Source organism: Neovison vison, chromosome 2, assembly GCF_020171115.1.
Source record: "Neovison vison isolate M4711 chromosome 2, ASM_NN_V1, whole genome shotgun sequence".
In the NCBI taxonomy this organism is placed as follows: domain Eukaryota; kingdom Metazoa; phylum Chordata; class Mammalia; order Carnivora; family Mustelidae; genus Neogale; species Neogale vison.
In genome coordinates, this window is record NC_058092.1 from 112,870,835 (window position 1) to 112,942,923 (window position 72,089).

Genomic DNA, 72,089 nt, shown 5'->3' on the forward strand with positions numbered 1-72,089 from the left:
GTGCCATTGACGGCTGTTCAGGTGGATCCTCATGTGGGGTTTCTACGCAGACCCATAGGCACTTCCTTCTTCTTCTGGCAGAAGTCTGCATTGTGGCTCCTGAATTCCCAATATGGAGGGACTTGCAGGCGAGGAGTGTGAGGACAGAAGTCTGAAAACACAAGCAAAGGTTAAGCTCAGTGCCGAGCACATAGCTGTTCCAATGTGCAGAAATTACTTTGAGATCTCCAGAATCTGACTTTGGGTCAGGGTCAGATGTCTGCTCACGCTGGAGTTTGTATCCATGATTGCCAAAGAATGGTGGGATGGCTTTGAGAAGCCTTGGAGGTTTTCTCAAGCAGGAGATTGTAAGCTGCTCCAAAGAGAAAGGTGTCCTACTGCTGGACAGGGGAAGTCCACTTCGAGGGCTCCAGTGTCCTCCATATGGAAAGATTCGATAGCAGAGCTCTCTAAATGGAGGCCTGGGAAGCCTTCTTCTCGTTACCATTGCGGTCGAGGAAAAGGGCAGATTGATCCACTGACTCTGGTTCGAAGTTCTAAGTGAACTGCATTGATGGAAGTTCTCAGTCTAACGGGTCACAATGCTGCTTGGTGTCCAGGAAGACTTTAATGTGGCAGTCGATCTGCGGCCATGCAAGATTCTCCTACCTGAGGGTTAGACCCAGTTCCCAGGATACAGGTTTCCTTCTCAGGACAGGAAGGGTTCTCTTGTATGGCTCATGGACCACTGAGAGACTATATTTTGGATTTCAAGAATAAGCCTCTGGGAACAGAGGCCTGAAAAACTAATCTAGGGTTCTGATGAGGTCCTAGGGGCATGTCATGTTCAACCTTCAGACTCAGGGCCTTTGATCTGCGTGCCTTCCTGGTGGTAGGTGCTGCGTCTGTGTCAGACTGTGCATTTTTTTCCAGAGTGGCCTATGAAATTGGGGTGAGCTCAGGGGCCTTGCAGGTTTCTCCTAATCTCGAGGGTTTGGGAAACTGAGATGGGCAGAGCTTCCTCCAGAGAGCAGGCCCAGTGATGTGCTGTGGTTTCGGAGGCCCCATCTTGAAGGCATGTGGTTCAGGGCTCTCGGACCAAAGTCCTCAGACAGAAAATGGGATAAGAGTTAGGGGCGAGGTTATGGCAGGCCAGATCTGTAGACCCTGAGGGCATCTCCTCGGGATTTAAATTTCGGGTGGCTCGAAGGCAGGTGCAAAGGCCTTTCTGTCTGGATTGTGTCTAGGATGGCCACGGAATGGAGGGGTGTCCTCATGTGTCCATGGGAGATTCTTCCTGTCTGGGGATTCTGCCCGGTACCCAAAAGTTTGGTGTCTTACTGGGGTAAGGAGAGAGCGTTGTTTACCGTGTCAGGGTTCCTGTCAAAATATGGATTCCAGAGATGGGTTATGGGTACTGGTGCCTGGATAACCCCACCAAGGCTTAGGATTTGGGCCTAGGGACATGACAGGCCTGCTCTGTGGGGTCTTGGTCCAGCTTCCACGGGGCCTTGTTGGAAATGGACCTTAGAGTGAGGGTCACAATGCCTTTTTGTGCCCAGATTCCCATCCTGAGTGGGCGTTGTCTCTTGGTCCATGCACCTGGATCCCAATCTAAGGGTTGGACAACCATCTCAACATTTAGTTTTCCTGCCATGGGGAAAGAGGAGTACTCTTTTGTGCTTTCGAGTCCCCCATGAGCAGGAATTTGAGCTATGTTCTGGGACAGGTACCTGAATACCCAAGTTGGTTCAAGATGAAGGACTCAAATTAAGGATGGTCACACCTGCAGGATATGGGGCCCACTCTTTGGGTGGCTGCCAGGAGGTCGAGGCTCGGGTTGTGTCAAACAGAGCTTAGTGCACAGGGTGGCCTAAGATCTTGGGGTGCCATAGAGGGCCATGCAGGTGGATCCTCATATGGGGTTTCTGCGCAGACCCATAAGGCACTTCTTTTTTCTCTTGGGCAGGCAGAGGGCTACATTGTGTCTCCAAATTCCCGATATGGAGGGCTTATAGGTGAGGAGTGTGAGGACAGAAGTCTGAAAACACAAGCTATGGTTAAGCTTAGTGCCAAGCACATGGCCGTTCCAATGTGCAGCAGTTTTTTTTGGGATATCCAGCACCTGAATATGGGTGAGGGTCAGATGTGTGCTCATGCTGGAGTTTGTATCTATGATGGTCAACGAACGAGATATCCAGCACCTGGGGAAGGGCGGATGCCAGATTTTTGCTCACACTGGAGTGTGATATGTTTAGGTAGCAGAGTTCACGTGGATGGATGCCTGGAATGCATTCCTCCATAGACCATTACAGCTGAGGAACATGGCAGAATCCTTCTGGTGGATCTGGGGCGAAGTACCAAGGCCTTGAGTTGACATGGAATTTCTTGCAGATGAGTCACAATGCTGGTTTCTTACAAGGGATATCTTAGAATGTGCTGGTGGCTAAGGGGTCATGCAGCATTCTCATAACCTGAGGATTTGACACAGGTTGAAGAACACGGTTACCTTCTGGGGACAGGAGATATTCTGTTGTGTGGCTCAGGGACAACATGTTTTATCATAAGATGTTATTCCAGAACAGGCCTCTGAGGACAGATGCCTGATAACCTAATCTAGGGTTCCAATCATGTCCTATGGGCATGTCAGGTTCAATCTTCTGACTCAGGACCATTAACTTGGTGTTGGCCTGCATAGGTAATGAGTGTACTTCAGACTGTGCATTTGCATCCAGAACGGCTTCCAATATTGGGGTGGGCTCAGTGACCTTGCAGGTTTCTCCTCATGTGGAGGGTTGGTGCAACTGTGACGGGCAAAATTTCTTGGGGATGGCAGGCACAGTCCTGTGGTGTGGCTCCAGAGACACAATCCTAGAGTGCACGTGAGTCATGGTTATGGAGAGAAGTCTTCAAACACAAAGTCAGATTATGGTTAGTGGCGAGGTGATCCCAGGCCCAAAGCATAGACCTGAATGGCATCTCGTCAGGAAATGTAAATCGGGTGACTTGAAGGCATTAACACAGGCTTTTGTATCTGGATTGTGTATCCAGTATGGCTTTGGAATGCAGGTGTGGTTTCATGGGGCGATGAGAGATTTTTCCTCTTTGAGGATCCTGGCAGCTTCCAATAGTTAGGTGGCATTTTCGGGGAAGGGAAGAGTGCTCTTTTCTATCTTAGCAGTGCCCAAAACAGGGATTCCAGAGATGGGCTCTGGGTCTAGGCTCCTGGAAAATTCCACCAAGTGTTAGGATTTCTGCCTGGGACGTATCTGGCCTGCAATGTGGGATGCTCTTGGTGCAACTGAGAGGGCTTCTTTGAAAGCATGCTCAATCTGAGGGTCACAATACCTGTTTTTGCCCAGGGATGCCCTCAAGAGTGGCATGGTCTCATTGGCCATGCAGCTGGCTCCCACTCTGAGTGTTGAACTCCCATCCCAACAGCCAGGGTTCCTGCCATGGGAAAGGAGCAGTTCTCTATTGTGCTTCAATTTCCCCCATTGGCTGGCATTCCAGCAAAGGTCTGGGGACAGATGCCTTTATACCATGGATGGGTAGAGATGATGGACTTCGGCCATGTTAGTTCTAATATGCTGGTTATAGGCCCTGCTCTTTGGGTAGCTGACACTAGGTCGGGGCTCAGGCTCTCTCAGACACAGCACAAATGGCCAGAGCATTCTACAAATCGGGGTTCCCTCGAGGGCCGAACAGATTGATACTCATGTGGGTTTTCTGGACAGACTCACTAGGCATTTCTTCTTTCAATGGGAAAGCAGAGTGCTACATTGTGTATCCAGAATTCCCTATCAAGTGGGCTAGGGGACCAAGAAGGTGTGGATGGAATTGTAAACACAAGATACGGTTAAATTCAATGCCAAGCAGAAGGCAGTCCCAATGTGTAGCGTGTTATTGGAGATACCCAGCACCTGAAAGGGCCTATGTCAGATGTTTCCTCACACTGGAGTTTGTGTCTATGATGACTGACAAATGGAGGCGGAGGGCGTCAAGAGGCTATGGAGGATTTCCCATGTTGGGGCTTTTGAGATGCTCCAAACAGTAACGTTTCCTTCTACTGGACAGGGGGAGTCTGATTTGTTTGCTCCAGTGTCCCCCATGTCAAAGTTTGTGTAACAGATCTCTCCAGCTCTCAAAGCACACCACCACTGACAATTGCAGCTGATGAACATGTCAGGTTTGTTCTGGTGGCTCTGGGGCTTAGGACCATGGCCTTGAGTTGATATGGAATCTCTTGCATATGGGTCACAATGCAGGTTTTTTTAGCAGGGATATCTGAGGAAGTGCTGGTGGCTAAGGTGCCATGCAGGATTCTCCTACCCTGAGGGTTTGACACAGGTCCAAGAGCTCGGTATCCTTTAGGGGACAGGAGATGTTCTGCTGTGTGGCACAGGGACCACATGTTTTATCATAAGTTGGTATTCCAGAACAAGCCTCTGAGGACAGATGCCTTTAAACCTAATCTAGGGTCCAAGAGGTCCTAGTACCATGTCAGGATCAATCTTCTGACTCAGGACAATTGACTTGGGTGTCTGCCTGTATATAGGTGATTAGTGTGTTTCAGACTGCTCATTTGCATCCAGAGTGGCCTCCAATAGTGGGGTGGGCTCAGGGGTCTTACAAGTTTCTCCTAATATGGAGGTTTTGAGCAACAGTGACAGACACAGTATCCTTCGAGATGGCAGGCACATTCCTGTGGTGTGGCTCCAGAGGCCCTATCCTGGAAGGCATGTAAGCCACAGTTTTGGGAGAGTACTCTGCAAACACAAACTCGGGTTAGTGTTAGTGGAGAGGTGAACTCAGACCCAATGCGTAGACCTGGAAGGCGTTCGTCAGGTACTGTAATTAGTGTGATTCGAAGGCGGAAGCACAGGCAGTTGTATCTGGTTTGTGTGTCCAGGATGGCCTCAAAATTGCAGGTATGGTCTCATGGTTCCATTGGAGATGTTTCCTCTCTAAGGATCCTGGCGGCTCCCAATTGTTTGGTGGCTTTTTCTGGGAAGGGAAGAGTGCAGTTTTCCGTCTTATGGGTGCCCCAAAACGGATTCCTGAGTCGGGGTCTTGGTTGGACGACAAGAAATTCCCACCAAGGTTTAAGATTTGGGACAAGGGGCATACCAGACCTGCAGTACGGGATCCTGGTGGTGAAACTGAGAGGGATTATTTGAAAGCATGCTCAGGATGAGGGTCATAATGCCTTTTTGTGCCCAGGGCGGCCCTCAGGAGGGTACGTGGTCTCATTGCCCATGCAGCTGGCTCCCATTCTGAGTGTTGGACACCGATTCAAACAGCCAGGTTTCCAGCCATGGGGAAGGAGGAGTTCTCTATTGGGCTTCAGTTTCCTCCATTGGTAGGGATTCCAGCAAAGGACTTGGGACAGATGCCTGAATATCAAGGATGGGTAGAGATGACAGATTTGTGCCATGGCTGTTCTCACATGCTGGATATGGGCCTCGCTCTCTGGGTGGCTGACATTAGGTCTGAGCTCAGTCTCTGTCAGAACAGCACTAGTGGCCAGAGTAGCCAATCAATCAGGGTTCCCTCGAGGGCTGCGCAGATGATCCTCATCTCAGGTTTCTTGACAGATTCACCAGGCACTTCTTCTTTCTATGGGGCAGGCAGAATTTGAGCTGTGGCTCCAGAATTCCCTATCAAGGGGGCTTGGGGACCAGTAGGGTGAGGATAGAATTGTAAACACCAACTACGGTTAAATTCAGTGCCAAGCAAAATGCTGTTCCATGTGCAGTAGCTTATTCGAGATATCCAGGACCTGAGTAAGGGCAGATGTCAGATATTTGCTCACACTGCGGTTTGTGTCTATGATGACCGACAAATGGAGAGGTGGCTTCAAGAGGCCATGGAGGACTACCCATGCTTACGATTGTGAGATGCTCCAAACAAGGTTTCCTTCTATTGGACAGGTGGAGTCTGGTTTGTTTGCTCTGGAGTCCCCAATATGGAAAGTTTGGTTAGCAGAGCCCTCCCTCATGGATATTAGTAAAGCATATGTCCAATTAACAATGCAGCTGAGGAAAATGACAGGTTAGTTCTGGAAGCTCTGGCACCAAGGGCCAAGGCCTTGAGTTGACATGGGATCTCTTGCAGATGGGTCCCAATAATGGTTTGTTACCATGGAGGACTTAAAATGTGCTGTTGGCTAAGGGGCCATGATGGATTCTCCTACCCTGAGGGTTTGGCACAGGTTGAAGAGCACAGTTTCCTTCTTGGGACAGGAGATGTTCTGTTGTGTGGGTCAGGGTTCACATGTCGTATACTTAGTTGGTATTCCAGAATAGGCCACTGAGGAAAGATGCCTGAAACCTAATCTAGGGTTCCAATGATGTCGAAGGGGCATGTCAGGTTCAATTTTCTAACTCAGGATCATTGACTTGGGTGTCTGCCTCGTGGGTGATCAGGGTGTTTCAGACTGTGCATTTGTGTCCAGAGCCACTTCCAATATTGGGGTGGGATCAGGAGCCTTGGAGGTTTCCCTTAATCTGGAGGGTTTAGGCAAATGTGATGGGCAAAGTGTCCTTGGGGTTGGCAGGCACAGTCCTGTGGTTTGGCTCCAGAGACCCCATCCTGGAGGACTTGTGAGGCTTGCTTTTGGGAGAGAAGTCTTCAAACGAAAACTAGGTTTAGGCTTAGTGGTGCAGTGACCAAAGCCCAATGCATCGACATGAAGGGCAGCTCATCAGGAACTGTAATTCCATGGCAGTAGCACAGCCTTTTCTATTGGCATTGTGTGTCCAGGATGGCCTCAGAATTGAGGTGTGGTCTCATGTGTCCATGGAAAATAGTTTGGTGGCTCCACAAAGTTTGGTGACTTTTTCGGAGAAAAGTGCTGTTTTCCATCTTAAGAGTGCCCAAAAACAGCGATTCCAGAGATGGGGTCTGGGTCTGGTTGCCAAGACATTCCCACCGAGGTTTAGGATTTGGGCCTAGGGGCATACCGGGCCTGCAATGCAGGATCCTGGTGGTGCAATAGAGAGGGCTTGTTTGAAGGCATGCTCAGACTGAGGGTCACAATGCCTGTTTGTGCCCAGGTGGCCCCTAGGAGAGGAATTTGGCTCATTGGCCATGGAGCTTGCTCCCACGTTGAGTGTTGGACACCCATCCCAATAGCCAGGTTTCCTTCCATGGGATGGAGGAGTTCCCCCATTGGCAGGGATTCCAGAAAAGTTCTGGGGAAAGGTGCCTTAATACCTAGTATGGGTAGAGGTGAAGGACTTGTGCCCTGTCAGGTCTCACCTGCTGGATATGGGGCCCACTCTCTGGGTAGCTGACACTAGGTTGAGACTCAGGCTCTGTCAGAAACAGCACTAATGGCAAGGGCAGCCTATAAATCGGTATTCCCTCGAGGGCCGAGCAGATTTATCCTCATTTGGGGTTTCTTGGCAGACTCACCAGGCACTTCTTTCTATGGGGAAGGCAGTATGCTGCCTTGGGGCTCCTGAATTTCCAATCAAGAGGGCTTGGGGACCAGAAGGGTGAGGATGGAATTGTAAACACAAGCTATGGTTTAAAACAGTGCCAAGCAAAAGGCAGTTCCAATGTGCAGTGGCTGATTCGAGATATCCAGCACCTGAGTAAGGGAGGATGTCAGATGTTTGCTCACACTGGAGTTTGTGTCTATGATGACCGACAAATGCAGGGTTGCCATCAAGAGGCCATGGAGTATTTCCCATGCTGAGGCTTGTAAGATGTTCCAAATAGCGAGGTTTCCTCCTACTGGACAGGTGGATTCTGGTTTGTTTGCTCCAGGGTCCCACATGTGGAAAGTTTGGGTAGCAGAGCTCCCCCACATGCATGCCTGGAAACACACTTCCATTGATCACTGCTTCTGAGAAAATGGCAGGTTCATTCTGGTGGTTGTGGGGCAAAGTACAAAGGCCTTGAAATGACATGGAATCTCTTGCAAATGGGCCACAATGCTGGTTTGTTACCAGAGATATTTTAGAATGTGCTGGTGACTAAGGTTATGTGAATGATTCTCCTACACTGAGGGTTTGGTACAGGCCGACAAGCGTGGTTTCCTTCGGGTTACATTAGTTGTTCTGTTGGGTGGCTCAGGGACCACGTGTTGAAATATAAGTTGGTATTCAGAACAGGCACCTGAGGGCAGATGCCTGAATACCCAATCTTCGGTTCTAATGAGGTCCTAGGGGCATTTCAGGTTCAATCTTCTGACTCAGTACCATTGACTTGGCCTTCTACGTGGATGTAGGAGATGAGGGTGTTTCAGAATGTGCATTTGCGTCCAGAGCGGCCTCCAATATTGTGGTGGGCTCAGGGGCCTTGTAGGTTTCTCAATATCAAAAAGGTTTGGGCAACTGTGACAAGGACAATTTCCTTGGGGATGGCAGGCACAGTGCTGTGGTGTGTATCCAGAGACCCCATCCTGGACGGCATGTGACCATGGTTTTGAGAGAGAAGTGTGCAAACACAAATTCGCTAGAGTAGTGGCGTGGTGACCACAGGTCAATGCATAGACCTGGAGGGCAGCTCATCAGGAACTTTAATTAGGGTGACTGGAAGGCGGTAGTACAGGCTTTTCTATCTGGATTGTGTGTCCGGATAGACTCCAAATGCAGGTGTGGTCTCATGGTTTCATGGGAGACTTTACCTCACTTAGGATCCTGGTGGCTCTCCATAGTTTGGTGTTTTTTTCGGGTAAGGGAACAGTGCTGTTTTCCATCTTAGCAGTTAAAAACCTGATAAAACCAAACATAGAAAATGAATTCTCTGGGCAGGCAAAGAGAAAACCATAACAGATCAATTAACTTAAGAAAACGTTGTCTTTTTAGCAGAGAGGAAACGAGCTTTTCTATACCAGTGTCTTTTTTCTTTTAGTAAGCATATAATTTGTATACTAGGTTTCCCTCCCATCGTGAATTATGTTGCAGACAAAGGGAAGGAGATCTTTCCAATGCTGTCCTGCTCTCGTCCCTCACGGGAACTTAGGACCATCTTATTTAAGGTCTGTCCCTATAAACCCTGGACCAGGATACGCCGTGGAGTAGATGACCGTTATGCCATATAATGCCCCACGAGACTCAGGGTACAGCCCACTCACACTCCGTAGTGGAAGTGGAGCTATACAGACACATTCACACAGTCAGGCACTCTTCATATTCATGCTTTCACGTATCTCCTACTTTTTACATACAGAGTTACTTTTCTCATTTCCATCAGTCTTAATTACACTAAACAGAAGTTTGTGGTCTTAGAAATACCTGAACCTCTACTGAAGACTAAATATAAACCAATTGTGAGTTAGTACAACAGAATTCTTTAGATGGCAAATTTATCAATCAGTTAAGCACAGAACATATTCACCAGCAGATTTCAAAATCAAAAACCCAGTTCCAGCAGCCAGCGCTCTAGCATTTTATTCCATTTGGTTAAGACCTACTTGTCCAACAAATTTAATTCCATTTGTCATTCAAGCAACCCTTCACAGTTTCAGGTTACCAAAGACTTCAGAAGCCACTTTAACAATTACCCATTACCTTGAGACAGACAAATAACCATCTCCATGTCAGATGTCATGGTCTCCCGCCAGCAACGGGGAGGGGATATACAGTCCACCTTGGGCCAGAAAAGGCAAGGAATTCCCCAAACAAAGGAAGTTTCAGCAGCTGCTTGGTAATATTTCTTAAAGTCTCTGTCTCGAGGTCGGTTCATCCCCCAGTGCCTGTTCTGCTTACCAAAAGTGGCCCACGAGGCACTCATATTCCACACCCGGCTCCATTGAGCCAGCATTGGGCACCTTAACCCGGCATTCAACTAACCCCATTTGGCTCCAGTCATAGCCCTTAACACAAAAAATGAGTGAGTGAGAAGCCTCACATCTATTATGAAGAACAGAGAGATGAAAATCAGAGTCCCCTTACTCTCTGCTTGACCCATTCCTTCAATCATAACAAACAACACAACAGACAACAAAAGGACCAGGCAAAGACAACTGCAAGCCCAAGGATTCTTACCCATAACTGCCACTGCTGGGGGCTTTATCCCCCGGGGACTCAAACTCCTCAACCGCCCAGGGGGACTCAAACCCCCAACCACCCAGGGGAACATGAACCCACCAACTGTCTGGCGGACTTGAAACCCCCAACTGCCTACGGGGAATCAAACCCCTTGATCATCTAGGGGACTTGAACCCCCCGACAATCTAGGGGGACTCGAACCCTCTGACTTTCTATTGGGACTCGAACCCTCCAACTGCCTAGGGGGACTCTAACTCCCTGGCAGAACCCTGACTGACCGGGGGACTTGAGAACCCTGGCGACAGCCTGGGTGGACTCAAAACCCCTGACCACCCAGGGGAACTCGTACCCCCCATCAATCTACCAGGAGAGGGATGGGGCGTCCCCGCATACACTCCAGCCCTGGGGGGCACGGCTGCTTCCATCTTCTCCCCGGTGGGCCATACCCTGGAGCTCTAACCAGACAGACAGATAGGATACTGTGACCTTACTTCCGGAGACTTTTCCCAAAAATCCCAATGCTGGCGCAGTTCTCATCGTTTGAATCTGGGTGCCCCCTCCAAAGTTAGGGTCTGTAATCAAAGGAGAGAAACTGATATAAAGCGAAGGTCAAGCAAAGCTTTATTTCATGCCAAGCATTGAGAATCAAACTGACTGGTCAGGGCTGACTCTTGCAAAGAGGCGACCCCTCTCAGCCTCACAGACTAACTTTTATAGAGGTATTTATCTGGGCTATACACACATGGCCAATGAGATTGTAATACACAGAGAACACTGCACAGTCATGCTAAATCACCACACACACACACACACACACACACACACACACACAATGATAGGTAAAACACGGGTGCCCAACTGTATTACAATTTACCCTAGTAGATATATGCATGCCACACTGATTGGATGTTTTCACCTGGCCTGAACCGCCCTTGTATCTAGGCTTTACAAGTAAGTTCCTCTGGCAAGGGTGGGGTCAATCTAATTTTACTGCATAGAATCAATCTAACTACACTACATAAACACAAAATGACTCCCTCTGGCCAACCAGACCCTTACAGGGGAACCTTAAGCAACATAGAGAACTCCTTCTTCCAGATGGAAGGAACCTGGCTGTTGAGATTGGTGTCCAACACTCAGACGGGGAGCCAGCTGCATGGCCAATGAGACAACACCCACACATGAGGGCCACCTAGGGCACAAACAGGCATTGTGACCCTCAGCTTGAGCATGCTTTCAAACAAGCCCTCTCAGTTGCACCACCAGGATCCCACATTGCAGGCCTTGTACACCCCTAGGCCCAAATCCTAACACTTAGTGGGATTTTTCAGGTGACCAGACCCAGAGCCTGGTTCTGGAATCGATGTTTTGGGGCACGGCTAAGATGGAAAACAGCACTCTTCCCTTCCCTGAAAAAGCCACCAAACTAGGGGTAGCGGCCAGGATCCTTAGAAAGAAAAAAATCTCCCATGGAACCATGAGACCACACATGCATTCTGAGGCCATCCTAGACACAGAATCCAGATATAAAAGGCTATGTTACTGCCTTCCAGTCACCATAAATACAGTTACTGACGAGCTGCCCTCAAGGTTTACACATTGTGATTGTGATCACCTCGCCACTAACCATAACCCAATTTGGGCTTGCAGACTTCTCTCCCAAAACCATGGCTCACATGTCCTACAGAAGGGGGTCTCTGGAGCCATAGCACAGAACTTTGCCTGCCATCCCCAAGAAAACTATTCCCGTCACAGTTGCCCAAACCCTCTAGATTAGGATAAACCTGAAGGACCTCTGAGCTCATCCCAATATGGAAGGCAGCTCTGGATGCAAAAGCCCAGTCTGAAGCACCCATATCACCTCCATCCAGGCAGACACCAAATCAATGGTCCTGAGTCAGAAGATTGAAACTGACATGCGCCTAGGACCTCATTGGAACCCTAGATTAGGTTTTCAGGCATCTGTTTTCAGAGGCCTGATTTGGAAAACCAACTTATAATGCAACATGTGTTCCCTGAGCCACACAACAGAACATCTCCTGTCCCCAGAATGAAACTATGCTTTTGGACCTGTGTCAAACACTCAGGGTGGTAGAATCCTGCATGGCATTTTAGCCAACAGCACTTTCTAAGATCTCCCTGGTAACAAATTAGCATTGAGACCCATCTGCAAGAGATTCCATGTCAACTCAAGGTCTTGACACTTCGCTGCATAGCCACCAGAATGAACCTGCCATGTTCCTCCGCTGCAAAGGTCATTGGAGGTGTGCTTTCCACACATCCTTGCGGAAGTGCTCTGCTACCCAAACTTTACACATGGAGGACATTGAAGCAAAGAAACCAGACTCCACCTGTCCAGTTGAATGAAACCTTATAGTTTGGAGCATCTCCTAAGCCCCAGCGAGGGAAATCATCCATGGCCTCTTGACGCCACCCCTCCATTTGTTGGTCATCATAGACACAAACTCCAGTGGGAGAAAAATCCTGATATCACCCTTACTCAGGCGATGAATATCTCGAATAAGCCACTGCACACTAGAACTGCCTTCTGTGTGGCACTGAGTTTAACTGTAGCTTGGGTTTACAATTCCATCCTTACCCCCATGGACCCAAATCCCTCTTGGTAGGGAATTCTCAAGCCACATTACAGCATTATACCTTCCCCATAGAAAGAAGAAGTGCCTGGTGAGTCTGCCCAGGAACACCAAATGAGGATCAAGCTGCTCGGCCATCGAGGGATTTATAGGCTGCCTCGATTTTCAGGTTACCCTGGCCACTAGATCTGGGTCTGGCAGATCCTGAGCCCTGACCTCATGTCAGCCACCTGGAGAGAGGGACCCATATCCAGCATGTGAGTCTAGCCATGGCCCAAGTCCATCCACTCTACCCATCCTTGGTACTCATGCACCTGTCCCCAGATCTTTGCTGGAATTCCTGACAATGGGGGAACCTGAAGCACAATAGAGTACTCCTCCTTCCCCTTGACAAGAAACCTGGCTGTTGGGATGGGTGTCCAGCCCTCACAGTGGGAGACAGCTGCATGGTCAATGAGACCATGCCCACTCCTGAGATCCGCCCTGGGCAGAAACAGGCATTGTGACCCTAAGCCTGAGCATGCTTTCAAACAACCCTTCTCAGTTGCACCAACAGGATACCTCACTGCAGGCATGGTATGCCCCTCGGCCCAAATCCAAACCCTTGGTGAGATTTTCCAGGTGCCCAGACCCAGAGCCCATCTCTGGAATCCCTGTATTGGGGCATCCCTAAGATGTAAAACAGCACTCTTTCCTTCCCCCAAAAAAGGCACCAAACTATGGAGAGCCGCCAGGATCTTTAGAGAGGAAAATTCTCCCATGGACCCATGAGACCACACCTGCATTCCGAGGCCATCCTGGACATACAATCCGGATAAAACCGCCTGTGCTACTGCCTTCCAGTCACCCTATTTACAATTCCTGATGTGCTGCCCTCTAGGTCTAAGCATTGGGAGTACGATCGCCTCCCCACTAACCCTAACCTGAATTTCAATTTTCAGAATTCTCTCCCAAAACCATGGCTCTCATGCCATCAAGGATGGGGCCTTTGGAGTCACAACACAGGACCGTTCCTGCCATCCCCAAGGAAACTGTGCCTGTCACAGTTGTCCAAACCTTCCAGAATAGGAGAAACCTGCAAAGCACCTGACCCCACTGCTATATTGGTGGCTGCTCTGTGCAAATTTGCAGTCTGAAACACCCTGATCACCTACATCCAGTCAGACATCCATGTCAAATGTCCTGAGTCAGAAGATTGAAACTGTCATGCCCATACAAACTCATTGGAATCCTAGATTAGGTTTTCAGTCATCTGTCCTCAGGGGCCTGTTCTGGAATACCAACATAAGATACAACATGTGGTCTCGAAGCCTCACAACAGAACATCTTCTGTCCTGAGAAGGAAACCGTGCTTTTCAACGTGTGCCAAATCATCAGGGTTGGAGAATCCTGCATGGCACCTTAGCCACCAGCACATTCTAAGATCTTCCTGGTAACAAACCAGCATTGTGGCCCATCTTCAAGAGATTCCATGTCAACTCAAGGCCTTGGTCCTTTGCCCCAGAGCCACGAGAACGAACCTGCCATGTTCCTCAGCTGCAATGCTCAGTGGAGGTGTGTTTTCCAGGCATCCATACAGGAAAACTCTACAACCCAAACATTCCACATGGAGGACCCTGGAGCAAACAAACCAGACTCCACCTGTCCAGTAGAAGGAAACCTTGCTATTTGGAGCTTCTCACAAGGCTCAACGTGGGAAATCCCCCATGGTCTCTTGACTCTACCCCTCCTTTTGTCGGTCATCAAGAAACAAACTCTAGTGTGAGCAAACATCTGACATCTGCCCTTACTCAGGTGCTGGATATCTCGAAAAAGAAGCTTCACATTTGAACTGCCATCTGCTTGGCCCTGAATTGAACTGTAGCTTGTGTTTATAATTCCATCCTCACCATACTCGTCCCCAAGGCCTATTGATAGGGAATTCTGGAGTCACACTCTAGCATTCTGCCTTCCCCATAGAAAGAAGAAGTGCCTATTGAGTCTGCCCAGAATCCCCATATGAGGATGAATTGGCTCGGCTCTCGAGGGAACCCCGATTTGCAGGCTGCCTTGGCCACTAGTGCTGTGTCTGACAGAGCCTGAGTCCAGACCGTATGTCAGCGACACAGAGAGTGGGCCCCATGTCTAGCATGTGGGACTGTCCATGGCCCAAGTCCGTCATCTCTACTCATCCTTGGTATTCTGGCTTCTCTCCCCAGACTTTGCTGGAATCCTTCCAATGGGGGAACCTGAAGCACAATAGAATACTACTCCTTCCCTAAGGCAGGAAACCTGGCTGTTGGGATGGATGTCCAACCCTCAAAGTGGGAGCCAGGTGCATGGCCAATGTGACCACGTCCACTCCTAATGGCTGTCCTGGAACAAGCAGGCATTATGACCCTCAGCCTGAGTATGCTTTCAAACAAGTCCTCTCAGTTACACCACAAGGTTCCTGCATTGCAGACCTGGTACACCCCGTAGGCCCAAATCCAAAACCTTGGTTGGATTTTACAGGCGCCCAGAACCAGAGCCTGTCTCCGGAATCCCTGTTGTGGGGCACCTCTAAGATGGAAAAGAGCAATCTTACCTTCCCTGAGAAAGCTACCAAACTATGGGGAGCCGCAAGGGTCCTTAGAGAGGAAAAGTCTCTCATGGACCCACAGGAATACAACTGCATTCCGAGGACATTCTGGACAAACAATCCAGATGAAAAGCCTATGCTACCACCTTCCAGTCACCCTAATTACAATTCCTGATGTGCTGTCCTCCAGGTCTAAGCATTGGGCCTGTCATCGCCTTGCGACTAACCCTAACCAGAATTTGTGTTTGCAGACTTCTCTCCCAAAACCATGGGTCACATGCCCTCCAGGATGGGGTCTCTCGAGGCACACCACAGGTCTGTGCCTGCAATTCCCTGGGAAAATTTACCAATCACAGTTTCCCAACCCCTACAGATTAGGAGAAACCTGAAAGGCACTTAGCCCACCCCAACATTGGCGGCCGCACTGGATACAAATGCACTGTCTGAAACAACCTTAACACCTCCATCCAGGCATACAGCCAAGTCAAGGGTCCCGGGTCTGAAGATTGAACCTGACATGCCCCTAGGACCTCACTGGAACCTTAGATTGGGTTTTCAGGCACCTGCCCTCATGGACCTGTTCTGAATACATACTTATGATGCAACATGTGGTCCCTGAGCCACACAACAGAAAATCTCCTGTCCCAAGAAGGAAACTGTGCTCTTCGACCTGTGCCAAACCCTCAGTGTGGGAGAATCTTGCATGTAATGTTAGGCACCAGCACATTCTAAGATATCCCTGGTAACAAACCCGCATTGTGGCCCATCTGCAAGACATTCCATGTCAAATCAATGACTTTGTACTTCGCCCTACAGCCAACAGAAAGAACCTGCCATGTTCCTCACCTGCAATCGTCAATGGGGGTGTGATTTCCAGGCATCCATGCAGGTAGGTCTGCTTCCTAAAATTTTCACATGGGGAACCCTTGAGCAAACAGTCCAGACTCCACCTGTCCAGTGGTAGGAAACCTTGCTGTTTGGAGCATCTCACAAGCCTCAGCGTGGGAAATCCTCAAATGGCCTCTTGATGCCAACCCTCCATTTGTCGGTCATAAGAGACACAAACTCCAGTGTGAGCAAGTGTCTGACATCTGCCCATCCTCAGGTGCTGGATATTCATATCAGCTGCTGCACACTGGAACTGTTTTTCGCTTGTCACTGATTGAACCCTAGCTAGTGTTCACAATTCCATCCTCACCCTACTTGTCCCCAAGGTCTCTTGATAAGAAATTCTAGAGGCTAAACTCAGCATTCTGCCTTCCCCATAGAAATAAGTAGTGCCTGGTGAGTCTGCCCAGGAACCCCACATGAGGATCAATCTGCTCGGCCCTCAAGGGAACCCCGATTTATAGGCTGTCCTGGCCACTAGTGCTGGGTCTGACAGAGCCTAAGCCCCAACCTAGTGTCAGCCACCTAGAGAGCAGGACCTATATCTAGCATGTGGGGCCGACCATGTCCCTACTCCATCATCACTACGAATCCTTGGTATTCAGGCACCTGTCCCCAGAACTTTGCTGGAATCCCTGCCATTGGGGGAACCTGAAGAACAATAGAGAGCTCCTTCTTCCCGTGGCAGGAAACCTGACTGTTGGGATGGGAGTCCAACCCTCAACGTGGGAGCAAGCTCCAAGGCCAATGAGTCAACGCCCTAACCTAGGGGCCTCCCTGGACACAAACAGGCATTGTGACCCTCAGCCTGAGCATGCTTTCAAACAATCTCTCTCAGTGGCACCACCAGGATCCCGCATTTCAGGCCTGGTATGCCCCTAGGCCCAAAACCTAACACTTGGTGGGATTTCCAGGCACCCAGGCTCAGAGCCCATCCATGGAATCCTGTTTTGGGCACCCCTAAGATAGACAACAGCACTCTTCAGTTCCTTGAATAAGCTACCAAACTATGGGGAGCCGCCAGGATTGTTAGAGAGGAAAAGTCTCCCATGGACCCATGAGATCACACCTAAATTCCGAGCCCATCCTGGACCCACAATCCAGATTGAAAAGCCTGTGCTACCAACATCCAATCACCCTAATTACAGTTCCTAATGAGCTGTCCTCCAGGTTGATGGATTGGGCCTGTGATCACCTCATATCAAACTGTAACCCAAATTATTCTTTTCAGACTTCTCTCTCAAAACCATGGCTCACATGCCCTCCAGGATGGGTTCTCTGGTGCCACAGCACAGGACTGTGCCTGCCATCACCAAGGAAACTTTGCCCATCACATTTGTCCAAACCCTCCAGATTAGGAAAAACCTCCAAGGCCCCTGATCCCACCCCAATATTGGAAGTGGCTCTGGATGCAAATTCACAGTCTGAAACATCCAGGAAGACACCCAAGTCACTAGTCCTGTGTCAGAAAATTGAACCTGACATGAACCTTGGACATCATAGGAACCCTAGATTCTGTTTCCAGCATCTGTCCTCAGAGGCCTCTTCTGAAATTCCAAGTTAGGATACAACATGTGGACCCTGAGCCACACAACAGAACATCTCCAGTCCCAAGAAGGAAACTGTGCACTTCATACTGTGTCAAACACTAAGGGTAGGAGAATCCCTCATAGCCCCTTAGCCACCAGCACATTCTAAGACCTACGGGGTAACAAACCAGTATTCTGACCCATCTGTAAGAGATTCCATGTCAAGTCAAGGCCTTGGCACTGGGCCCAAGAGCCACCAATATAAACCTGTCATGTTTGTCAGCTACAATGTTCATTGCACTTGTGCATTCCAGGCATCCATGCAGAAGGGCTCTGCTACCAAAAATTTCCACATGGGTGACCCTGGAGCAAGTAAACCAGACTCTACCTGTCCAGTAGAAGGAATCCTTGCTATTTGGAGCATCTCACAAGCCTCAGCATGGGAAATCCTCCATGGACTCTTGATGCCACCATACATATGTCAGTCATCATAGACTCAAACTCGAGTGTGAGAAAACATCTTTCATCTGCTCTTACTCCGGTGCTGGATGTCTCAAATGAGTTACTAAACATTTGAACTGCCTTCTGTTTTGAAATGGATTTAACCCTACTTTGTGTTTACAATTCCATCCTCACCCTACTGGTCCTAAAGTCCTCTTAATAGGGAAATCTGGAGCCACAACACAGCATTCTGCCTTCCCCATAGAAAGAAGAGTGAGTTTTCCTGGAGAGTTTGCCCTCAAAACCACATGTGGATCATCTGTTCGGCCCTCGAGTCAACCCTGATTTATAAGCTGCTCTCACCACTAATGCTGTGCCTGACAGAGCCTGAGCCCCGACCTCGTGTCAGCCACCCAGAAAACAGGACCCATATCCAGCATGTGCGACCGGACATGGCCCAGTCCAGCCTCACTACCCATCTTTTTTATTTGGGCATCGGTCTCCAGACCGTTGCTGGAATCCCTTCCAGTGGGGGAACCTGAAGCCCAATAGAGAATGGCTCCTTCCCCATGGCAGGAAACCTAGCTGTTGGAATGGTTGTCCAGCCCTCCGAGAGGGAGCCAGCTGCTTGGGCAATGAGACCATGCCCACTCCTGAGGGGCGCCCTAAGAACAAACAGGCATTGTGACCCTCGGCCTGAGCAAGCTTTCAAACAAGCCCTCTCAGTTGCACCACCAGGAACCCAATTGCAGGCCTGGTATGCCCCTAGGTTCAAATCCTAACCCTTGGTGGGAATTTCTTGGTGCCCAAACCCAGAGCCTGTCTCTGGAATCCCTGTTTTGCGGCACCCCAAGATGGAAAACAGAACTCTTCCCTTCCCCGAAAAAGTCACCAAACGATTGGGAGTCACCAGGATCCTTAGAGAGGAAAAATCACCCATGGACCCATGAGACCACACCTGCATTCCGAAGCCATCCTGGACACAAAATGCAGATAAAAAAGCCTGTGCTACCTCCATCGAGTCACTCTAATTACTGAGGAGTCACTCTAATGACTGAGGAGCTGCCCTCCAGGTCGATGTGTTGGGCCTGCAATCATTGCACAACTAAGCCTAACCCGAGTTTTAATTTGCAGAATTCTCTCCCAAAACCATGGCCCACATGCCCTGCATGATGGGGTCTCTGAAGCCACACCACACGACTGTACCTGCCATCCCCAAGGAAACTTTGCCCATCACAGTTGCCCAAACCCTCCAGATTAGAAGAAACTTGCAAGGCCCTTGAGCCCACCCCAATATTGGAAGCCGCTCTGGACAAAAATGCGCAGTCTGAAACACCCTGATCACCTCCATCCAGGCAGACACCCAAGTCAATGGTCCTGAGACAGAAAATTGAAACTGACATGCACCTAGGATATCATTGGAACCCTAGATTAGGTTTCAGGCATCTGTCCTCAGAGGCCTGTTCTGGAATACCAAGTTAGGTTACAACATGTGGACTTTGATCCACACAACAGAACATCTCCTATCCCAAGAAGGAAACTGAGCACTTCGACCTGTGCCAAACCCTCAGGGTAGGAGAATCCTTCATGACCCCTTAATCCCCAGCACATTCTAAGACCTACCTGGTAACCAGCATTGGGATGCAACTGCAAGAGATTCCTTGTCAACTCTAGGCCTTGGCACTTGGCCTCAGAGCCACCATTATAAACCTGTCATGTTCGGGGCACCTGGGTGGCTCAGTGGGTTAAAGCCTCTGCTTTCAGCTCAGTTCATGACCCCAGGGTACTGGGATCAAGCCCCATATCAGGCTCTCTGCTCAGGGAGGAGCCTGCTTCCTCCTCTCTCTCTGCCTGCCTCTCTGCCTACTTGTGATCTGTCTGTCAAATAAATAAATAAATCCTTAAAAAAGCTGTCATGTTCATCAGCGGCAATGGTCATTGGACTTGTGCTTTCTAGGCATCCATGCTGAAGGGCTCTGCTACCAAAAATTTCCATATGGGGGACACCAAAGCAAACAAACCAGACTCCACATGTCCAGTAGAAGGAAACCTTGAAATTTGGAGCATCTCAAAAGCCTCAGCATGGGGAATCCTTCATGGTCTCTTGATGCCACCTCTCCATTTGTTGGTCATCATAGACACAAACTCCAGTCTGAGCAAATATCTTTCATCTGCCCTTACTCAGGTGCTGGATGTCTCAAATGAGTTGCTGCACATTGGAACTGTCTTCTGCTTTGAACTGAATTTAACTCTAGCTTGTGTTTACAATTCCATCCTTACCGTACTGTTCCTGAAGCCTTCTTGATACTGAATTCCGGATCCACAACGCAGCATTCTGCCTTCCCCATAGAAAGAAGGGGTGCCTGGTAAGACTGCTCAAAAAACCCACATGAGTATCATCTGCTTGGCCCTCGATGATACCCAATTTTTAGGCAGCTCTGGCCACTAGTGCTGTGTCTGACAGAGTCTGAGCCCCAACCCCTTGTCAACCACCCAGAGAGCAGGGCCCATATCCAGAATGTGAGACTGGCCATGGCCCAGTACGTCCTCACTACCCACCCTTGGTATTCGGACATCCGTCTCCAGACCTCTGCTGGAATTCCTGCCAATGGGGGAAACTGAAGCCCAATAGAGATCTGCTCCTTCCACATGGCAGAAAACCTAGCTGTTGGGAAGGGGGTCCAACCCTCAGAAAGGGAGCCATCTGCATGGTCAATGAGACCCTTTCCATTCCTGAAGGTGCCCTGGGAAAAAACAGGGATTGTGACCCTCAGCCTGAGCATGCTTTCAAACAAGCCCTCTCTATTGCACCACCAGGATCCTGCATTGCAGACCCGGTATGTTCCTAGGCCCAAATCCAAACCATTGGTGGGAATTTCTTGGTGACCAGAACCAGAGCCCATCTCTCAAATTCCTGTTTTTGGGCACCCTGTTGATGGAAAACTCCACTCTTCCATTCACCGAAAAAGCCACCAAACTATGGGGAGCCACCAGGATCCTTAGGGCGGAAAAAACTCCCATGGACCCATGAGACCTCACTGGCATTCTGAGGCCATCCTGGGCACACAATGCCGATAAAAAATGCTGTGCTACCACCATCGAGTCACCCTAATTACAGTTCCTGATGAGCTGCCCTCCAAGTCGACACATTGGTCTGTGATCACCGTGCCACTAAGACTAAACATAGTTTTCATTTGCAGACTTCTCTCCCAAAACCATGCCTCACATGTCTTCCAGGATGGGGTCTCTGGAGCCACACCACAGGACTGTGGCTGGCATCACCAAGGAAACTTTGCCCATCACATTTGCCCAAACCCTCCAGATTAGGAAAGACCTCCAAGGCCCCTGATCCACCACAATATTGGAAGCGGCTCTGCATGCAAATGCACAGTCTGAAACACCCTGATCACCTACATCCAGGCAGACACCAAAGTCAATGATCCTGAGTCAGAAAATCGAACCCGGCATGCCCCTAGGACACCATTGGAACCCAAGAATAGGTTTTCAGGCATCTGTCCTCAGATGGCTGTTCTCTAAAACCAACTTATGATACAACATCTGTTCCCTGAGCCACACAACAGAACATATTCTGTCCCCAGAAGGAAATACTCCCCATTCCAATGTCTCCACGGACACAAACCCACATTAGGACCCAACCGCAGGAGAGTACATTTCAATTAACACCCTCTGTTGCTCGCCCAGAGCCAGCATTTCGAACCTGACTTGTCACTAGGAGAAAATTGGAATGGGAAGTGGGTTGCCCTGGCATCCATCCTTAGATCCCTGCTCTGGAGTCATTCCATATGGGACATCCTGGAGCATTCCAACAGGTCTCAATTTTCCTGCAGAAAGAATCCTTCCTGTTTGGAGCATCTCACAACTCCCATCGTGGGAAAACCTACATGGCCTTGTGATGACCCCCGTTTTAATAAAGAGGCGATCATGGCCAGAAACTCCGACCCGAGCCACCGTCTGATCCTCGCCCTTACTTCAGATGCACGAGATCTCGATTCAGCTCTGTAGATTGTGCTTGTTGTGCCGTCGCTCAGAACCCTATGCCTAGCTTCTGTTCTCAGATTATTGTCCTCACACTCTTGGCCCACAGGCCCTCCAGTTTGTGAATTCCGGAGCCACAATGCAGCACTCTGCTTGCCATCAAGAAGAAAAAACTTGCCCTCTGGGGCTACCAAGAAATCCCAAATGAAGATCAAACTGCACGCCACTCGTCTGTACCCCAAATATACAGTCTACCCTGGGCACTAATGCCCTGTCTGACACAGCCTGAGCCCGGACCTCCCGACATACACCCAGACAGCTGCCGCACACTGAACACATTTGGACCCACCATGCCTTAGGTCCTCATCTCTTCCCAATCTCCGTTTTCAGGTTTCAGAATCTAGACCTTATCTCCAATCACTGCCCAGGGGTGAACGTAATGCAGAAATCAGAACTCATCCTTCCCCATGGCAAGAAATATTGTGGATGTCATGTTGTCCAACATTCAGTGTAGGAGAAACCAGCGTGGCCCATGAGGCCCTGCCGATGCTTGAGGTCTTCGTTCGACAAAAACACGCATTGTGACCCTCAGCGTGAGCCCAGTCCTCAAGTAAGGCCTCTCAGTAGGTGGACCAAGAGCCTGCTCATGGGGTTTGCCATGTCCCTAGACTCAATCCTTAACCGGAGTTCAGGCTGTCAAGTCGCCATTCCCAGGGCTGTGCTCTGAATCCCACTTTGATGAGACAACAAAGGTTAAAAAGAAAAAAAAAAAAAAAGAAACACATCCCACAAAATGCATCCATACTGTTGAGATCTTGCCAAATCCCCAGAGACGGACACTCGTCCATGGCCCTTCCGGCCACCCCGACATTCCATCGTTGACAAAAAAGCCAGAGGCAAAAGCCTGAGCAAGCACCTCACACTTTCCATTTGTTCATATCCCGAATATGTCTCCTCATGGTCTATAAAACGGGTCTGCAATACCTACATCTCCAAACCTAAGCTGAGATTGTGTTTTCAGATTTCTGTCCCCACAGCCCTGACCCAACACCCTCCAGGCTAAGGCCTCTGGTGCCACAACCCAGGACTTTGCCTGTCCTCTCCAAAGGAATTCTGCCCATTCCATTGGCAACAACTGTACAAATTAGGAGAAACCTCCAAAGCCCCTGAGGCCATCCCAATAGTGTAGGCCTCCCAGGACAAACAGGGGTGATTTGACACTAGCTGAACAACTGCCTACACTCAGAACTATAGACAGATGTTCACAGAGAAGAAGATTGAACCAGACAGGACCATAGGCTGTAATTTGATCTATTGCTTTGGTTTCCAGGCATCTCTCATCAGAAGCCTGGTTTCCAATACTAGCATATGGGGGTTTCCTGAGGCACCTATTAGAACATATGTCGTCTCCACATGGGAAAATTACTTTTTGGAGCTGTCTCCGGTTAGGAGAATCCTTCAGGGCTCCAGTGCCACCGCCCCATTCCAAGTCTCCATGGACACAAACCCACATTAGGACCCATATGCAGAAGAGTCCATTTCAACTCAGCCCCGTTGGTTTCTCCTCCAGAGCCAGCAGATCTTACCTGTCTTGTCACTTGAAGACAATTGGAATGTGAGCCGGGCTGACCAGGCATCCATCCTTAGGCCCTGCTCTGGAATCGTTATGTACGGGACATCCTGGAGCCGTCCAACGGGTCCTGACTGTCCTGCAGAAGGAATCCTTGTAGTTTGGAGCATCTCAGAACTCCCTTGGGGAAGCCTCCATGGCCTTGTGATGCCCGGCACCTTCATGAAGGGGCCATCATGGACAGGAACCCTATCCTGAGACTACGTCTGAGCCTTACCCTGACGTCAGATGCAAGGGATTTCGATTCAGCTCTACAGAGAGTGCCTTCCATGCCCCCGCCCCGAAATCTAAGCCTAGCTTGTGTTCTCAGACTTCCATCCTCATACTCCTGGCCCACAAGGGCTCAAGTTTGGCAATACTGGAGCCACAATGCAGCAACCTAACTGCCCTACAGAAGAGAAACGTTGCCCTATGGGGCTACCCAGAAACCCCAAATGAGCATCAACCTGCACGCCACTCTACTGTACCCCAATTATACAGTCTACCCTGGGCACTAATGCCCTGTCTGACACAGGCTGATCCCAGAATTCCCTACCAACACCCAGACAGCTGGCCGCACACTGAGCACAACGAACCAGCCATGGCCTTAGTTTGTCATCTCTTCCCAACCTCGTCTTTCAGTCTTCAAAACCTAGACCTTCTCTCCAATCAATGCCCAGGGTTGAACGTGATGCAGAAATCAGAACTCATCCTTCCCCATGGCAAGAAATATTGTGGTTGGCATGTTGTCCAACATTCAGTGTAGGAGAAACCTTGCGGCACATGAGGCCCCACCCATGTTTGATGGCAGCATTGGGCACAAACACACATTGTGACACTCAGCGTGAGCCTTGTCTTCAAATAAGGCCTCTCAGTGGCAGAAGCAAGAGCCCGCAAATTGGGCTTGTGACACCCCTAGGCCCTGAATCTTAGTCAGAGGTCATGATATCCAGTCACCTCTCCTCATTGCTCTGCTCAAGAATCCCTCTTTTGGTGGGAGACCTGGTTAGGATACAGAAAGGTCTCCTACCACCCCAAAAATGACCCCTAACTCTTGGGATTGGGCCAAATCCGCACATTTTGGAGACTCATCCATGGCCCATGAGGCCACACCGTCATTCCACGGCCATCGGTAACACAAAATCCAGACAAAAGCCTGAGCATGTGCCTCACACTCGCCCTTTGTTCATATCCTGAAGATGTTTCCTCATGGTCTGTAGATTGGGCCTGCCATACCTATGTCCCCAATCTTAAGGCGAATTTGTTTTCAAATTTCTGTCCCCACAGTCAGGGCCCATACACCCTCCAGGCTGGGGTCCCTGGTACGACAAATCAGGACTTTGCCTGTTCTCTCCAAGGGAATTCTGCCCATTCCATTTGCCACAGCCATACAAATTAGGAGAAACCTCCAAAGCACCCGAGGCCATCCAAATAGTGTAGGCCGCCCAGGAAAAACAGAGGCGATCTGACACCAGCAGAGGGCTGCCTCCACTCAGACCCGTAGACAGATGTCCACAGAGAAGAAGATTGAACCGGACAGGCCCTTAGGCCGCAATCGGATCCATTGCTTTAGTTTCCAGGCATCTCTCCTCAGAGGCCTGGTTTCTAATATCAGCATATGGGGTTTTCCTGAGGCTCTATCAGAGCAATTCTCATCTCCACATGGGAAACTTGCATGTTGGAGCTGTGTAAAAACCTCACGTTAGGAGAATCCTTCAGGGCCCCAGTGCCACCACCCCATTTCAAGGTCTGCATGGACAAAAACCCACATTGAGACCTATTTGCAGGAGAGTCCATTTCAACTCAACCCCCTCACTTCCTCTACAAGAGCCAACCGATTGAACCTGTCTTGTCACTAGGAGACAATTGGAATGCGAGGCGGGCTGCCAAGGCATACATCCTTAGAACTGTGCTCTGGAGTCCTTCCGTATGGGATGTCCTGGAGCACTCCAACAAGTCTCCAATGTCCTGCAGAAGGAATCCTTGCGGTTTGGAGCATCTCAAAACTCCCATCAGGGGAAAAACTCCATGGTCTCGTGTTGCTCTGTCCCCTTCATGAAAGGGCCATCATGGACAGAAAGTCCAATCTGAACCAACATCTGATACTCACCCTGACTTCAGATGCATGGGATCTTGATTCAGCTCTGCAGAGTGTGTCTGCCATGCCCTCGCCCCAAAACCTAAGCCTCTCTTGTGTTCTCAGACTTCTGTCCTCACACTCATGGCCCACAAGCCCTCCAGTTTGGGAATTCAGGAGACAAAGTGCAGCATTCTGCCTGCGCTCCAGAAGAAAAATGTTGCCCTATGGGGCTACCTAGAAACCCCAAATGATTATCAACCTGTATGCCACTGGACTATACCACAATTATACAGTTTACCTTGACACTAATGCCCTGTCTGACACAATGTGAGCACCGACCTCCCGACCTGCACCCAGACAGCTGGATGTACACTGAGCATATTGGACCTTCCATGGCCTTAGCTCGTCATCTCTACCCAACCTAGCTTTTCAGGTTTCAGAACCTAGACCTTAACTCCAATCAAGGACCAGGGGTGATCGTGATGCAGAAATCAGAACTCATCCTTCCCCATAACCCTGTTGTTGGCATGTTGTCCACCGTTCAGTGGAGGAGAAACCAGCGTGGCCAATGAGGCCCCACCCATGCTTGAGAGCCGAGAGGGCACAAACACGCATTGTGACCCTCAGCGTGAGGCCTGTCCTCAAGTAAGGTCTTTCAGTGGCTGGACCAAGAGATGGCATATTGGGCTTGCCATCCCCCTAGGCCCCAATTTTCACCCAGAGGTCGGGTTGTCCAATCGCCCCTCCCAAGGTCTTTGCTCTAGAATTTCTCTTTTGGTGGGGCACCTGAAATAACGAAACAGAAATGACTTTCCCATCCCACATATTGACCCCAAACTCTTGGGAACGGGCCAAATCAACAGAGAGGGAGACATGTCCATGGACCATGAGGTCTCCCCGACATTTTACGGCCATCGTTGACACAAAATCCAGAGACAAAAGCCTGAGCAAGCACCTCACACTCGCCCTTTGTGCATATCCTGAAGAGTTCTCCTCACGGTCTGTAGATCGGGCCTGCCATAACTACGTCCCCAAACCTAAGCCGAGTTTGTGTTTTCAGACGTCTGTGCCCACAGCCCTGGCCCACACGCCTTCCATGCTTGGGCCCCTGGAGCCACACCTCAAAACTGTGCCTTCCCTCTCCAAAGGAATTCTGCCCATTCCATTGGCCACAACCTTGCAAATTAAGAGAAACCTCCAAAGTCAATGAGGTGATCCCAATAGTGTAGGCCGCCCAGGACAACAGGGACGATCTGACAACAGCTGAGCAACTACCTCCAATCAGAACTGTAGACAGATGTCCACATAGAAGAAGATTGAACCGGATAGGCCCCTAGGGACCTCCCACTACTGTAAGTCACCCTGGTCAAACAGGGACATTCTGACACAAGCAGACATGCAGAATAATGTCCAAAGAGAAAGAAGATTGAACCAGACAGGCATCTAGACATAATCTGAACTCTTGCTTTGGTTTCTAGGTGTCAATCCTCAGAGGCCTGGGTTTGAAGAACAGCATATGTGGCATTTCTGAGGAACCAAACAGAACCTCTTTCATCTCCACATGGGGAGCTTTCTTATTGGAGCTCTATCAAACCCTTCAGGTAGGCGAATTAGGCAGGGCCCCTGAACCACAAGCATATTCCAAGGTCTCCATGGACACAAACCCTCATTACGACCCATCCTTAGGAGAGTCCATTTGAACTCAGCCCCCTGGGTAGATTTCCCCAGAGCTAGGAGATAAACCATATCTTGTTGCAAATAGCCAATGGGAATGCAAGGTATGCTGTACAGGCATCCATCCTTCGGAACCTGCTCTCCAGTCCGTCCATATGGGACATCCTGCAGCCATCCTACAGAACTCCACTGCCCGCAGAAGGAAACCTTGTGGTTTGGAGCAACTCACAAACTCAGCGTGGGAAAACCACCTTGGCCTCATGATGTCCCCGCTTCATGAAGGGGCCATGATGGACACAAACTCCAGCATCATCCATCGTCTGATAATCACCCTGAATTCAGATGCAGGAGATCTCGATTCAGCTTCTGTAGAGTGAGCCTGCTGTGTCCTTGGCCCCAAACCTTACCCTAGCTTGTGTTTTCAGACTTCTGTCATCATACACCTGGCCCACAAGCCCTCCCGTTTGGAAATTCTGGGGCTACAACGAAGCACTCTGCCAGCCCACCAGAAGAAAAACCTTGTCTATGGGGTTGCCTAGAAACCCCAAATGAGGGTCAATCTGCTTGGACCTTGACAACACCCCAATGGCATAGGCTACCCTAAGCACTAATGCTTTGTCTTACATAGCCTGAACCCAGACCTTCTGACAGACACCAAGACAACTGGCTGCACATCCAGCACATCGGACCCGCCACGGTCTTAGGTCATCATCCCTTCCCAAAGTGGGTTTTCAGGCATCAGAAGCTAAAACTTATCTCCAATCACTGCACAGGGTAGAACCTGATGCACAAGTCAGAACTCCTCCTTCCCCATGGCAGGAAACCATGCTGTTGGCAGTGAGTCAAACCTTCAGTGTAGGAGAAACTTTCATGGCCCATGAGACCACGCCCATGCTTGAGGGACGCCTTAGGAACAAACACACATTGTGACCCTCAGTGTGAGTCCCTTATTCAAGTAATTTCTCTCAGTGGCTGGACCAAGAGCCTGCATATGGAGCTTGCCATGCCCATAGGGACCCAGGTCTAACAAGATGGCAGGTATTCCAGTTGTCAGTACCCACTGCTCTGCTCTAATATCTCTCTACTGGGGGGACACCTGTGGCAGAAAACAGTATTCTCCCCTTCCCACAGAATGACCCCAACCAATTGGGAGCTGGCAAATCACCAGAGAGGGAGACTCTTCCATGGCCCATGAGAAAACGCCTACATTAAATGGCCATTGTGGACACAACTCCCAGAGACAAAAGCCTGAGACACTGCCTCCCACTCGCCCTCCTTTCATATCCAGAGGAGCTCCCCTCACGAACTGAAGATCAAGCCTGCAATAACCTTGGCCTCAAACCTGAGCCACCTTTGTGTTTTTGGACATCTGTCCCCACAGCCCTGGCCCACACAGCCTCAAGGCAGGGTCCTCTGGAACCACACCACAGGACTGTGCCTGCTCTTTCCTAGGAAACTGTGCCCATTTAATTGGCCACAACCCTACAGAATAGGAGAAACCTCAAGGCCCCCGAGGACATCCCACTACTGTAAGCCACCCTGGACAAACAGGGGCATTCTGACACAAGCTGAGCAACTACCTCCATGCAGACTCGCAGACAGATATCCAAATAGACAGAATATTTAACCGGACAGGACCCTAGGCCCTAATATGTACTCTTACTTTGGTTTCCAGGTGTCACTCCTCAGAGGCCTGGGTTCAAAGACCAGCATTTATGGCTTTCCTGAGGCACCAAACAGAACACCTCTCACCTCCACATGGGAAGCTTCCTTGTTGGAGATGTGTCAAACCCTTCGGGTTGAGAATCCTGCAGAGTCCCTGAGTCACAGCCACATTCCAAGGTCTCCATGGCCATCAACCTACATTATGAACCATCCTCAGCAAAGTCCATTTAACTCAGCCCTTTGGGTATCTTGCCCAAGAGCCCACAGATTGAACCTGCCCTGTCCCAAGCAGCCAGTGGGAATGTGAGCTGGCGTTTCCAGGCATCCATGCTTATACCCCTGCTCTCGAGTCTTTCCTCATGGGGCATCGTGGAACCACCCAATAGGACTCGACTGTCCTGCAGAAGGAAACCTTGAGGTTTGAAGTAGCTCACAACTCCCAGTGTAGGGAAACCTCCCTGGCTTCATGAAGCCCCCACTCCATTCAGGAAGGGGCCATCATGGACACAAACTCCAGCCTGAGGCAACGTCTCCTACTCGCCATGACCTCAGATGCAGGAGATCTCGATTCAGCCTCTGCAGAGTGGGCCTGCCGTGCCCTCGGCCCCAAACCTAACACCAGCTTGTGTTTTCAGACTTCCTTCCTCACACTCCTGGCAAAAAAAAACCCTCAGACTGGAAATTCTGGAAACACAATGCAGCCCTCTGCCTGCCCACCAGAAGAAAAACGTTGCCTATGGGGCTTTCCAGAAACCCCAAATGAGGATCAACCTGCTTGGGCCTCAACCGCACACTGATTGGATAGGCTGCCCTGAACACTAATGCTCTGTCTGACACAGCCTGAGGCCCAACGTAGCACATTGGACACGCCATGGCCTTAGGCCATCATTTCTTATCAACCTGAGTTATCAGATATCTGAACCTATAAATTATATCAAATCCCCCACAGCGGGGTACCTGAAGCACATATCAGAACTCCTCCTTCCCCATGGCCGTAAAGCTTGCTGGTGGCATGGAGTCACACCTTCAGGGTAGGAGAAACCATCATGGCCCCTGAAGCCACGCCCAAACTTGAGTGCCGCCTTGGGCAGAAACTCGCATTGTGACCCTCAGCGTGAGCCCCATGTCGAAGTAAGGCCTCTCAGGGCCTGGACCAAGAGCCCCCATATGGGGCTTTCCAAGCCCCTATGTTCCCAATCCTCATCAGAGTTCAAGTTTTCCAGTCGCCCGTACCTGGGGCTCTGCTCTGGATTCCCTCTCTTGGAGAGACACCTGAGCCAGACAACAGGACTCCAACCTTCCCACAAAATGACCCCAAACTCTTGGGAGCTGTGACAAATCGTCAGAGAGGGAAATTCGTCCATAGCCCCTGAGGCCACCCCTACAATCCACGGCTATCCTGGACACAACATCCAGAGAAAAAAGCCTGAGGGAACGCCTCCCACTCTCCCTTCTTTCATAAGCCGAGGAGCTCCCCTCTCGGTCTGTAGATCCAGCCTGCCGTACCCTCGGCACCACACCTAAGCCAAGTTTGTGTTTTCAGACCTCTGTGCCCACAGCCTGGACCCACACAACCTCCAGGCAGTGGCCTCTGGAGCCACACAGAAGGACTGTGCCTGTCCTCTCCAAAGATACTGTGCCAAATCCATTGACCACAATGCTACAGGTTAGGAAAAACCTCCAAGGCCCCTGAGGCATTCCCGATAGTGTAGGCTGCTCTGGACAAAGAGGGGCACTCTAACACCAGCTGAGCAACTATCTCCGCTTATACACGTATACAGTGTCCCCAGAGACAGAAGATTAAAACGGACAGGGCCCTAGACCTTAATCTGAACCCTAGCTTTGGATTCCAGGTGTCCCTTCTCAGAGGACTGATTTCAACGACCAGCATATGGGCTTTTCTGAGGCACCAAACCGAATCTCTCTCGTTTCCACATGGGGATATTTCTTATTGGAGCTGTATAAAACCCTTCGGGTAGGCCAAATCTGCAGGGCCCCTGAACCACAAGCATATTCCAAGGTCTCCATGGACACAAACCCACATTATGACCCATCCTCAGGATCGTACATTTGAACTCAGCCCCCTGGGTAGCTTGCCCCAGAGGCAGCAAATCAAACATGCCTTGTCACTAATAGCCCATGGGAATGCTAGGCAAGCTATACAGGCATCCATTCTTCGAACCCTGCTCTCTAGTCCTTTCGTATGGGACATCCTAGAGCCATCCAACAGGACTCAACTATCCCTCAGAAGGAAACCATGTCGTTGGGAGCAACTCACAAACTCAGTGTGGGAAATCTTCCTTGGCCTCATGAGGCCCCCACTTCATGAAGGTGTCATCATGGACACAAACTCCAGCCTCAGCCAACGTCTAATCCTCATCCTGACTTCAGGTGCAGGAGATTTCGATTCAGCCTCTGCAGAGTAAGCCTGCCATATCGTTGGCCCCAAACCTCACCCCAGCTTGTGTTTTCAGACTTCCGTCCTCACACTGCTTTCCCACAAGCCCTCCTGATTGGGAATTCTGGGGTCACAGCGAATCACTCTGCCTGCCCACCAGAAGAAAAAAATTGTCTATGGCATTGCGCAGAAACCCCAAATAAGGATCAACCTGCTCGGCCCTCAGCAACACCCCAATTGCATATGCTACCCTAATCACTAATGCTCTGTCTTACATAGCCTGAGCCCAGAGCTTCCAACAGACACCGAGACAACTGACCGCACACCCAGCACATCAGACCTGCCATGGTCTTAGGCCATTCATCCCTTCCCTTTGACCTGCATGTCTTCCGTGAGTTATTTTCTGAGGCTGCGTCTGACTGTGCATTTTTCTGGAGTGGCCTATGAATTTGGGGTCGGTTCAGGGGCCTTGTAGTTTTCTCCTAATCTGGTGGCTTTTGGAAACTGAGACGGCAGAGTTTCCTCGGGAGAGCAGGCCCAGTGATGTGTTGTGGTCCTGGAGGCCCCGTCCTGGAGTGTAAATGGGTCAGGACTTTGGTTCCAAAGTCTTCAGACACAAACTCAGGTAAGAGTTAGGGGCGAGGTGATGGCAGGCCCGATCTGCAGACCCTGAGGGCAGCTCTTCGGAATGTGAAATTCGGAAGGCTGGGAGGCAGGAGCACAGGATTTTCTGTCTGGATTGTGTCTAAGATGGCCATGGAATGGAGAGGTGGCCTCATGGGTCCATGTGAGATTCTACCTCTCTGGCGATTCTACCCGGCACCCAAGAGTTTGGTGTCTTTTGGGGGGATGGAGGGAGTGTGGTTTTCTGTGTCAGGGATCCCATCCAAATAGGCATTCCATAAATAGGTTCTGGGTCTGGGAGCCTGGAAAACCCCAACAAGGCTTAGGATTTGGGCCTAGGTGCATGACAGGCCCGCTCTGTGGGGTCCTGGTCTAGCTCCCGAGGGGGCTTGTTCGAAAGGGGTCTCAGTCTGAGGGTCACAATGCCTGTTTGTGCCCAGATGCCCATCCTGAGTTGGCGTGTTCTCACGGGCCATGCACCTGGATCCCACTCTGAGGGCTGGACAGCCATATCAGCATTCAGCTTTACTGCCATGGGGAAGGAAGAGTACTCTTTTGGGCTTCAGTGTGACCCATGGGCATGAATTTGAGCTATGTTCTGGGACAGGTACCTGAATACCCAGATGGCTTTGAGATGAGGTCCTTGGGCTGAGGAAGTACCCACATGCAGGATATGGGGCCCACTGTCTGGGTGGCTGACAGGAGGTTGGGCTTGAGCTGTGTCTAACAGAGCATTCGTGCAGAGGGTGGCCTAAGATGTTGGGGTGCCATTGAGAGCTGTGTAACTGGATCCTCATGTGGGATTTCTGCACAGACCCATAGGGCACTACTTTCTGGTTGGCAGGCAGAAGGTTGCATTGCGGATCCAGAATTCCCAATATGGAGGGCTTGCAGGCAAGGAGTGTGAGGACAGAAGTCTGAAAACATAAGCTACTGTTAAGCTCAGTGCCGAGCACAAAGACGTTCCAATGTACAGCGGTTGTTTCGAGGTCTCAAGCACGTGGGCGAGGGTCAGATGTCTGATCACGCTGGAGTTAGTATCCATGATGGCCAACGAATGGTGGGTTGACCTCAAGAAGCCTTGGACGTTTTCCCAAGCTAGAGCTTGTGAGCTGCTCCAAACATCAAGGTGTCCTACTGCGGGAGAGGAGAAATCTACTTACAGGGCTCCAGGGTCCCCCACATGGAAGATCTGATAGCAGAGCTCTGTGAATGGATGCCTGGGAAGCCAACCTCGCTTTACCATTGCAGCCGAGGAACAGGGAAGGCTTGATTCAATGACACTGATTCCAAGTTCCAAGTGATCTGCGTTGACGGAAGTTCTCAGTCTAATGGGTCCCAAAGCTGCTTGGTGTCCAGGGAGACCATAGAATGTGGTGGTGGCTCTCCAGCCATGCTGGGTTTTCTATCCTAAGGATTAGACCCAGTACCCAGGAGCCATGTTTCCTTCCGGGGACAGGAGGCGTTCTCTTGTATGGCTCACGGACCACAGGTTGGACCAAATGTTCAGTTTCCAGAACAGGCCGCTGGGGAGAGAGGCCTCAAAATCTGAGCTAGGATTCTGATGAGGACCTAGGGGTATGGCAGGTTCAATCTTTGGACTCAGTGATACTGGCCTGCGTTTCTTCCTGGAGGTAGGTGCTGAGGCTGTGTCAGACTGTGCATTTTTTTGAGAGCGGCCTATGAAATTGGGGTGGGCTCAGGGGCCTTGCAGTTTTCTCCTAATCTGGAGGGTTTGGGCAACTGAGACGGGCAGAGTGTCCTCGGGAGAGCAGGCCCAGTGATGTGGTGTGGTTCTCATGTCTCCATCCTGGAGGGCATGTGGCTAAGGCCTCTGGGACCAAAGTCTTCAGACAAAAAATGGGGTAAGAGTGAGGGGCGAGCTGATGGCGGCCCGATCTGAAGACCCTGAGGGCAGCTGCTTGGGATTTGAAATTCGTGAGGCTGGGAGGCAGTAGAAAAGGCTTTTCTGTCTGGATTGTGTCTAGGATGGTCTCAGAATGGTGGAGTGTCCTTATGTGTCCATGGGAGATTCTTCCTATCTGGGGATTCTGCACAGCATCCAAGAGTTTGGTGTCTTGCTGGGGGAAGGAGAGAGCACAGTTTACTGTGTCAGGGTTCCTGTCAAAACAGGGATTCCAGAGATGGGTTCTGCGTCCTTGTCCATGGATACCCACACAAAGGCTTAGGATTTGCGCCTGCGGGCATGACAGGCCGGCTCTGTGGGCTCCTGGTCCAGCTCACACAGGGACTTGTTGGAAGTAGGTCTCAGGGTGAAGGTCACAATGCCTGTTTGTGCCAGATTCCCATCCTGAGTGGGCATTATCTCTTGTTACATGGACCTGGGTCCCAATCTGAAGGTTGGACAACCATCTCAACATTTAGTTTTCATGCCATGGGGAAGGAGGAGTACTCTTTTCTGCTTCAGGTTCCACCATGCCCAGGAATTTGTGCTATGTTCTGGGACAGGTACCTGAATACCCAGGTTGGTCGAGGACTCAGGTCAAGGAAGGTCACACCTGCAGGATATAGGGGCTTCTATCTGGGTGGCTGCCAGGAGGTCGGGGCTCAGGCTGTGTCAGACAGAGCATTAGTGCACAGGGTGGCCTATGATATTGGGGTGCCATAGAGAGCCGTGCAGGTGGATCCTCATGTGGGGTTTCTGCACAGACCAATAGGGTACTTCTTTCTGGTGGGCAGGCAGAAGGCTGCATTGTGGCTCCTAAATTCCCAATATGGAGGGCTTGCAGGCGAGGAGTGTGAGGACAGAAGTCTGAAAACACAAGGTACGGTTAAGCTTAGTGCCAAGCAAATGGCTTTTCCAATGTGCAACAGTTGTTTTGAGATCTCCAGCACCTGAGTATGGGCAAGGGTCAGAGGTTGGCTCACGATGGAGTTTGTATCTATGATGGCCAACGAACGAAATATCCAGAACCTGAGTAAGGATGGATGTCAGATGTTTGCTCACACTGGAGTTTGTGTCTATAATGACCCACAAATGGAGGAGTGATGTCAAGAGGCCATGGAGAATTCCCCATGCTGATGCATGTGTGATGCTCCAAACAGCAAGGTTGTTTTTTCTACTGGACAAGTGGAGTCTGGTTTGTTTGCTTCAGGGTCCCTCATGTGAAATGTATGGGTAGCAGAACTCTTCTGCATGGATGATGGAAAGCACACCTCCATTGACCAATGCAGCTGAGGAACATGGCAGGATCATTCTAGTGCTCTGGGGTGAAGTATCAAGGCCTTCAGTTGACATGGAATCTCTTGCAGATGGGTAACTATGCTGGTTTGTTACCAGGTAGATCTTAGAATGTGTTGGTGGATAAGGTGCCATGCAGGATTCTCCTACCATGAGGGTTTAATACAGGTCGAAGAGCATGGTTTCCTCTGGGGACAGGAGCTGTATTGTTGTGTGGCTCATGGACTACATGTTGTATCATAAGTTTGTATTCGAGAATAGGCCTCTGAAGTCAGATGCCTGGCAACCTAATCTAGGGTTCCAATGAGGTCCTAGGGGCATGACAGTTTCAATCTTGAGACTCAGGACAGTTGCCTTGTGTGTCTGCTTGGATGTAGGTGATTAGGGCGTTTCAGATTGTGCATTTGCATCCAGAGAAGCCTCCAATATTGTGGTAAGCTCAGGGGCTTTGCAGATTTCTCCTAATCTGGATGGTTTTGGCAACTGTGATGGGCAAATTTTCCTTGGGGATGCCAGGCACAGTCCTGTAGTGTGGCTCCAGAGACTGCATCCTGGAGGGCATGTGAGCCATGGTTTGGAGAGAAGTCTGCAAACCGAAACATGGGTTAGGTTTAGTGGCGAGGTTTTCACAGGGCAATGCATAGACCTGGAGGGCTGCTTCTCAGGAACAGTAATTTGGGTGACTTGAAGGCAGAAGCACAGGCTTTTTTATCTGGATTGTGTTTCCAGGATGGCCTCGGAATGCAGGTGTGGTCTCATGGGTCCATGGGAGATTTTTCCTCTCTAAAGATACTGGCGGTTCCCAAAAGATTGATGGCTTTTCGGGGTGGGAAGAGTGCTGTTTTCCATCTTAGGGGTGCCCCAACACAGGGATTCCAGAGACGGGCTCTGGGTCTTGGCGAATGGAAAATCCAACCAAGTGTTAGGATTTAGGCCTATGGGCGTACCAGGCCTGCAACACGGGATCCTGGTGGTGAACTGAGAGGGCTTGTTTGAAAGCGTGCTCAGGCTGAGGGTCACAATGCCCTCAGTTTGTGAACAGGGCGGACATTGGGAGTGGGTGTGGTCCCATTGCCCATTTGCTGGTTCCCACCCTGAGGGATGGACACACATTCCAATGCCCAGATTTCCAGCCATGGGGAATGAGGAGTTCTCTATTGGGCTTCAGGTTTCCTTATTGGAAGGGATTCCAGCAAATGTCTGGGGACAGATGTCTGAATACTAAGAATGGGTAGAAATGACAGATTTGGGCCATGGCCTTTCTCACAGGCTGGATACGGGCCCCACTCTATGTGTGGCTGACACGAGGTCTGGGCTCAGGCTGTCAGACACAGCACTAGTGGCCATGGCAGCCTATATATCGGGGTTCCCTCGAGGGCCGTGCAGATTGATCCTCATGTGGGGTTTCTGGGCAGACTCTCCAAGCACTTCTTTCTATGGGTCAGGCAGAATGCTGCGTTTTGGCTCCAGAATTCCATATCAAGAGGGCTTGGGGACAAGTAGGGTGAGAATGCAATTGTAAACACCAGCTATGCTTAAATTGAGTGCCAAGCGTAGGTCAGTTCCAATGTGCAGCAGCTTATACAAGATATCCAGCACCTGAGTAAGGGCAGATGTCAGATGTTTGCTCACACTCGAATTTGTGTCTATGATGACCAACAAATGGAGGGGTGACTTCAAGAGGCCATGGAGGATTACCTACGATTAGGATTGTGAGATGCTCCAAATAACAAGGTTTCCTTCTAATGGGCAGGAGGGATCTGGTCTGTTTCCTCCAGGGTCCCCCATGTGGAAAGTTTGGCTAGTAGAGGCCTCCTGCATGGATGACTGGAAAGCAGATGTCCAATGTCCATTGCAGCTGAGGAACATGACAGGTTCGTTTTGGTGGTTCTTGGGCCAAGTATCAAGTAATTGAGTTGACATGGAATCTCTTGCAGAGGTGTTCCAATACTGGTTTGTTACCAAAGAGGTCTTAGAATGTGCTGGTGGCTAAGGGGCCATGAAGGGTTCTCCTACTCTGAGGGTTTGGCACAGGTCGAAGTGCACAGTTTCCTTCTTGGGAGAGGAGATGTTCTGTTTTGTGGCTCAGGGTACATATGTTGTATCCCAACTTGGTATTCAAGAACAGGCCTCTGAGTACAGATGCTTGACACCTAATCTAGGGTTCCAATGATGTCCTATGAGCACGTCAGGTTCAATTTTCTAAGGACCATTGACTTGGGTGTCTGTCTGGATGTAGGTGATCAGGGTGTTTCAGACTGTGCCTTTGCATCCAGAGCCAATTCTAATATTGGGGTGGGCTCAGGGGCCTTGCAGGTTTCTCCTAATCTGGAGGCTTTGAGCAACTGTGATGGGCACAGTTTCCTTGGGTATGGCAGGCCCAGTCCTGTGGTGTGGCTCCAGAGACCCTGTTCTGGAGGGCATGAGAGCCATGGTTTTGGGAGGGAAGTCTGCAAACACTAATTTGGGTTAGAGTTAGTGGCGAGGTGATCGGAGTTCCAATGCATAGACCTAGAAGGCAGCACGTCAGGGACTATAATTGGGGTGACTAGAAGGCTGTAGCACAGGTTTTTCTATCTGGATTGTGTGTCTTGGATGGGCTCGGAATGTAGGTGTAGTCTCATGGTTCAATGGGAGACTTTTCCTCTCTTTAGGATCCTGGTGGTTCTCCATAGATTGGTAGCTTTTTCGGAGAAGAAAAGAGTGCTCTTTTCCATCTTAGGGGTGCCCCAAAACAGGGATTCCAGAAAAGGCTTCTGTGTCTGGGCGCCTGGAATATCCCACCAAGGGTTAGGATTTGGGCCTAGGGGTGTTCCAGGCCTGCAATGCAGGATGCTAGTGGTGCAACTGAGAGTGCTTGTTTGAAAGCTTGCTCAAGGTGAGGGTCACCATGCCTGTTGGTGCCCAGGGCGGCCCTCAGGAGTGGGTGTGGTCTCATTGGCTATACAGCTGGCTCCCACTTTGAGGGTTGGACACCCATCCTAACAGCCAGGCTTCCTTCCATGGAAAGAGAAGTTCTCTATTGTGCTTCAGGTACCACCATTGACAGGGTTTCCAGAAAAGGTCAGGGGAAAGATGCCTGAATACCAAGATGTGTAGAGATGACGGACTTGTGCCATGGCCAGTCTCACATGTTGGTAATGGGGCCCACTCTCTTGGTGGCTGACACTATGTCGGGCCTCATGCTCTGTCAGACCCAAAACTAGTGGCCAGGACAGTCTATAAATCAGGGTTCCCTTGAGGGCTGAGCATCTTTATCCTCATGTGGGGTTTCTGGGCAGACTCACCAGGCACCTCTTCTTTCTATGGGGAATTCATAATGCTGCACTGTGGCTCCAGAATTCCCTAACATGAGGTCTAGTGGACTAGTAGGCTGAGGATGATTTGTAAAAGTAAGCTAGGGCTCAGTTAAGTCCCAAATGGAAAGCAGTTCCAATGTGCAGCGGCTTATTCCACATATCCAGCAACCAATTAAGAGCAGATGTCAGATATTTGCTCACACTGTACTTTATGTCTATGATGACTGACAAATGGAGGGGTGGCATCAAGAGGCTATGGAGGATTTCCCATGCCAAAGCTTGTGAGATGCTCCAAACAGCAAGGTTTCCTTCTATAGGACAGTTGGAGTCTTGTTTGTTTGTTCCAGGGCCCGCCATGTGGAAAGTAAGGGTATCAGAGCTCTCCCACATGGATGCCTGGAAAGCACAACTCCATTTTCCTTTGCAGTTTAGGAACATGACAGGTTTGTTCTGGTGGTTCTGGGATGAAGTACCCAGGCCTTGAGTTGACCAGAAACTCTTGAAGTTTGGTCACAATGCTGGTTTGTTATGAGGGAGTTCTTAGAATGTTCTGGTGGCTAATGTACCATGCAGGATTCTCATACACTGAGGATTTGGCACAGGTCAAAGAACACGGTTTCCTTCTTTGGAAAGGAGATGTTCTGTTGTGGGGCCCAGAGACAAAGTGATGTATCCTAACTTGGTATTCCAGAAAAGCCCCTGAGGACAGATGCCTAAAATCCTAATCTAGGGTTCTAATACAGTCATAGGGGCATGTCAGGTTCAATCTTCTGACTCAGGACCATTGACTTGGCTGTCTGCCTCGATGTAGGTTATCCGTTGTTTCAGACTGCGCATTTGCATTCAGAATGGATGCCAATATTGGGGTTGGCCAAGGGGCCTTGCAGGTTTCTCCTAATCTGGAAGGTTTGGGCAACTGTGATGGGTACAGTTTCCTTGGTGATGGCAGCACAGTCCTGTGGTGTGGCTCCAGAGACACCATCTAGTTGGCCAATTGATCTATGTTCTTTGGAGTGAAATCTGAAAACAAAAATTCTGGATTGGGTTAGTGGTGTGGTGGTCACAGGCCCAATGTGTGGACCTGTAGGGCAGCTCCTCAGGAACTGTAATTGGGATGATGAGAAGGCAGTAGCACAGACTTTTCTATCAGGATTGTGTGCCTAGGATGGCCTCGGAATGCAGGTGTGGTCTCATGAGTCCATGGGACCTTTTCCTCTCTAAGGATCCTGACGGGTCCCCATAGTTTGATGGCATTTTCAGGGAAAGGAAGATTGCAGTTCTCTATCTTAGGGGTGCCCCAAAAAGGGATTCCAGAGGCGGGCTCTGGGTATGGGCGCCTGGAAAATCCCACTAAGTGTTAGGATTTGGGCCTAGGGGCATAACAGAACTGCAATGCATGATCCTGGTGGTGTAACTGAGAGGGCTTGTTAGAAAGCAAGCTGAGGGTCGCAATGCCTGTTTGTGCCCAGGGCAGCCCTCAGGAGTGGGCGTGGTCTCAGTGGCCAGGTAGCTGGATCCCACTTTGAGGGTTAGACACACATCCCAACAGCCAGGTTTCCTGCCATGGGGAAGGAAGAGTTCTCTATTGTGCTTCGGCTTCCCTCATTGGCAGGGATTCCAGCAAAGGTCCGGAGACAGGTGCCTGAATACAAAGGACGGTTAGAGATGACGGAAGTGTGCCATTGCTGGACCAACATGCTAGATATGCGGCCTGCTCTCTGGGTGGTTGACACTAGGTCAGGGCTCAGGATCTGACAGGCACAGCACTAGTGGCCAGGGCAGCCTATAAATCGGGGTTTCTTCGAGGGATGAGCAGATTGATCCTCATTTGGTGTTTCTGGGCAGACTCACCAGGAACTTCTTCTTTCTATGGGGTAGGCAGAATGCTGCACTGTGGCTTCAGAATTCCCTATCAAGAGGCTTTAGGGACCGGTATGGTGAGGATAGAATAGTAAACACAAGCTACGGTTCAATTCAGTGCCAAGCAGAAGGCAGTTCCAATATGTAGCGGCTGATTTGAGATACCCAGCACCTGGTTAAGTTCGGATATTAGATGTTTGCTCACACTGGAGTTTGTGTTTATGATGACCAACAAAAGGAGGGGTGACGTCATGAAGCCATTGGAGGATTTCCCATGATGAGCTTGTGAGTTGCTCCAAACAGAAAGGTTTCCTTCTACTGGACAGGTGAAGTCTGGTTTGTTTTTTCCAGGGTCCTCCATGTGGAAAGTTTGCTTAGCAGAGCTCTCCCGCATGGATGTCTGGAAAGCACACCTCCATTGACCATTGCAGCTGAGGAATATGGCAGGTTCATTCTGGTGGCTCTGGGGCAAAGGACCAAGGCCTTGTTTGAAATGGAATCTCTTGCAGATGGGTCACAATGATGGCTTGTTACCAGGGAGATCTTAGAATGTGCTAGTGGCCAAGGTGTGGTGCAGGATTCTCCTGCCCTGAAGGTTTGTCACAGGTCGAAGAGCACGATTTCCTTCTCGGGACAGGAGATGTTCTGTTGTGTGGTCCAGGTACAACATGTTGTATCTTAAGTTGGTATTCCAAAACAGGTCTCTGAGGACAGATGCCTAAAATCCTAATCTAGGGTTCCAAGAGGTCCTAGGGGCATGTCAAATTCAACCTTGTGACTCAGGACCATTCACATGGTTGTCTGCCTGGATGTAGGTGATCAGGGTGTTTCAGACGGTGCATTTGCTTCTAGACCACCCGCCATTATTGGGATGGGCTCAGGGGCCTTGCAGGTTTCTCCTTATCTGGAAGGTTTGGGCAACTCTGACGTGCACAGTTTCCTTGAGAATGGCAGTACAGTCCTGTTGTGTGGCTCCAGAGACCCCATCCTGAAGGGCATGTGAGCTATGGTTTTGGAGAGAAATCTGTAAACACAAATTCAGGTCCGGGTTAGTAGAGAGGAGTTGGCAGACCCAATGAAAAGACATGCAGGGAAGCTCATCAGGAACTGTAATTAGGGTGATGGGAAGGCAGTAGCACTGGCTTTTTTTTTTCTGGATTGTGTATCCAAGATGGCCTCTGGATGTGGTCTTATGGGGCCATGGGAGACATTTCTCTCTAAGGATCCTGGTGGCTCTCCATAGTTTGGTGGCTTATTCAGTGAGGGAAGAGTCTAATTTTCCATGTTAGGGGTGCCCCTATACAGGGATTCCAGAGATGGGCTCTGTGTCTTGGCGCCTGGAAAATCCCACCAAGGGCTAAGATATCAGGATAGGTGCATACCAGGCCTGCAATGCAGGATCCTGGTGGTGCAACTGAGTGGGCTTGTATGAAAACATGCTCAGGCTGAGGGTCATAATGCCTGTTTGTGCCCAGGGCGGCCCTCATTTTTCGTGTGGTCTCATTGGCCATGCAGCTGGCTCCCACTTTGAGGGCTGGACACCCATCCCAACAGCCAGATTTACTGCCATGGGGAAGGAGTTCTCTATTGTGCTTCAGGTTCCCCCTATGGCAGGGATGTCAGCAAAGGTCAGGAGACAGGTGCCTGAATACCAAGGATGGGTAGAGATGACAGACTTGGACTATGGCTGTTCCAACATGGTAGATATGTGCACCGCTCTCAGTGTGGCTGACACTAGGTCTGGGCTCAAAGTCTGTCAGACATAGTACTAGTGGCCAGGGTAGCCAATAAATCAGGTTTCCCTTGAGAGCCGAGCAAATTGATCATTTTATGGGGTTTCTGACTCACCAGAAACTTCCTCTTTCTAGGGGGAAGACAGAATGCTGAGTTGTGGCTCCAGAATTCCCTATCAAGAGGGCTTGGGGTCCAGTCAGGTAAGGATTGAATTGTAAACACAAGCTATGGTTCAATTCAGTGCCAAGCGGAAGGCAGTTCCAATGTGAAGTGGCTTATTCAAGATACCCAGCACATAAGTAAGGTGGAATCAGATGTTTGCTCACACTGGAGTTTCTGTCTATGATGACCATCAATTAGAGGGGTGGCTTCAAGAGGCCATGGAGGATTTCCCAAGCTGAGGCTTGTAAAATGCTCCAAACAGCACGGTTTCCTTCTACTGGGCTGGTGTAGTCTGGTTTGTTTGCTCCAGGCTCCTCCATGTGGAAAGATTTGGTAGCAGATCTCTCCCACATGGATGCCTAAAAAGCATACCTCCATTGACCATTGCAGCTGAGGAACATGGCAGGATCATTCTGGTGGCTCTGGGGCAAAGTACTAAGGCCTTGAGTTGACATGGAATCTCTTGCAGATGGGTCGCAATGCTGGCTTGTTACCAGGGAGAACTTAGAATATGCTGGTGTCTAAGGTGTCATGCAAGACTCTCCTACCCTGAGGGTTTGGCAAAGGTCGAAATGCATGGTTTCCTTCTGGGGACGGGAGATACTCTGTTGTGAGGCTCAGGGACCACCTGTTGTATCATAAGTTGGTATTCCAAAACAGGCCTCTGAGGACAGATGTTTGCAAACCGAATCTAGGGTTCCAATGAGGTCCTAGGGGCATGTCAGGTTCAATCTTCTGATTCAGGACCATCGACTTGGCTCTCTGCCAGGATATAGGTGATCAGGGTGTTTCAGACAGCACATTTTTGCCCAGAGCAGCCGACAATATTCGACAATGGGCTCAGGGGCCTTGCAGGTTTCTCCTAATCTGGAAGGTTTGGACAAATGTGATGGGCACTATTTCCTTGGGGATGGTAGCCACAGTCCTGTGGTGTGGATCCAGAGACTGTATTTTGGAGGGCATGTGAGCCTTGGTTTTGGGAGAGAAGTTGTAAACACAAATTCGGATTTGGGTTAGTGACATGGTGATCGCAGGCCCAATGCATATACCTGGTGGCAGCTCGTCAAGAACTGTTATTAGGATGGCTGGAAGGCCATAGCAAGGCTGTTCTATCTGGATTGTGTGTCCAGGATGGCCTCGGAATGTAGATGTGGTCTCATGGGTCCATGGGAGACATTTCCTCTCTAAGGATCCTGGTGGCTCTCCATAGTTTGGTGCCTTTTTCGCGGAGGGGAAGAGTGCACTTTTCCATCTTAGGGGTCCCCCAACACAGGGATTCCAGAGACGGGCTCTGTGTCTGGGTGCCTGGAAAATCCCACCAAGGGTTAAGATTTGGGCGTAGGGCCATACCAGGACTGCAATGCAGGATCCTGGTGGTGCAACTGAGAGGGCTTGTTTGAAAGCATGCTCAGGCCGAGGGTCACAATGTCTGCTTGTGCGCAGGGCAGCCCTCAGGAGTGGGCGTGGTCTCATTGGCCATGCAGCTGGCTCCCACTTCGAGTTTTGGACACCCATCACAATAGCCAGGTTTTCCTTCCTTGGGGAAGAAGGAGTTCTCTATTTTTCTTCAGGTCCCCCCAATAGCAGGGATTCCAGCAAAAGTCTGGGGACAGATGCCTGAATACCAAGGATGGGTAGAGATGATGGGGTAGGGCCATGGTCCGTCCCACATGCTAGATATGGGTCCCGATCTTTAGGTGACTGACCCTAGGTCGGGGTTCAGTCTCTGTCAGACACAGCACTAGTGGCCAGGGAAGCCTATAAATCGGAGTTCCCTCAATGTCTGAGCAGACTGATCCTCATGTGAGGTTTTTGGGAAACATTACATGGCACTTCTTTTTTCTATGGGTAAGGCAGAATGCTGTGTTGTGGCTCTATAATTCCCTTTCAAGAGGCCTTGGGGACCAGTAGCATGAGGAGGGAATTGTAAACACAAGCTGCAGTTAAATTCAGTGGGAAGCAGAAGGCAGTTTCATTGTGCTGTCTTTTATTTGAGATATCCAGCACCTGAGTAAGGGCATATATCAGATGTTTGCTCTCACTGGATTTTCTGTCTATGATGACCGACATATGGAGGGGTGGCATCAAGTGGCCATGGAGGATTTCACATGCTAAGGATCCTTAGAGAGGAAGTGTTTCCCATGGACCCATAAGACTACACCTTCATTCCGAGGCCATCCTGGACACTTAATCCAGATAGAAAAGACTGTGCTACTGACTACTAGTCACCCTAATTACAGTCCCTGATGAGCTGCCCTCCAGGTCTATGCATTGGGCCTGTGATCACCTCGCCACTAACCCTAACCCGAATTTGGTTTTGCAGACTTTTCTCTGAAAACCATGGCTCATATGCCCTCCAGGATGGGGTCTCTGGAGCCACAGCACATGTTGTGCCGGCCATACAACCTGTGGTCCCTGAGCCACACAAAAGAACATCTCCTGTCCCCAGAAGGAAACCAGGTCTTCGACCTGTACAAAACCCTCAGGGTAGGAGAATCTTGCACCGCACATTAGACACCAGCACATTCTAAGATCTCCCTGGTAACAAACCAGCATTGTGGCCCTTCTGCAAGAGATTCCATGTGAACTCAAGGCCTTGGTCCTTCGCCCCAGAGCCAACAAAACTCTCCTGTCATGTTCCTCAGCTACAATGACCTCCAGGCAGCCATGCAGAGTGAGACCCATATCCACAGTTGGGACCTGCTGTGGCCAGAAGACGTCCTCTGTTTTCAACCTGGGTATTCAGGCATCTGTCCCAAACCATAGCTCAAATCCCTGCCTATGGGGGAACCTGAAGCACAATAGTACTCCTCATTCCTGATAGCAGGAAACCTGGCTGTTGAGATGGGCACTTGACTCTGTCTGACACAGCCTGAGCCATGACCTAGAGTTAGCCATGCAGATAGTAGGCCCCATATTCTGCAGGTTGGACTTGTCGTGGCACAAAGCCGTCATCTCTACTCAACCTGGGTATTCAGGAATCTTTCCCAGATTGTAGCTCAAGTCCCTGCCTACGGAGGAGCCTGAAGCACAAGAGTACTCCTCCTTCCCAATGGAAGGAAGCCTGGCTGTTGAGATAAGTGTCAAACCCTGAGAGTGGGAACCAGCTGCATGGCCCATGAGACCATGGCCACTCATGGGAGCCACTCTGGGAACAAAATTGCATTGATACCCTCAGTGTGAAGCTGCATTCATTAGCTGGACCAGGAGCCCGCAGAGCACGCCTGCCACCCTAGGACCAAACACTCACCCTCATAGGTGATTTCCAGGTGCCCACACCCAGAACCTGTCTCTGGAATGCCTCTTTTGGGGGTCCCCTGAGACGGAAAACAGCAGTGTTCCCTTCTACCAGAGACAAAAAAACTCTTGGGAGCTGAGCAGAATCCCCAGAGCCGAAATATCTCCCATGGCCCCATGAAGCCACCCCTATCTTTTGCTAGTTTCCTGGGAAAACAATCTGACAGAAAAGCCTCCACTTCTGCCTCAATGACACCTTAATTTTAGTACTCTATGAGCTACCCTCAGGGCCTGCAGATTGGACACGTGATCACCATGGCCCTCACCCTAACCCTAGATCGCTTTGCAGATTTCTGTCCCAAATACCCTGGACCACATGCCCTCCAGGATGGGGCCTCTAGTCCCACACCAGATGAGTGTGCCTACAATCCAGAAGGAAAGTGACTTTCACTGTTACCCAAACCCGGAAGATTAGGAGCAAAGTACAAAGCCCCTGAGTCTACCTCAATTTCGAAGAACACTCTGGACCCAAATGCCCATTCTGACACACAATGAGCACCTGCCTCAAAGCAGACATCCAACTCAATGGCACTGAGTCAGAAGATTAAAACTGGAATGCCTCTAGGAATTCATTGGTACCCTTGTTGAGATTTTCAGGTGCCTGTCCCCCGAGGCCTGTTATCCAATACCACGTTATATTCCAACATTTGGTCCCTGAGCCACACAACAGAACCCCTCCTGTCCCCTGAAGGATACCTTGCTCTTGGTAGCTGTGTCCAAGACTCACTGTAAGAGAATACTGCATGACCCCTGACCACCCCAACATTCTAACGTCTCCCTGGATACAAGCCAGCATTGTGATCCAATACTATGAAGCACCATGTCAACTCAGGCCGCTTGGAACTTCGCACCAAAGCCACCAGATCCAAACTGTCATATTTCTCAGCTGCAATTTTCAATGGAGGTGTGCCTTCCAGGAATCCACGTGGGAGAGCTCTGCTACCCAAACTTTGCATATGGGGGACACTGGAGCAAACAAACTGGACTACCCCTGCCCAATAGAAGGAAACTTTGCTGTTTGGAGCATCTCACAAGCCCCACCATGGGAAATCCTCCATGGACTCGTGACGCCACCCCTCCATTTGTCCATCTTCGTAGACACAAACTCCACTGTGAACAAACATCTGACCTCCGTCTTAACTGCTGGATATCTCGAATCAGCCACTGCATGCTGGAACTGCTTCCTGCTTGGAACTGAATTGAACCATACCTTGCGTTTATAATTCCATCCTCACCCTCCTGGTCTCAAAACCCTCTTGATAGGGAACTCTGGAGCCATAATGCAGCATTCTGACTACCCCACAGAAAGAAGAAGTGCCTGGTGAGTCTGCCTAGAAACCCCACATGAGGATCCACCTGCATGGCCATCAACGGCACCCTAATATCATATGCTGCAATGGGCACTCAGGCTCAGTCTGACACAGCCTGAGAGGTACACAGACAGTGGGCCCCTTATTCAGCAGGTGGGTCCTACCATGAGCCGAAGCCGTTGTCTCTACTCAACATGGGTATTCAGGCATCTGTCCCCAGACTGTAGCTCAAATCCCTGCCTATGGGGGAATCTGAAGCACAAGAGTACTCCTCATTCCTGATGGCAGGAAACCTGGCTGTTGAGATGTGTGTCCAACCTTCATAGTGGGAACAAGCTGCCTGGCCCATGAGACCACAGATACTCTTGGGAGCCACCCTGGGCACGAACAGGAATTGTGACCCTTAGCGTGAGCCTGCTTTCAAACAAACACCCTCGGTAGCTGGAACAGGAGCCCACAGAGTGGAACAGCCAGGTCCCTAGGTCCAGATACTCACCATCGTGTGTGTTTTCCTGGCACCCAGACACATAACCTGTCTCTGTAATCCCTGTTTTGGGGGTCCCCTGAGACGGAAAAGAGCAGTCTTCCCTTCTCTCAGAGAAACCATACACTTGGGAGCTGGGCAGAATCTCCAGAGATGAAGATACTCCCATGGCCTCATGAAGATATCCCTACCTTTTGCAACTGTCCTGGACACACAATCCCGACAGAAAATTCTGCGCTACCACTACCATGACACCTTATTTTAGTACACTATGAGCTGCCCTCAGGGCCTGTAGAATGGGCCTGTAATCACCTTGGCCATCTCCTAACCCTAGTTCGCCTTTGCAGATTTCTGTCCCCAAAACCCTGGCCCACATGCCTTCCAGGATGGGGCCTCTGGTCCCACACTGGAAAAGTGTACCTACTCTCCTGAAGGAAACTGCTCTTCACTGTTGCCCAAACCCTTAAGATAAGGAGCAAAATACAAAGCCCCTGAGCCCACCTGAATTTTGAATAGCACTCAGGACCAAATGTGCATTCTGACACAGCATGAGCACCTGCCTCCAATCAGACATTCAAATCAAAAGCATTGAGTCAGAAGACTGAACCTGGAATGCCTCTTGGAATTCATTAATACCCTAGTTGAGATTTTCAGGCATCTGTCCCCAGAAGCTTGTACTTTAATACCAACTTATAGTCCAACATTTGGTTCCTGTGCCACACAACAGAACCCCTCCTGTTCTAGAAGGATACCTTGTTCTTGGTAGCTGTGTCCAAGACTCAGTGTAGGAGAATCCTGCATGGATCCCTGACCACCCCAACATTCTAACATCTCCATGGATACAAACCAGCATTGTGATCCAACACCATGAAACTCCAGGTCAGCTCAGGCCACCTGGAACTTCACCCCAGAGACACCAATTGAAACTGTCATTTACCTCAGCTGCATTTGTCAATGGAGGTGTGCTTTCCAGGCATCCATGAGGGAGAGCTCTGCTGCACAAACTTTCCATATGAGGGACCCTGGAGCAAACAAACCAGACTCCCCGTCGAGTAGAAGGAAACCTTGCTGTTTGGAGCATCTCACAAGCCCCAGTGTAGGAAATACTCCATGTCCTCCTGATGTCACCACTACATTTGGTGGTCATCCTAGACACAAACAACAGTGAGAACAAACATCTGACATCCGCCCTAACACAGGTGCTGGAATCTCGAATCAGCCACTGAACACTGGAACTGCCTTCACTTGGCACTGAATTCAACCATAGCTTGTGTTTACCATTCCAGCCTCACCTTCCTGGTCCCCAATTCCTCTTGATAGGGAACTCTGGGGACACAACACAGTTTTCTGCCTACCCCACGAAAAGAAGATGTGTCTGCTGAGTCTGCACAGAAACCCCACATGAGGATCCACCTGCATGGCCATTGATGGCACCCTAATATCATAGGCTGCCATGAACATTCAGGCCCTGTCTGACATGGCCTGATTCACGACCTCCAGTCAGACACGCGGACAGTGGGCCCCATAACCTGCTGATTGGGCCTGCCTTGCTCTGAATTTATCACATCTACTCAACCTAGATATTCAGGCATCTCTCCCCAGACCATAGCTCAAATCCCTGAATATGGGGGATCCAGATGCACAAGAGCACTCCTCCTTCCCGATGGCAGGAAACCTGGCTGTTGAGATGTGTGTCCAATCCTCAGAGTGGCAACCAGCTGCATGGCCCATGAGACCATGGCCACTCATGGTTGCCACCCTGGTCACAAACAGGCATTGTGACTTGAAGCATGATCCTGCATTCAAACAAATTCCCTCATTAGTTGGACCAGGAGCCCACAGAGCGGGCCTTCCAGGTCCCTAGGACCAAATCCTCACGCTTGTTCATGTTTGCCAGGCGCCCAGACCTAGGACCTGTCTCTGGAATCCCTCTTTTGGGAGTCCTCTGAGACGGAAAACCGCAGTCTCCCCTTCCCCCAGAGACACCAAACACTTGGGAGCCAGGTAGAATCCCCAGTGACCAAGAATCTCCCGTGTCCCCATGAAGCCAACCCTGCATTTTGCGACCATCCTGGACACAGTCCAGAGAGAAAAGCCTGCACTATTGTTTCCATGACACCTTAATTGCAGAACACTATGAGCTGCCCTCAGGGCCTGCTGATTGGTCCTGTGAACACCTCTGCCCTCACCCTAATGCTAGTTTGTATTTGCAAGTTCTGTCCCCAAAGCCCTGGCCTACTCGCCCTCCAGGATGGGGCTCTGGTCCCAAACCGGACGAGTGTGCTTCAGCTCCTGAAGGTAACTGCCCTTCACTGTTACCCAAACCCTGAAGATTAGGAGCAAAGTACAAAGCCCCTGAGCCCACCTCAATTTCAAAGAATGCTCTGGACCCAAATGGCATTCTGACACACAATGGGCCCCTGCCCCCAGGCAGACATCCAAATCAAAGGCTCTCAGTCAGAAGATTGAACCTGATATGAATCTAGGACTTTATCGATACCGTAGCTTAGGTTTTCCTGAGAAGTCCTGTTTTCCAATACCAATTTATATTACAACATGTAGTCCTTGAGCCACACAACAGAACCCCTGCTGTCCCCAGAAAGATACCTTGATCTTGGTAGCTGTGTCCAAGAATCAGTGTTGGAGAATCTGCATGGCCCCTGACCACCCCAACATTCTTACATCTCCCTGGATACAAACCAGCATTGAGATCCAACAGCATGAAATTCCATGTCATCTCAGCCCCTAGAACTTCGTCCCAGAGCCACCAGATCGAAACTGCCTTGTTCCTGAGCTGCAATGGTCAATGGAGGTGTGCTTTCCAGGAATCTATGCGGGAGAGCTCTGTTACCAAAACTTTCCAGATGGGGGACACTGGAGCAAACAAACCAGACTCCCCCTGTCCAGTAGAAGGAAACTTTCCTGTTTAAAGCACCTCACAAGCCGCAGCCTCGGAAAACCATCATGGCCTCTTGACGCCACCCCACCATTTGTCCATCCTCATAGACACAAACTCCAATGTGAGCAAAAATCTGACATCTGCCCTTACTCAGGTGTGGGATGTCTCAAATCAGCCATGCACACTGGAACTGCCTTCTGCTTGGCCTTGAATTTAACCATAGCTTGTGTTTACAATTCAATCCTCACCCTCCTGGTCAATAAGCCCTCTTTATAAGGAATTCTGGAGCCACAACGTAGCATTCTGCCTGCCCCATAGAAAGAAGAAGTGCTTGGTGAGTCTGCCCAGAACCCGCACATGAGGATCCACCTGCATGGGCATCAGCGAAACCCTAATATCATAGGCTGCCATGGGCATTAAGCATCTGTCTGACACAGCCTGAGCCACGACCTCCAGTCAGCCATGCAGACAGTGGGCCCCATATCCTGCAGGTGGGACCTGCCATGGCCCAAAACCATCATCTCTGCTCTACCTGGTTATTCAGGCATCTATGTCCAGACCATAGCTCAAATCCCTGCCTATGGGGGAACCTGAAGCACAAGAGTTCTCCTCCTTCCCTATGACAGGAAATCTGGCCTGTGAGATGGGTGTCCAACCCTCAGAGTGGGAACCAGCTTCATGGGCCTTGAGATCACAGTCACACATGGGAGCAGCCGTGGGCACAGGCATTGTGACCCTCAGCATGAGCCTGCTTTCCTATAAAAGCCATCGGTAGCTGGACCAGGGGTCCACAGAGCAGGCATGCCAGGCAACTGTCCCAAGAGGCCTGTTCTCCCATACCATCTTATGTAACAATATGGGATCCCTGAGCCCCACAAAACACCCCTCCTATCCACAGAAGGATACCTTGCTCTTGGTACCTGTGTCCAAGACTCAGTGTAGGAGAACCCGGCATGGCCCCTCACCTCCATCATCTCCCTGGAAACAAACCAGCAATGTGATCCAATAGCATGAAACTCCATGTCAACTCAGGCCGCTTGGAACTTTGCTCCAGAGCCACCAGATCGAACCTGCCATGTTCCTTGGCTGCAGAGGTCAATGGAGTTTTGCTTTTCAGGCAGCCATGTGGGAGAGCTCTGCTACCCAAACTTTCCATATAAGGGGCACTGATGCAAACAAACCAGACTCCCCCTGTCAATTAGAAGGAAAACTTGCTGTTTGGAGCATCACACAAGACCCAACGTGGGAAATCCAACCATGGCCTCGTGATGCCATCCCTCCAATTGGAGGCCATTGTAGACACAAACTCCAGTGTGAACAAACTTCTGTTATCTGCCCTAACACAGGTGCTGGAATCTCGAATCAGCCACTGAACACTGGAATTGCCTTCACTTGGCACTGAATTGAACCGTAGCTTGTGTTTACCATTCCAACCTTACCCTCCTGGTTCACAATCCCTCTTGATAGGGAACTCTGGGGCCACAACACAGTTTTCTGCCTACCCCACAGAAGAATAAGTGCCTGGTGAGCCTGCACAGAAAGCCACATGAGGATCCACCTGCATGGCTATCGACAGGACCCTAATATCTTAGGCAGCCATGGGCACTGAGGCTCTGTCTGACACAGCAACAGCCACGACCCTCAGTCAACCAGGAAGACAGTGGGCTCCATATCCTTCAGGTGGGATCTGCCATGGCCCGAAGCCATCACATATACTCAACCTGGATGTTCAGGCATCTCTCCCCAGACCATAGCTCAAATCCCTGCCTATGGGGGAAAGTGAAGCACAGGTGTACTCTTCCTTCCAGATGACAAGAAACTTGGCTGTTGAGATGAATATCCAACACTCAGAGTGGGAACCAGCTGCATGGCCCATGAGACCACGGTCACTTATGGGAGCTGCCGTGGGCACAAACAGACTTTATGACCCTCACCGTGAGCCTGCTTTCAAATAAAACCCCTCAGTAGCTGGACCAAGAGCCTGCAGAGCAGGCCTACCAGGTCCCTAGAGCCCAATCCTCACCCTCATTCATGTTTTCCAGGCGCCCAGACCCAGAACCTGTCTCTGGAATCCCTCTTTTGGCAGTCCCCTGGGACAGAAATCAGCAGTCTTCCCTTCCCACAGAAACACCAAACTCTTGGGAACTGGGCAGAATCCCCAGAGACGAGGAATCTCTCATGGGCCCGTGAAGACACCCCTACATTTTGTGACCATCCTGGATATACAATCCAGACAGAAAAGCCTGTGCTACCGCCTCCATGACACCTTAATTTCAGTACAATATGAGCTGCCTCAGGGCCTGCAGATCGGACCTGTGATCACCTCGGCCCTCACCTAACCCTAGTTTGTGTTTGCAGATTTTTGTCCCCAAAGCCCAGGCCCACATGCCCTCCAGAATGGGGTCTCTGGAGCCACACCGGACAAGTGTGCCTACCCTCCCAAAGGAAATTCTGCCCTTCACTGTTGCCAAAACCCTCAAGTTTAGGAGCAAAGTGCAAAGCCCCAGAGCCCATTTCAATCCCAAGGAAAACTCTGGTCCCAAATGTGCATTCTGACACACAATGAGCACCTGCCTCCAGGCAGACATCCAAGTCAAAGTCCCTGTGTCAGAAGATTGAACCTGACATGCATCTAGGACTTCACTGATACCCGAGATTAGGTTTACAGGTGCCTATGCCCAGGGGCCCGTTACCCAATATCAACTTGTATTCCAACATGTGGTCCCTGAGACAAACAACAGAACCCCTCCGGTCCCCAGAAGGATATGTTGCTTTTGGTTGCTGAGTCCAAGACTCATATAGGAGAATTCTGCATGGGCCCCTGACCACCCCAACATTTTAATGTCCCCTACATACAAAGCAGCACTGTGACCCAACAGCATGAAACCCCATGTCAACTCAGGCCTCTTGGAGCTTCGTCCCAGAGGCACCAGGTCGAATCTGCCATGTTCCTCAGTCTCAATGGTCAATGGAGTTTTTCTTTTCAGACATCCATTCGGGAGAGCTCTGCTACCGAAACTTTCCATATGGGGGACCCTTGAGCAAACAAACCACACGTCCCCCAACCAGTAGAACTACACCTTGCTGTTTGGAGCATCTCACAAGCCCCACCATGGGAAATTCTCCATAGCCTCTTGATGCCACCCCTCCATTTCGCGGTCATCAGAGACAAAATCTACAGTGTGAGCAAACATCTGACATCCACCCTTAGTCAGGTGCTGGATATCTCGAATCAGCCACTGCACGCTGGAACTGCCTCCTGCTTGGAACTGAATTGAACCATACCTTGCGTTTATAATTCCATCCTCACCTTCCTGGTCTCCAAACCCTCTTGATAGGGAATTTTGGAGCCACAACTCATCATTCTGCCTACCCCACAGAAAGAAGACGTGCCTGCTGAGTCTGCCCGAAACCCCACATGAGGATCCCCCTGCCCGGGCCTCGATGGCACCCTAATATCATAGGCCACCATGGGTACTCAGGCTCTGTATGACACAGCCTGAGCCACGAAGTCCAGACAGCCATGCAGACAATGGGCCGATATCCTGCAGGTGGGCCCTGCCATATCCTGAAACCATCATCTCTACTCAACATGGGTATTCAGGCATCTTTACCAGACCATAGCTCAAATCCCTGCCTATGGGGGAACCTGAATCACAAGAGTATTCCTTATTCCCAATGGCAGGAAACCTGGATGTTGAGATGGGTGTCCAACCGTAAGAGTGGGAACCAGCTGCATGGCCCATGAGAACATGGTCACTCATGGGAGACTCCCTGGGCACAAACAGGCATTGTGACCCTCAGCATGAGCCTGTTTTCAAACAAACACCCTGGGGAGCTGGACCAGGAGCCTGCAGAGTTGGCCTGCAGGTCCCTAGGGCCAAATGCTCACGATCGTTTGTGTTTTCCTGGTGGCCTGACCAAGAACCTGTTTCTGGAATCCCTTCAATGGGGTCCCCTGAGACGGAAAACAGCAGTTTTCTCTTCTCTCAGAGACAAAAAAAAAACTCTTGGGAGCTGGGTAGAATCCCCAGAGATGAAGAATCTCCCAAGGCCTAATGAGGTCATCCCTATCTTTTCCGAGTGTCCTGGAAAAACAATCCCAAAACAAAAGCCTCCACTTCTGCCTCCATGACACCTTAATTTCACTACTCTATGAGCTACCCTCAGGGTCTGCAGATTGGGCCCGTGATCACCTCGGGCCTCACCCTAACCCTAGTTCGCCTTTGCAGATTTCTGTTCCGAAAGTGCCTGCCCCACATGGCCTCCAAGATGGGGCCTCTGGTGCCATGCCAGACAACTGTGCCTACCCTCCCGAAGGAAATTGCCCTTCACTATTGCCCAAACCCTGAAGATTAGGAGCAATCTACAAAGCCCCTGAGCTGAGGCCATCCCAGACGGAACAACTCCAGAGCAGAGTTCTAAGGATGGATGCCTGGGCAGCCCAACTCTCATTCCAATTGTCTCCTAGTGACAAGACACGTTCGATCTGCTGGGTCTGGGGAGCAACCGTGGGACTGAATTGAAAAGGACTCTCCTGTGGATGGGTCATAACTTTGGGTTTGTCTCAAAGGATACCTTGGAATGAGGCAGAGGCACCAGGGCCCTGAAGGATTCTCTTAACTGGAGGTTTTGACACTGTAAGGGTCTGCCCCTCCCAGAGGAACTTGCTTGTGGACCCTGAATGTAAGGGTGGGGCAGACTGAGTGGAGACATCCAATCAGTAAGCCGTATGTATATCCACTGGGAAAATTGGAATTCAATTGGCCACCTGTGTAGGGGCGGGGCTTAACCACCCCCATAAAGGTTACTCTGCCAGGCTGTCAAAGGGGGGCTGCTGCAGGAGAGCAGTGGCTGCTACAGGAGGGATGGAGTCGGAGGGATGGAGTCAGCGGAGAGCGGTGAAGTCCGCGGAGAGCGGTGAAGTCGGCGGAGAGCAGGGGAGTCAACGGTGAATAGAAGAGCTGTAAGAGCTCTTGTAAGAGCTACAACCGCGTTTGCAGTCTCCAGCCTCCCGCCGGCCCCAAGCCGCCGCCTGCAGCCTCCAGTGGCGGCCCCGAGCACCGCCGCCTGCATCTTCCAGCTTCCGGCGGTCTAGCCTCCGGCGGCGGCCCCGAGCGCCGCCGCCTCCAGCCTCCAGCTTCCGGCGGTCTAGCCTCCGGCGGCGGCCCCAAGCGCCGCCGCCTGCAGCCTCTGGCGGCGGCCCCGAGCGCCGCCGCCTGCAGCCTCCGGCGGCCGCCCAGCAGTCCAGTTGTCAGCGGTCCCTCGATGCCTGCGGTCCTGAGACATCTGCGGTCCAGTTGTCAGCGGTCTCTCGACGCCTGCGGTCCTGATGCCTACAGACCCTAGATGCCAGCAGTCGGTCCTGACACCTGCAGCCCCTAGATGCCAGCGGTCTGGAGGCGTGAGCAGCCCTGAGATGCCAACGGCCCCTAGACACCAGCAGCCTCGCTGCAAAATGCCTCGCCACCCCCGAACCACAAGTGGCCTTGTCCGCAGTGGTGGCTTCCTCCGGGTGGAAGCCTGGTCAGAGTAGCATCGTGGGGAGCAGAGTCTGTGTCATCTGGGTTGTCCTCCTTGTCATTGTTGCTTCTTCGTCATTGGGAGTGGCCTCATCCAGGAAATGGTCTTGTCCAGAACAGCCTCTTCTTGGGAGCGGCCTTGTCCGGGGAGCAACTTCATTGAGCAGTGGCCTTGTCTTGGGAGCGGCCTCTTCTTGGGAATGGCTCCAATCATGGAGCGGCCTCATCTGCGGAGCAGCAGCGTCATCTAGAGCGGCCTCGTCCAGAGTGGCCTTCTTGGAAGTGACCTTGTTGGGTTCATCGTCACCGCCTTTTCGTAAGAGGTAGCTCTGACTGGTTGTTTGATTCCTGATGGTTGGCGTGAAATAAAGTTTTGCTTGACCTTCGCTTTGTATCAGTCTCGTTCCTTTGATCACGGACCCTAACAGACACAGCTCCAATGAGCATGGTTCCCATGTGAAGAATTGTTCTAATGGGTTCCTCAGGAAATCCCCATATGCTGGTATTGGAAACCAGGCCTCTTACGAGAGATGCCTGGATACCAAAGCAATGGATCCGATTGGGGCCTAGGGGTTTGTCCTGTTCAATCTTCTTCTCTGTGGACATTTGTTTATGGGTCTGAGTGGAGGTAGTTCCTCAGCTGGTGTCAGATCGCCCCTGTTTGTCCCAGGTGGCCTACGCTTTGGGATGGCCTTGGGGATGTTGGAGGTTTCTCCTAATTTGTACGGCTGTGGCAAATGGAATGGGCAGAATTCCCTTGGAGAGGACAGGCACAGTCATGAGGTGTGGCTCCAGGGGGTTTACCCTGGAGGATGTGTGGTCCAGGGCTGTGGGTACAGAAGTTTGAAAACACAAACTCGGCTAAGGCTTGGGGACAAAGATATGGCAGGCCCGATCTACAGACCTTGAGGAGGACTCTTCGGCATATGAACAAAGGGCAAGTGTGAGGTGCTTGCTCAGGCGTTTGTCTCTGGATTTTGTGTCAGCAATGGCTGTGGAATGTCGGGGGGTCTTCATGGGTCGTGGACGAGTCTCCCTCTCTGTGGATTTGGCATCATCCCAAGAGTTTTGCGCCTATGTGTGGGATGGGAGGAGTCCTTTCTGTTTTTTTTTTTTTTTTTTTTTTTTTTTTTTTTTTTACCTCAGGTGTTCCACCAAAAGAGGGATGCCAGAGCAGAGCCCTGGTGAGGTGCAACTGCACAACCTGAACTCTGGTTAAAAATTGGGGCCTAAGGACATGGCAATCCCGATACAACGTCTCTTTGTCAAGCCACTGAGAGGCCTTACTTGAGGAGAGGACTCATGCTGAGGGTCACAATGTGTGTTTGTGCCCTCGCAGCACTCAACATGATTCCGGCCTCATGGGCCACGCTGGCTTCTCCTACACTGAACTTTGGACAAGATGCCAACCACAATGTTTCTTGCCATGGGGAGGGAGGAGTTCTGATTTCTGCATCACATTCACCTCTGGGCACTGATTGGAGTGAAGGTGTAGGTTCTGAAGTCTGAAAACCGAGGTTGGGAAGAGATGACAACCTAAGGCCATGGCGGGTCCAGTGTGCTCAGTGTGCGGCCAGCTGTCTGGGTGTCGTTCGGGAGGTCTGTGCTCAGGCTGTGATAGGTAGGGCTTTAGTGCCCAGAGTAGACTGTATAATTGGGATACAGTCGAGTTCCATGAAGGTTCATAATCATTTGGTTTTCTGGGTAGCCCCATAGGGCAACGTTTTTCTTCTGGAGGACAGGCAGAGTACTACACTGTGGCTCCGGAATTCCCAAACTGGAGGTCTTGTGGGCCAGGAGTGTGAGGACAGAAGTCTGAGAACATAAGAGAGGCTTAGGTTTCAGGGCGAGGGCACAGCAGGCACACTCTGCAGAGCTGAATCAAGATTCCCGTGCATCTGAAGTCAGGACGAGGATCAGACGTTGGATCAGGTTGGAGTTTCTGTCCATGATGGCCCCTTCATGAAGGGGTGGGGCATCATGAGGCCATGAAGGTTTTCCCCAGGTGGGAGTTGTGAGGTGCTCCAAACCGCAAGTATTCCTTCTGCGGGACAATTGAGACCTATTGGATGGCTCCAGGCCGTCCCAGACGTAATGATTCCAGAGACGGGTTCTAAGGGTTGATGCTTGGGCAGCCTGATTCTCATTCCAATGTTCACCTAGTGACAAGACAGGTTCGATCAGCTGGCTCTTGTGGAGAAAGCAAGGGGGTTGTGTTGAAATGGACTCCTCTGAAAATGGGTCCTAATGTGGGTTTGTGTTAATGGAGACCTTGGAATGGGGCGATGGCACCGGAGCCCTGAAGGATTCTCCTAATCAGAGGATTTAACACAGCTAAAACGAGCAAGTTTGCCATGTGGACACGAGATTTGTTCTGATGGTTGCCTCTGGAATCCCCCATATGCTGGTATAGGAAACCAGGCCTCTGAAGAGAGATGCCTGGAAACCAAAGCAGTGGATCTGATTAGGGCCTAGGGCCTTGTACGGTTCAATCTTCTTCTCTGTGAACATCTGTCTACGGGTCTGAGTGGAGGCAGTTGCTCAACTGGTGTCAGATCGCCCCTGTTTGTCCCAGGCGGCCTATACTATATACTTTTGGGATGGCCTCAGGGACTCTGGAAGTTTCTCCTAATTTGTACGGCTGTGGCCAATGAAATGGGCAGAATTCCCATGGAGAGGACAGGCACAGTCATGATGTGTGGCTGCAGGGGCCCCAGCCTGGAGGGTGTGTGGGCCAGGGCTGTGTGGACAGAAGACTGAAAACATAAACTCGTCTTAGGTTTGGGGACATAGGAATGGCAGAACTGATCTACAGACCGTGAGGAGAACTCTTCAGGATATGAACAAAGGGCGAGCTTGAGGCACTTGCTCAGGCTTTTGCTTCTGGATTTTGTGTCACCGATGGCCATGGAATGTCGGGTGGACTCATGAGCCATGGAGGAGTATCCCTCTCTGGGGATTTGGCCAGAACCTAAGAATTTGGGCTCATTCTGTGGGATGGGGGGAGTCCGTTCTGTTTTTTTGCCTCAGGTGTCTCACCAAAAGAGGGATTCCAGAGCACAGCCTAGGGGAGGGGCGACTGGACAACCCGAGCTCTTGTTAAGGATGGGGGCCTAGGGGCACAGCAAGACCCATATGCAGGCTCTTGGTCCAGCCACTGAGATGCCTTACATGAGGACAGGTCTCACACTGAGTGTCACAATGTGTGTTTGTGCCCAACAGAGCCTTCAAGCATGGGCGAGGCCTCATGAGCCACACTGCTTTCTCCTACACTGAATGTTGGACAAGACAACCACAAGGTTTCTGGCCATGGGGAAGGAGGAGTTCTGATTTTTTTCATCACGTTCACCCCTGGGCAGTAATTGGAGAGAAGGTCTAGGTTCTGAAGCCTGAAAACCGAAGTTGGGAAGAGATGATGACCTGAGGCCATGGTGGGTCCAATGTACTCAGTGTGCAGCCAGCTGTCTGGGTGTCGGTCAGGAAGTCCAGGCTCAGGCTGTGTCAGGCAGGGCATTAGTGCCCAGGATAGACTGTATACTTGGGGTAGAGTCTAGTGGCGTGTAGGTTGATCCTCATTTGGCATTTCTGGGTAACCCCATAGGGCAAATTTTTTTTTTTTCTGGAGGACAGGCAGAGTGCTGCATTGTGGGCCCAGAATTGCCAAACTGGAGGGCTTGTTGGCCAGGAGTGTGAGGACGGAAGTCTGAGAACACAAGTTAGACTAGGTTTCAGTGTGAGGGCACGGAAGTCACACTCTGCTGAACTGAATTGAGATCTCGTGCATCTGAAGTAAGGGCGATGTTCAGACGTTGGCTTAGGTTGGAGTTTCTGTCCATGAAGGCCCCTTCATGAAGGGGGCAGGGCATTACAAGGCCATGAAAGTTTTCCCATGGTGGGAGTTCTGAGATGCTCCAAAATGCAAGGATTCCTTCTGCAGGACAATTGAGACCTGTTGGATGACTTCAAGCCATCCCATACTGAAGGACTCCAGAGTAGGGATCTAAGGATTGATGCCTGGGCAGCCTGCCTCTCATTCTAATTCTCTCCTATCGACAAGGCAGGTTCAATCAGCTGGCTCTATGGGAGCAACAGAGGGGGATGAGTTGAAATGGACTCTCCTGAGGATGGGTCATAATGTGGGTTTGTCTCCATGGATACCTTGGAATTGGCAGTGGCCCCTGGGTCCTGAATGATTCTCCTAAACGTAGGTTTTGACACAACTCCAACAAGCACGTTTCTCATGTGGAGACGAGAACTGTTCTAATGGGTGCCTCAGGAAACCCCCATATGCTGTTATTAGAAACCAGGCCTCTTAATAGAGATGCCTGGAAACCAAAGCAATGGATTTGATTATGGCCTTGATGCCAGTCCAGTTCAATCTTCTTCTCTGTGGACATCTGTCTACGGGTCTGAGAGGAGGTAGTTCCTCAGCTGGTGTCAGATCACCCCCGTTTGTTCCGGGCGGCCTACACTATTGGGATGGTTTTAGGGCCTTTGGAGGTTTCTCCTAATTTGTACGTTTGTGGCCAATGGAATGGGCAGAATTCCCTTGGAGAGGACAGGCACAGTCCTGAGGTGTGGCTCCAGGGGCCACAGCCTGGAGGGTGTGTGGTCCAGGGCTCTGGGTACAGAAGTCTGAAAACACAAACTCGGCTTAAGCTTGGGGACGTAGGTATGGCAGGCCCGATCTACAGAACGTGAGGAGGACTCTTCAGCATATGAACAAAGAGCGAGTGTGAGTTGCTTGCTCAGGCTTTTGTCTCTGGATTTTGTGTCAATGATAGCCCTGGAATGTTGATGGACGCCTCATTGGACATGGAAGATTCTCCCTCTCTGTGGATTTGGCCCGATCCCAAGAGTTTTGGGTCAATCTGTGGGTTGGGAGGAGTCTTTTCTGTTTTGATACCTCAGGTGTCCCACTAAAAGAGGGATTCCAGAGCAGAGCCTTGGTGAGGGGCGACTGGAATACCCGACATCTAGTTAAAAATTGGGGCCTAGGGTCATGGCAAGCCCAATACGCTGTCTCTTTGTCCAGCCACTGAGAGGCCTTACTTGAGAACAGGACTCACACTGAGGGTCACAATGCGTGTTTGTGCCCTTGCGGCGCTCAAAATGGGCAGGGCCTCATGGGCCATGCTGGTTTCTCCTACGCTGAACGTTGGGCAAGTTGCCAACCACAAGGTTTCTTGCAATGGGGAAGGAGGAGTTCTGATTTCTGCATCACGTTCACCCCTGGGCAGTGATTGGAGTGAAGGTGTAGGTTCTGAAGCCTGAAAACCGAGGTTGGGAAGAGATGACAACCTAAGGCCATGGCGGGTCCAATGTGCTCAGTATGCCGCCAGCTGTCTTGGTGTCGGTCAGGAGGTCTTTGCTAAGGCATGACAGGTAGGGCTTTAGTGCCCAGAGTAGACTGTATAATTGGGATACAGTTGAGTTGCGTGCAGGTTCATAATCAATTGGGTTTTCTGTGTAGCCCCGTAAGGCAACGTTTTTCTTCTACAGGACAGGCAGAATGCTGCACTGTGACTCCGGAATTCCCAAACTGGAGGTCTTGTGGGCCAGGAGTGTGAGGACGGAATTCTGAGAACACAAGAGAGGCTTAGGTTTCGGGGCGAGGGCATGGAAGGCACACTCTGCAGAGCTGAGTCGATATCTCATGCTTCTGAAGTCAGGGCGAGGATCAGACGTTGGCTCAGGTTGGAGTTTCTACTCATGATGGCCCCTTCTTGAAGGGGTGGGGCATCACGAGGCCATGGAATTTTCCCATATTTGGAGTTGTGAGATGCTCCAAACCGCAAGGATTTCTTCTGCGGGACAATTGAGACCTATTGAATCGCTGCAGGACGTCCCATACAGAACGACTCCAGAGCACGGTTATAGGATGGATGCCTGGGCAGCCCACCTTTCATTCCAAATGGTCTCCAGTGACAAGACAGATTTGATCGACTGGCTCTTGTGGAGAAAGTGAGGGGGTTGAGTTGATATGGACTCTCCTGCAAATGGGTGCTAATGTGGGTTTGTGTCCATGGAGACCTCAGAATGGAGCGGTGGCACCGGCGCCCTGAAGGATTCTCCCAACCGGAGGTTTTGAAACAGCACTAACAAGCAAGTTTTCCATGTGGAGAAGAGATTTGTTCTGATTGGTACCTCCAGAAACCCCATATCCTGGTATTGGATACCAGGCCTCTGAGGAGAGATGCCTGGAAACCAAGGCAATGGATCCGATTAGGGCCTACAGGCCTGTCCGGTTCAATCTTCTTCTCTGTGGACATCTGTCTATGGGTCTGAGTGAAGGTATTCCTCAGCTGGTGTCAGATCTCACTGTTTGTCCCAGACGGCCTACACTATTGGGTTGGCCTTGGGGACTTTTGAGGTTTCTCCTAATTTGTACGGTTGTGGCCAATGGAATGGGCAGAATTCCCTTGGAGAGGACTGACACAGTCCTGAGTTTTGGCACCAGGGCCCCCGCCTGGAGGTTGTGCTGGCCCTGTCAGTGGGGACAATAGTCTGAAAACACAAATTCCTCTTAGGTTCGGGGATGTAGGTATGGCAGACCCGATGTACAGATCGAGAGGAAAAATCTTCAGGATATGAACAAAGAGCGAGCTTGAGGCGCTTGCTCAGGCTTTTGCCTCTGGATTTTGTGTCAACCATGGCCTTCGAATGTCAGGGTGGCCTCATGGGCCATGGATGCGTCTTCCTTTCTGGGGATATGGCCATAACCCAAGAGTTTGGGTGCATTCTGTGGGATGGGACGAGTCGTTCTGGTTTTTTTTTTGTTTTTTTTTTTTTGTTTTTTTTTTTTTTTTTACCTCAGGTGTCTCACTAAAAGAGAGATTCCAGAGCAATGTCCTGGGAAGGGGTGACTTGACAACCCGAACTCTGATTCAGATTGGGGGCCTAGGGGTACAGCAATCCCCATATGCAGGCTCTTGGTCTAGCCACTGAGAGGCCTTACCTGTGGATAGGACTCATGCTGAGGGTCACAATACTTGTTTGAGCCCAACCCAGCCCTCAAGCATGGGTGGGGCCTCATGAGCCTAGCTGCTTTCTCCTACACTGAACATTGGACAAAATGACAACCACAAGGTTTCTGGCCATGGGGAAGGAGGAGTTCTTATTACTGCATCACGGTCACCACTGGGCAGTCACTGCAGATAAGGTCTTGGTTCTTAAACCTAAAAACCAAGGTTGGGAAGAAATGACGTCCTAAGCCATGGTGGGTACGATGTGCTCAGTGTGTGGCCAGCTGTCTGGTTGTCGGTCGGGAGGTCCAGGCTCAGGCTGTGTCAGACAGGGCATTAGTGCCCAGGGTAGACAGTATAATTAGGGTAGAGTCTAGTGGTGTGCCGGCTGATTATTTGGTGTTTCTGAGTAGCCCCATAGGGCAAAGTTTTTCTTCTGGAATGTAGGCAGAGTGCTGCATTGTGGATCCCGTATTCCCAAACTAGAGTGTTAGTGGGCCAGGAGTGTGAGGATGGAAGTCTGAGAACACAAGCTAGGCTTAGGTTTTGGGGTGAGGGCAAGGCAGGCACACTCTGCAGAGCTGAATTGAGATCTCGTGCATCTGAAGTCAGGACGAGGATCAGACGTTGGCTCATGTTGGAGTTTCTGTTCATGATGGCCCCTTCATGAAGGAGGGAGGGGACAAGAGGCCATGGAGGTTTTCCAATGATGGGAGTTGTGAGATGCTGAAACCGCAAGGATTCCTTCTGCGGGACAACTGAGACCTGTTGCATGGCTCTAGGATGTCCCATACTGAATGACTCCAGAGCATGCTTCTAAGGATGGATGCCTGGACATCCTACCTCGCATTCCCATGGTCTCCTAGCAACAAGACAGGTTCTATCTTCTGGCTCTGGTGGAGCATCTGAGGGGGATGAGTTGAAATCGACTCTCCTGAGGATAGGACCTAATGTGTGTTTGTTTCCATGAGGACCTTGGAATGGGACATGGCACTGGGTTCCTCAAGGATTCTCCTAACAGGATGTTTTACCACAGCTCCAACATGCAAGTTTCCCATGTGGAGACGAGATTTGTTCTGATGGGTGCCTCAGGAAAACCCCATATGCTGGTATTGTAAACCAGGCCTCTGAGGAGAGATGCCTGGAAACCAAAACAACGGATCCGATTATGGGCTAGGGGCCTGCTCTGTTCAGTATTTTTCTCTGTGGACATCTGTCTATGGGTCTGAGAGGAGGTAGGTGCTCAGCTTGTGTCAGATTGCCCCTGTTTGTCCTGGGCGGCCTACACTATTGGGATGGCCTCGGGGACTTTGGAGGTTTCTCCTAATTTGGAAGGTTGTGGCCAATGGAATGGGCAGAATACCCTTTGAGAAGGCACACACAGTCATGAGGTGTGGCTCCAGGGGCCCCAGTCTGTAGTGTGTGGGGGTCATGGCTTGGGGTCAGAAGTCTGAAAACACAAACTCGGCTAAGGTTTGGGGACTTAGGTATGGCAGACCTGATCTAGACTGTGAGAAAAACTATTCGGGTTATGAAAAAAGGGTAAGTATGAGGCGTATGCTCAGGCTTTTGTCTCTTGATTTATTGTCACCGATGGTCGTGGAATGTCGGCGTGGCCTCAGGGGCCATGGACAAGTCTCCCTCTCTGGGGATTTGGCCTGATTTCAAGAGTTTCGGGTCATTCTGTGGAATGGGGGGAGAACTTTCTGTTTTTTTTTTTTTTTTTAACCTCACGTGTGCCACCAAAAGAGGGATTCCAGAGCAGAGCCCTGGGGACTGGCGACTGGACAACCCAAAATCTTTTTAATATTGCGGGCCTAGGGGCATTGCAAACCCCTTATGCGGGCTCTTGGTCCAGCCACTGAGAGGCCTTACTTGAGGACAGGGCTTATGCTGAGGGGCACAATGCGTTTTTGTGCCCATCGCGGCCCTCAAGATTGGGCGGGGCCTCATGAGCTACACTGGTTTCTCCAACACTGAACGTTGGACAACATGCCAACCACAAGGTTTCTTACCTTGTGGAAGGAGGAGCTCTGATTTCTGCATCACGTTCAACCTGGGCAGAGATTGGAGAGTTATTGGAGGTCTAGGTTCTGAAGCCTGAAAACCGAGATTGGGAAGAGATGAGGACCTAAGGCCATGGTGGGTCCGATGTGCTCAGTGTGCGGCCAGCTGTCTGGGTGTGGGTGGGAGTTCCAGGATCAGGCTGTGTTAGAGAGGGCATTAATGCCCAAGGTGTACTCATAATTGGTGTACAGTTGAGTGGCATGCAGATGATCCTAATTTGGGGTTTCTGGATAGCCCCAGAGGGCAACTTTTTTCTTCTGGAGGGCAGGGATAATGCCTCCTTGAGGCTCTGGAATTCCCAAACTGGAGGGCTTGTGGGTCAAGAGTGTGAGGATGATAGTCTGAAAACAAAAGCTAGGCATAGGTTTCAGGGTAATGGCGGGCAGGCACACTCTGCAGAGCTGAATCGAGATCTCGTGCATCTGATGTCAGGGAGAGGATCAGACGTTGGCTCAGGTTGGAGTTTCTATCCATGATGGCCCCTTCTAAAGGGGATGGGATCACAAGGCCATGGAGGTTTTCCCACGATGGGAGTTGTGAGTTGTTCCAAACCGTAAGGATTCTTTCTGCAGGACAATTGAGACCCGTTGGATGGATCCAGGATGTCCCATATGGAACGACTCCAGAGCAGGGATCTAAGGATGGATGCCTGGGCAGCCTGCCTCACATTCCAAGTGTCTCCTAGCGTCAAGACAGGTTCGATCTGCTGGCTCTGAGGGAGCAACCGAGGGTGCTGAGTGGAAATGGATTCACCTGCGGATGGGTCCTAATGTGGGTTTGTGTCCATGAATACCTGGGAATGGGGCGGTGGCACCAGGGCCCTAAGGATTCTCCTAACCGGAGATTTTGACAGCTCCCATGCACAAGTTTCCCATGTGGAGACAAGATTTGTTCTGATGGGTGCCTCAGGAATCCCCCATATGCTGGTATTGGAAACCAGGCCTCTGAGGACAGAAGCCTGGAAACCAAAGCAATGGATCCGATTCGTGCCTAGGGGCCTGTTCTTTGCAATATTCTTCTCTGGGGACATCTGTCTACGGGTCTGAATGGAGATAGGTGCACAGATGGTGTCAAATTGCCCATTTGTACTGGGCGGCTTACACTATTGGGAAGGCCTCGCGGACTTTGGAGGTTTCTCCTCATTTGTACGGTTGTAGCTAATGGAATGGGCAGAATTCCCTTGGAGAAGGCAGGCACAGTCCTGAGGTTTGGATTCGGGGGCCCCAGCCTGGAGGATGTGTGGGCCAGGGTTGTGAGGACAGAAGTCTGGAAACAAAAACTTGTCTTACACTTGGGGATGTAAGTATGGCAGGCTCGATCTACAGACTGTGAGAACTCTTTGGGACATGAACAAAGGGTGAGTGTGAGGCACTTGCTCAGGCTTTTGTCTTTGGATTTTGTGTCACCGATGGCCATGGAATGTCCTGGTGGACTCATGGGCCATTGAGGAGTCTTCCTTTCTAGGGATTTGAACCGATCCCAAGACTTTGGGGTCATTCTGTGAGATGGGAGGAGTCCGTTCTGCTTTTTTGTTTTGTTTTGTTTTGTTTGTTTTTGTTTTTGTTTTTCCCCTCAGGTGTCTCACTAAAAGTAGGATTCAAGAGCAGAAAACTGGGGAGGGGCGTCTGGACAGCCCAATCTCTGGTTAAGAATGGGGGCCTAGGGGCTTGGGAAGCCCCATATGCCGGTTTTTGGTCCAGCCACTGAGAGGCCTAACCTGAGGACAGGGCTCACGATGAGGGTCACAATGCGTGTTTGTGCCCAACGCTGCCTTCATGCATGGGTGGGGACTCATGAGCCACACTGGTATCTCCTACACTGCACTTTGGACAACATGCCAACCACAAGCTTTCGGGCCATGTGGAAGCAGGAGTTCTGATTTCTGCATCACGTTTAACCCTTAGCAGAGATTGGAGATAAGGTATAGGTTCTGAAGCCTGAAAACCATGGTTGGAAAGAGATGATAACCTAAGTCCATGGCGGGTCCCATGAGCTTAGTGTGCGAACACCTGTCTGTGTGTTGGTCAGGAGGTCCGGGCTGAGGCTGTGTCAGATAGAGCATCAGTGTCCAGAGTAGACTATATAATTGGGATAGAGTCAAGTGGCGTGCAGGCTGATCCTCATTTGGGGTTTCTGGGTAGCCCCAGAGGGCAACGTTTTTCTTCTGGAGGGCAGGCAGAGTGCTGTATTGTGGCTCCGGAATACCAAACTGGAGGGCTTGTGGGCCAGGAGTGTGAGGACGGAAGTCTGAGAACACAAGAGAGGCTTAGGTTCTGGGCGAGGGCTCTGAAGAGCTGAATCGAGATCCCGTGCATCTGACGTCAGGGTAAGGATCAGACGTTCGTTCAGGTTGGAGTTTCTTTCCATGATGGCCCCTTCCTTAAGAGGGGTGGGGCAACATGAGGCCATGGAGTTTTTCCCTCGATGGGAGTTGTGAGATGCTCCAAACCTCAAGGATTCCTTCTGCGGGAGAATTAAGACCTGTTGGATGGCTTGAGGACGTCCCATATGGAATGACTCCAGATCAGGGTTCTAAAAACTGATGCCTGGGAAGCCCGCCTCACATTCCAATTGTCTCCTAGTGGCAAGAGAGGTTTGATCTGCTAGCTCTTGGGGAGCAACCGAGAAGGCTAAGTTGAAATGGACTCTCCTGAAGATGGGTCATAATATGGGTTTGTTTCCATGGAGACCTTGGAATGGGGCAGTGGCACCGAGGCCCTGAAGTATTCTCCTAATAGGATTTGACACACCTCCAAAGAGCAAGTTTCCCATGTGGAGATGAGATTTTTTCTGATTGGTGCCTCAGGAATCCCCCATATGCTGCTATTGGAATCCAGTCCACTGAGGAGAGATGCCTGGAAACTAAAGCAAGGGATCCGATTAGAGCCTAGGAGCCTGTCTTGTTCACTCTTCTCACGGGGAACATCTGTCTATGGGTCTGCATGGAGGTAGTTGCTTATCTGGTATCAGATCGCCCCTGTTTGTCCTGGGTGGCCTACACTATTGGGATGGCCTCAGACACTTTGGAGGTTTCTCCTAATTTGTACCGTTTTGGCCAAAGAAATGGGCAGAATTCCCTTGGAGAGGGTAGGCACAGTCCTGGGGTGTCACTCTGGGGACCCCAGCCTAGAGTGTGTGTGGGCCAGGGCTGTGGGGACAGAAGTCTGAAAACACAAACGTGGCTTAGGTTATGTCATAGGTATGGAAGACCTGATGTATAGACCGTGAGGAGAACTCTTTGGGATATGAACAAAGAGCGAGTGTGAAGCACTTGCTCAGGCTTTTGTCTCTTGTATTTGTGTCACTGATGGCTGTGGAATGTCAGGGTGGCCTCAGGGGCCATGCACGAGTCCCCCTTTCTGGGAATTTGGCCCAATCCCAAGAGATTGGTGTCGTTTCGTGGGACGGGAGGAGTCCTTTCTGGTTTTGTTGTTGTTGTTGTTGTTGTTGTTGTTTTTACCTCAAGTGTCCCAACAAAAGAGGTATTCCCTAGGAAACCCTGGGGAGGGTCGTCTGAAAAACCTGACCTCTGGTTAAGAATGGTGGCCTAGGGGCATGGCAAGCCCCATATGTGGGGCTTGGTCCAGTCACTGAGGAACATTACTTGAGGACAGGGCTGAGGGTCACACTGCATGTTTTTGCCCAATGGGTCCCTCAGGCATGGGCAGATCCTCATGGGTCCCACTGGTGTCTCCAAGACTGAACTTTGGACAAAATGCAAACTACAAGGTTTCTTTCCATGGGAAAGGAGCAGTTCTGATTTCTTCATCACATTCACCCTTGGGCAGTGAATGGAGATAAGGTCTAGGTTCTGAATCCTGAAAACCGAGATTGGGAAGAGATGATGACCTAAGGCCATGGAGGGTCCATGTGCTCAGTGTATGGCCAGCTGTCTGGGTGTCGGTCGGGAGGACTGGGCTCAGGCTGTGTCAGACAGGATATTAGTGCCCAAGGTAAACTGTATAATTGGGGTAGAGTTGAGTGGTGGCCAAGTTGATCCTCATTTGTGGTTTCAGTGTAGCCCCATATGGAAAAGTTTTTCTTCTGGAGAGCAGGCAGATTGCTGCATTGTGACTCTGCAATTGCCAAACTGGAGGGCTTTTGAGCCAGGAATGTGAGGTCAGAAGTCTGAGAACAAAAGATAGGCTCAGCTTATGGGGCGAGGGCACAGCAGGCACACTCTGCAGAGCTGAATCGAGATCTCGTGCATCAGAAGTCAGGACGAGGATCAGACGTTGGCTCAGATTGGAGTTTCTGTCCATGATGGCCCCTTCATGCAGAGGTGGGGTCATCACGAGGCCATGAGGTTTTCCCACGATGGGAGTTGTGAAATGCTCCAAACCGCGAGGATTCATTCTGCAGGACAACTGAGACCTGTTGGATGGCTCCAGGACCTCCCATACGGAATGACTCCAGAGCAGGGTTTTAAGGATTGACTCCTGGGTAGCCTGCCGCACGTTCAAATTGTCTCCTTGTAATAAAACAGGTTCTATCTGCTGGCTCTAGGGGAGCAACCGAGGGGGCTGAGTTGAAATCGACTCTCCTGCAGATGAGTCATAATGTGTGTTTGTGGCTAGTGGGACCTTGGAATGGGGTTTGGCACCAGGGTCCTGAAAGATTCTACTAACCGGAGGTTTTTACACAGCTCCAACGTGCAAGTTTCCCATATGGAGACGAGATTTGTTCTGATGCGTGCCTCAGGAAACCCCCATATGCTGGTATTGGAAAGCAGGCCTCTGAGGAGAGATGCCTGGAAACCAAAGCAATGGATCCAATTAGGGCCTAGGGGCCTGTCTGGTTCAAACTACTTCTCTGGGGATATCGGTCTATGGGTCTGAGTGGAGGTAGTAGCTCTGCTGGTCTCAGATCGTCCCTGTTTGTACGGGTCGGCCTGCACTATTGGAATGGCCTTAGGAACTTTTAATGTTTCTCCTAATTTGAAAGCTTGTGGCCAATGAAATGGGCAGAATTCTCTTGGAGAGGGCAGGCACAGTCCTGAGGTATGGCTCTAGGGGCCCCAGTCTGGAGGGTGTGTGAGCCAGGGCGGTGGGGACAGAAGCCTGGAAAAAAATTGGTAAGTTTGGGGATGTAGCTATGGCAGGCCCCACCTACAGACTGTGAGGAGACCTCTTCGGGATCTTCTTTTCTTGGGACATCTGTCTAGCGGTCTGAGTGCAGGTAGTTGCTCAGCAGGTGGCAGATTGTTCCTGTTTGTTCAGGGCAGCCAACACTCTTAGGATGGCCTCGGGGAATTTGGAGATTTCTCCCGCTTTGTTCTTATTGGAGCCATCCCGACATTTCATGGACATCATTGACATAAAATCTAGACAAAAGCCTGAGAAAGCACATCACACTCCCTCTTTGTTCATATCCCAAAGAGTTCTCCTCATGGTCTGTAGATCAAGTATGTCATACCTTCGTCCCCAAACCTAAGCCGAGTTTGTGTTTTCACACTTCTGTACCCACAGTCCTGGCCCACATACCCTCCAGGCTGGGACCCCTGGAGCCGCACCTCAGGACTGTGCCTGCCAACTCCAAGGAATTCTGCCCATTCCATGGGCCACACCTGTTCAAATTAGAGGAACCTCCTAAGTCCCCAAAGCCATGCCAATAGTGTAGGCCGCCCTGGACAAACAGGGGTAATCTGCCACCAGCGGAGCAACTGCCTCCACTCAGACCTATAGACAGTCATCCCCAGAGAAAAACATTGAACCCAAAAGGGCCCTAGACCCTAATCGGATCCATTGCTTTGGTTTCCAGTCATCTCTCCCCAGAGACCTGGTTTCCAATACCAGCATTTGGGGTTTCCTGAGGCACCAATCAGAACAAATCTCATCTCTATATGGGAAAGTTGCTCTTTGGAGCTGTGTCAAAACCTCGGGTTAGGAGAGTCCTTCAGGGCCCTGGTGCCACCGCCCCATTCCAAGGTCTCCATGCACACAAACCCACAGTATGACCCATTCGCAGGAGAGTCCATTTCAACTCATGCCCCTCGGTTGCTCCCCTGAGCCAGCTTATTGAACATGTCTTGTGGCTAGGAGACAATTGGAATGTGAGGAGGGCTGCCGGGCATCCATCCTTAGAACCGTCCTCTGGAGATGCTCTGTATGAGACGTCGTGGAGTCATCCAATAGGTCCCAATCGTCCCACAGAAGGAATTCTTGCGGTTTGGAGCATCTCACATCTCCCATTGTGGGAAACCTCCACGGCCTCCTGATGCACCCCTTTCATGAAGGGGCCATCATGGACAGAAACTCCAACCTGAGCCAATGTCTGATCCTCGCCATGACTTCAGATGCCCGAGATCTCGATTCAGCTCTTCAGAGTGTGCCTTCCCTGCTTGTGCCTAGAAATCTAAGCCTAGCTTGTGTTCTCAGACTTTTGTCCTCACATTCCTGGCCCACAAGCCCTCCAGTTTGGGAATTCCGGAGCCACAATGCAGCAATCTAACTGCCATCCAGAAGAAAAATGTTGCTCTATGGGCCTACCCAGAAACACCAAATGATTATCAATCTGCACGCCACTCACTGTACCCCAATTATACAGTCTACCCTGGGCACTAATGCCTTGTTTGACACAGCCTGAGCTGGGACCTCCCGACTGACACCCAGGCAGCTGGTCGCACAGTTAGCACATCGGACACGCCATGGTGCTAGGTTGTCATCTCTTCCCAACCTCGGTTTTCAGGCTTGAGAACCTAGACCTTATCTCCAATCACTGCCCAGGGGTAAATTTGACGCAGAAATCATATCACTTCCATCCCCATAGCAAAAAACCTTGTGGTTGGCACGTTGTCCAATGGTCAGTGTAGAAGAAACCAGTGTGTCAGTGAGGCCCTGCCCATGCTTGTGGGCTGCGTTGGGCACAAACATGCATTGTCAAATAGAGCGTGAGCCCTGTCCTCAAGTAAGGCCTCTCAGTGGCTACAAAAAGAGCCCACATATGGGAGTAGCCATGCCTCTAGGCCACCATTCTTAACCAGAGGTCAGGATGTCCAGACGCCCTCCCCAGGGCTCTGCTCTGGAATCCCTCTTTTGGTGGGACACCTGAGGTTAAATAAATAAATAAATAAATAAATAAATAAATACAGAAAGGACTCCTCCCATCGAACTGAATGACCCCAAAACTTGGGATCGGGCCAAATCCCCAGAGAGGGAGATTCCTCCAGTGCCCATGAGGCCAACTTGACATTCCATGATAATCTTTGACAAAAAATCCAGAGACAAAAGCCTGAGCAAGCACCTCAC